Source organism: Triticum aestivum, chromosome 1B, assembly GCF_018294505.1.
Source record: "Triticum aestivum cultivar Chinese Spring chromosome 1B, IWGSC CS RefSeq v2.1, whole genome shotgun sequence".
Lineage (NCBI taxonomy): Eukaryota > Viridiplantae > Streptophyta > Magnoliopsida > Poales > Poaceae > Triticum > Triticum aestivum.
The window spans coordinates 495,630,390-495,702,478 of record NC_057795.1 but is presented as its reverse complement, the minus strand read 5'-3'; the positions used below and the strand labels follow the sequence as shown (position 1 = coordinate 495,702,478).

The window sequence follows — 72,089 nt, the reverse complement described above, 5'->3', positions numbered from 1 at the left end:
GTATGGGTATCCATACCCATAAAATGCATGGGTAGGGTATGGGTATGAAATTATACCCATGGGTAACCCAATGGATACTCATAAAATAAATAAATAAATAAAACCCTATAATATGCAGATAAATAATTATCTTAAGTTCTTAACTAGCCCATGGACCACCGATTAAGACCTTTAATTGTGTGTCAGTTGTCATTGTGAATTTTTGATGTAAGTGCAAACCTGATTGTTATGGATGGGTACCTAAATTAAGACCCTTTTCTTATCTTACTTTTGTCATGTCAACGCTATATATTGTATCCACCGGATACCCATTGGGTATAGGATACCCGATGGGTATGGGCATGGGTACCAATTTGCACCCATGGATATAGAAGTGGGTGGGTATAGAAAAAAGATTTGGGTATGGGTTTGGGTAGAAAAGGGTCATACCCGTCCATACCCTACCCATTGCCATCCCTAACAGAGAACTATACACGCAGAGGTTTCTCCTATAGGATCCCTAGCATAAGAATTCATCCCATAAATTCATAAATAAAAATACCAAGTGAAACCAAGAAACTACATCATTTCCACAACATAATTTACATATGGTTTTCCCTTTCGGGAGGCCCCAAAGAGATTACACACAACTAGGAAATTACCTTCAAACTCTTGGCGAACTAAGCGCCTTCTTGGCTATTCTACTAGCAGTGGTGGTGGTTAAACTACAAAGGAAGTGGTGCTCTGGTGGAGGGTCTCGATACTCTGAGTGCTTCGTGCTCTCCCGTCTTGTGTTTTGTTCTTGAGCTCAGCGTCTCCTTTTATAGCCGCAAGGGGTGGCTGCTAGGGAGGCCTTCGGGAGCCTTCCTTCACTTATTTTACACACGGTAGCATGCATGCGTGTCCTACTAGGCTACATGTGTGTCCTTCTAATAATATAGAAAAGTGCGAGAGATAGTGCCGAAAAGCTTCAATCTTCAGGAATCTTTGCTTTCTTCACTTGCCATTGTCTCTCTGTGAATAATTGGTTGGTGAGGGAGTCCTGGATTAGGGGGTGTCCGGATGGCTGAACTATGACCTTTGGCCGGACTCCCGTAATATGAAGATACAAGAGTTAAGACTTCGTCCCGTATCCGGATAGGATTTTCCTTGGCGTGGAAGGCAAGCTTGGCAATACGATATGTAGATCTCCTCCCATTGTAACCGACTTTGTGTAACCCTAGCCCACTCCGGTGTCTATATAAACCGGAGGATTTTAGTCCGTAGGACGAACAACAATCATACCATAGGCTAGATTCTAGGGTTTAGCCTCTCTGATCTCGTGGTAGATCAACTCTTGTACTACCCATATCATCAATATTAATCAAGCATGAGTAGGGTTTTACCTCCATCGAGAGGGCCCGAACCTGGGTAAAAACATCGTGTCCCTTGTCTCCTGTTACCATCCGCCTAGATGCATAGTTCGGGACCCCCTACCCGAGATCCGCCGGTTTTGACACCGACATTGGTGCTTTTATTGAGAGCTCCTCTGTGTCGTAACCTTTACGCCCGATGGCTTCTTCGATCATCGACCACGACGCGATCCAGGGTGAGACTTTTCTCCTCGGACAGATCTTCGTGTTCGGCGGCTTTGCACTGCGGGCCAATTTGCTTCGCCATCTGGAGCAGATCGAAAGCTACGCTCCTGGCCATCAGGTCAGATTTGGAAATTCAAACTACACGGCTGACATCCGCGTGGACTTGATCTTCGACGAATTCGAGCCACAGCCGAGCGCGCCGCACTGTCATGATGGGCATGATCTAGCTCTGCCGTCGGACAGTGCCCAGAGCGCCGATCAGGTGTCCGCTCCGACCCTTAGCTCGGAGCCGTCTGCGCCGGTCGAGGACAGGAGGCTAGACACCACCTCAGGGGCTGCAATCTCTGCGGGGATCGAGCCGAATACCAGCCTTGTCCTCTGTGAAGCTTGTGACTCCAAGGTGCCTGACTCCTTTCCGGACTCCGAATCTTCCGCACCCCTTCCGATCGAACCCAATTGGGCTCCGATCATGGAGTTCACCGCCGTGGACATCTTTCAGCACTCGCCCTTTGGCGACATCCTGAATTCACTAAAGTCTCTCTCTTTATCAGGAGAGCCCTGGCCGGACTATGGTTCAAGATGGGAATGGGCCGGGTCGGTCCGCCGGGTCACTGACCCGGCCCAAAAAGTCAAGGCCAATGGGTCAGATGGGTTGGCCTTGAATCATATATGGGTCAGTGGAGCCGGCATCGTGCGACCCGATGTGTCAGACGGGTCGACCCATCTGAACCAATGACTCATGAATAGCACACATGCATATGTATATACATATAGCCTGAATGGGTAAGTGAGGCCATTTCGTGTCCTCGTGCTACAGCATCTAAACCAGTGAAGCACGAACAGCGTGCTGCGTACATGCATATGTATACGCATATAGCCTGGCTGCCTGGCCGAGTGCGTTGTGCCTAATTATTTCCCTAATAAGGCAGCTAATGGCGTGTACATCAGCACATCTATTTCCTGTGGGGATGAGATGAGTAGTACACAAGGATACCAAACTTGTGTAAAAAATTACTGAATTTTGGGTCGGCCTCGTGTACCCAATGGGTTAGTGAGGCCACAAAAATCTGATAAAATGGGCCGGCCCATGGCCTCACAAATTGACGCTGGGTCCACCGGGCTGGGTCCAAGGCCAGGTTCGGGTCGGCCCGTTCCCATCTTGAACTATGGTCAGCAAGGTTGGGATGCGGACGACAAAGAAATTCGAAAGCCACCCACCACCCACTTCGTAGCCACTGTCGATGATTTAACCGACATACTCGACTTCGACTCCGAAGACATCGACAGTATGGACGCTGATGAAGGAGACAACCAAGAACCAGCGCCTATAGGGGACTGGAAAGCCACCTCATCATATGACATATACATGGTGGACACCCCAAAGGAAGGGAATGGCGATGGAACAACGGAGGATGACCCCTCGAAGAAACAGCCTAAGCACTGATGTCAGCGGCGCCGCTCTAAATCCCGCCACAGCAAAAATGGCAATTCCGGCACTGGAGACAATAACACCCGGACAGTGCCGAAGACAACCCCCAACAGCAGGATTCAGCGCAGGAGGATGGAGAAGCCAGCCCTCATAAGAGAGCGGCAGATAGAGAGGTCGAGGACAACAATTATATGCCTCCCTCCAAAGACGAGGCAAGCCTCGACGACGACGAACTTGTCGTGCCAGAGGACCCCGTCGAACAAGAGTGTTTCAAACGCAAGCTTTTGGCCACGGCAAGCAGCCTCAAGAAAAAACAGCAAAAGCTTAGAGCTGGCCAAGATTTGCTAGCCGACAGATGGACTGATGTCCTGGCGGCCGAAGAGTACAAACTCGAACGCCCCTCCAAGAGCTACCCAAAGCGCAGGCTGCTACCCCAACTAGAGGAGGAAGCAACTAAACCTACATCACCAGCGTATGATGCGGCCGATCGGCCACCCCGTGGCTGCGACAGAGAGGCCTTTCGGCCCTCAACTCAAGCCGCACCACGGCGCCGCTCAAAAAGTACCAAGGCACGGGGAAATGCGCCAGACCTACAAGACATATTGAAGGACAAGGCAAGGCAAACAAGATCGATCTACGGATCGTGTGGGCACCCCACGACACGTGACGATAACCGTCACGCGGATAAGGCAAATACGGCCAGGCCAAACACAACAGACAAAGCTCATCCGAGCTACGTCGTGATATAGCCCAGTATAGAGGCGCCGCACACCCACTATGCTTCACAAATGAAGTAATGGATCATCAAATCCCCGAGGGTTTTAAACCCGTAAACATCGAATCATACGATGGCACAACAGATCTTGCGGTATGGTTCGAGGATTATCTCCTTCATATCCACATGGCCCATGGTGATGATCTACACGCTATCAAATACCTCCCGTTCAAGCTTAAAGGAACGGCTCGGCATTGGCTTAACAGCTTGCCAGTAGAGTCAATTGGTTGCTGGGAGGACCTGGAATCCGCATTCCTTGACAACTTCCAGGGCACTTATGTGCGACCACCAGACGCTGATGACCTAAGCCACATAATTCAGCAGCTAGAGGAATCGGCCAGACAATTCTGGACGCGGTTCCTAACCAAGAAAAATCAAATAGTCGACTGTCCGGACGCAGAGGCCCTTGCAGCCTTCAAACATAACATCCAAGACAAATGGCTTGCCCGGCACCTAGGACAGGAAAAGCCGAAATCTATGGCAGCCCTCACGACACTCATGACCCACTTTTGCGCGGGAGAAGACAGTTGGCTAGCTCGTAGCAATAACATGACCAAGAGCCCTGGTAATTCAGATACCAAGGACAACAATGGCAGGTCACATCGTAACAAGCACAAGCGCCGCATTAACAGCGACAATACTGAGGATACGGCAGTTAATGCCAGATTCAGAGGCTCTAAACCCGGTCAGCGGAAAAAGTTATTCAAAAGAAATACTCCAGGCCCGTCCAGTTTAGACCGGATACTCGACCGCTCATGCCAGATACACGGCACCCTCGAACAACCAGCCAATCACACCAACAGGGATTATTGGGTGTTCCAGCAGGCAGGCAAGTTAAGTGCCGAACACAGAGACAAGGGGCTGCATAGCGATGACGAGGAGGAGCCCCGACCGCCGAACAACAGATGACAGAAGGGCTTTCCCCCACAAGTGCAGACGGTGAACATGATATACGCAACCCATATCCCCAAAAGGGAACGGAAGCGTGCACTCAAGGATGTCTATGCATTGGAGCCAGTCGCCCCAAAGTTCAACCCATGGTCCTCCTGCCCGATCACTTTTGATCGAAGGGACCACCCCACTAGCATTCGTCACGGCGGATTCGCTGCATTGGTTCTAGAACCAATCATTGACGGATTTCACTTCACTAGAGTCCTCATGGACGGCGGCAGCAGCCTGAACCTGCTTTATCAGGATACAGTGCGAAAAATGGGTATAGATCCCTCAAGGATTAAACCCACAAAGACGACCTTTAAAGGCTTCATACCAGGTGTAGAAGCCAGCTGTACAGGCTCAGTTACACTCGAAGTGGTCTTCGGATCCCCGGATAATTTCCGAAGCGAGGAGTTAATCTTCGACATGGTCCCGTTCTGCAGTGGCTATCACGCCCTGCTTGGACGAACCGCATTTGCAAAATTCAATGCGGTGCCACACTATGCATATCTCAAGCTCAAGATGCCAGGCCCTCGCGGAGTCATTACGGTCAATGGGAACACCGAACGCTCCCTTCGAACAGAGGAGCACACGGCGGCCCTGGCGGCGGAAGTACAAAGTAGCCTCTCAAGGCAATTCTCCAATCCGGCTGTTAAACGTCCGGACAACGTCAAGCGCTCCCGAAGTAACCTACAACAAGACCGTCTGGCACGTTCCGAGCAAGCGTAGCAGTGCGGCCCCAACCCCAGCCCTCGCGAGATTGCGATACCAGTACCACGCGTACATAACTACGCTCTGGAAATACCATGGGCATAAGGGGAGGGGCACAACCACGGCACGCCCAAAATGCGGCTCAACCGCACTAGGGGCTCCCGATTTTGCCATTTCTCCCTTTTCTTTTTTATATACTTTCAGGACTCCACTATTCAGAAGGCCTGTCCGGCAGTACAATTGCCGAACACACGATGCAACAGCCAGGGAGACAATAAGCCACGTCAAATGTCCAGGTGGTCTTTATAATGAGCTAAATACCTGTCTTACTTAAAGTCTCGCAGCTTGCCCCTGGAGGGGGACATGTCAAATAATCCCATCTCTTGCGTATCGCACTATTTGTATCGTTCTGCTCTCATAGCAGCCCTTTTAATAAACAATACATAGCTCTTGTCTATTATTGCACTCATTTTTTATATAAATATATTCGGTTATGACATTATGCAATCGTACACTTTGGTACGGCGAATACACCAGGGACTTAAGTACCCCATAATACGGTGTGAGAAGACCGAACACTCTCATGAGTGCGGCACCCCGAACTTATAGCATTATATGCATCGGCTCCGAATCATGTCTTGGGTCAATAGTTGGGTTTGCTCGGCTCCCATGTTTTGGTACCTTACATTCTGCTATGTCGGCTAAGGTAGCGCTGGGAGAACTACTGCAATTGTGCCCCAGTTAAGCTGGGTTAACACCTCAGTAGAGAAAGCTAAAACTGACCGTCATGATAGGGCGAGAGACCGGTCGCTGTTCGAGAGGTTTTTCGAGTCCTTAAAGACTTATGTCGCTTAGAGCGAGGAGCTGGCTTTGTCCGGGCTAGGCGTGTATAGCGCCTCGAACTCGGTCTTCCAAATACTAGGGGCTTCACCGAAATTTAAAATTATAGAATTATATGGCTAAGTGAGAGTGATAAAGCATTATAAGTCTGATTGCCTTATTCTTTGTGCTGAGCGCCTCCCTCGATGGACCCAAGAATGGGAACAAGAGCGCTCAGGTTTATCCCGAACACCCCAGCACTCGTGGCATGGGGGTAGAAGCCGACGACTTGCATCTCTCAGATTTAATAAACGGCCGCACAGAAGGTAATATTTTAAATTCAAAAAGTGTTGCTTAGCGCATATGAACAAGTTTTCAGCACACAGGATAAACACGAGCGAGTTTACTCAAAAATTACATCCTTGGTACATATATCCGCCACACGACGGGTACCCTTCAGGACGCCCTCATAATACATCTCGGGCTTGCGATGCTCCTTCCCCTCCGGTGGCCACTCTGTCACCAGCTTCTCAACATCCATCTTGCCCCAGTGCACTTTAGCACGGGCAAAAGCCCTACGGGCGCCTTTGATGCAAACGGAGCGCTTGATGACTTCAAGCCGGGACAGGCATCCACCAGCCGCTACACCAGCCCAAAGTAGCTCAAAGGCATGGCCTCCCCAGGCCACAGCCGGCCTATCAGGCCCTTCATGGCCTGTTCGGCTGCCTTATGAAGCTCGACCAGCTGCTTCAGCTGGTCGCTCAGGGGCACCGGGTGTCCGGCCCCAGCATACTGGGACGAGAACACCTTCTCCGTCGAGCTCCCTTCCTCGGTCTGGTAGAATGCGGCGGCGTCGGATACACTGCGGGGCAGATCTATGAATTCTCCTGGAGAGCTCCGGATTCGGGTAAGTAACAGGTAATTTACTTTCACGTGCTTGCTTTGCATAAAGAATGCCTTACCCGCCGCAATCCTTTTCACCGCCTCAATTTCCTAGAGGGCTTTCTGGGCTTCGGCCTTGGCAGATTTGGTGCTTTCAAGTGCCGAGGCAAGCTCGGACTCTCGAGTCTTCGAGTCAAGCTCTAAACTCTCATGTTTTTTTACAAGAGCATTGAGCTCTTGCCGCACCTCCACCACCTGCGCCTCTTGTTTCTCTCGCTCGGAGCGCTCCATGGCCGCATTGTCTTCGGCCTTGGAAAGTGGGGCTTCCTTTAGGGTCGCCACCTCGGTTGTGGCCCCTGTAACATTCACGTTGGTCCTGTCATTATTTGCAACCAGGTATTTATATATACACTTACATAAGGTACTACATACCTTCTTTTTCCTCGAGCTGCTTCTTGGCAAGGCCGATCTCGTTCTCGGACCGCTCGAGGCTCTGCTTCAATGCATCAACCTCTGCAGTCAGTGCGGCAGAGGTTAGCAGCACAGCCTGCATTCCCATATTGACATATTTATGTTAGACTCCTGCGTATATCTTTCTAGATCCTCAGTCCGGCTTTTCTTTCCGAACGCCAAACTGAGCATTAGGGGCTACTGTCTATGCGGTAACATTTTTACATGTTTTAAATACATGCCTCGAAACCAGTTAGAAGGCTGGTACAAGCTTCTGTCAGCCCGCTCTTGGCGGACTGAACCTTCTGGATCATCGCACTCATAGCAGTGCGGTGCTCTTCGTCGATGGAGGCGCCGTTAAGCACCTCCATTAAATTGTCCGGCGCCTCCGGTTGGACGGAGGCCGCCGGCGTCGTAGGCTTGCCCTTCTTGCGAGGGGGCCGCCTGCCGGACTCCGGAACCACTGAAGGTTCCGGAGCGGTGTCCAGCCCAGGGCCGGACTTAGATCCCTCTGGGGCTTCATTCCCTTTGGGCCTGGGGTCCGGGAGGTCGCCTTGCTGTGCCTCCAGGACCACCTCCTCCTGGTTTAGCCCCTTTTGGGAGTCCACCTTGGCATTATCCGTAGGGCGAGGGGAGGTAGCAGTCGGAAGTGAAGCGCTATTCACATCCGACGAACCCAGGGAGCCACTCGACGAATCGCCGAGCTGAGCTTTGGGCGGACTGCATGATTGCATTCAGCGTCAAAAGGTACTGTACAATAGAGGAACGCCATGAGTTATTCTGGTATCCGGATTCTTACAATTTTTCCAGGGGCTTGGCCCTGTATGGCCATTCCTCTCCGCCGTCGTCGGCGTCGGAGGCGTAGTCCGGAAGAAGGGTCTTCCCCTTCTTGGACCCTCCAGCCTCCCCAGTTGGGGCGGCCTTCCTTTTCTTTCCTCCCCCCGCTGGAGGGGGAGAGGCTTCTTCTTCCTCCTCCTCATCTTCGGAGGCAGAGGGCACTTCGGGGTCGTCGGGCGATGAATCCGACACCACCAGGCACCGGGAACTCTTTCGAGTCCCCGTGGCCTTCTTCTTGGCCTTCTTCTCCGGCACCACGTGAGGTGCCAAAACCAGCAGCTTCGTCAAGCGTGCATCTGCTGGGCCTTCGGGCAAAGGGGCCGGACAATCAAACTGTTCGGACGTCCTCTTCCAGTCCTGTCAAAGGATTAAAAACAAGCTTACTTCGGTGGCTTGGCGCTTGGCGCAGAATCCGCGATCCTCGGTGACGGGAGGGGAGACCTCGGAGCTCTTGAATAGCACCTTCCAGGCATCCTCGTGCTTTGTGTCGAAGAGTCTGGACAAAGTCTGGTGCTGGGCCAGGTCGAACTCCCACAATTTGAAGGCCCGTCGTTGACACGGGAGGATCCGACGGAAGAGCATGGCCTGGACTATGTTGACAAGTTTGACCTTCTTGTTCACCAGGTCTTGGCCGCAGGTTTGGAGTCCGGTCACCTCTTCCGGATTACCCCACAATAGGCCCGTCTCTTTCCAAGATGTGAGCTGTGTGGGAATGCCAGATTGGAATTCGGGGGCCGCTGCCCACTCAGGGTCATGCGGCTCGGTGATGTAGAACCACCCCGATTTCCACCCTTTGATGGTTTCCATGAAGGAGCCCTCGAGCCATGTGACGTTGGGCATCTTGCCCACCATGGCGCCTTCGCACTCCGCTTGCCAGCCGCCCACGACCTTCGGCTTGACGCTGAAGATCTTCAGCCATAGGCCGAAGTGGGGTTTGATACGGAGGAAGGCCTCGCACACGACGATAAACGCCGAGATGTTGAGGATGAAGTTCGGGGCCAGATCATGGAAATCCAGGCCGTAGTAGAACATGAGCCCTCGGACAAATGGGTGAAGTGGGAAGCCCAGTCCGCGGAGGAAATGGGTGAGGAACACCACCCTCTCATGGGGCCTAGGGGTGGGGATGAGTTGCCCCTCATCTGGGAGCCGGTGCGCGATGTCGTTAGACAAGTATCCGGCTTTCCTCAACTTTTTGATGTGCCCCTCCGTGACGGTGGAGGCCATCCATCTACCTCCCGCTCCGGACATGATTGGAGAAGGTTGAGGTGGGAAGTGCGGATTTGGGCGCTGGAGCTTGAGTGCGCGGAAATGGATAAGCAAAGGAGGAAGAAGACGTAGATTGAAAGGGTGAATTCTTATCCCCTTATATGCGCGGCCGAAACTGCGTGCCCCCACCAGCCTAGTAAAGCTCGCTTATCTCCCAAGCGCCGTGATTGATGGCGCGGTTGGGTTACCCACGCCCGTATTGATGAGAATCCTAGAATAAGGGGACACGATCTCTGCTTTGACAAGATGTGCCAAGGAAACCGCCTCGCTAAACACGCTGAGGTAGGACAGTAAAACAATTCGAATAAAGGCTTGGTTGTGGCATGATGTCACGCGATGGAATACGTCAGCAGATTAGATTTGTGCAGATATTATTCTCTCTACGGTGGTATGTGGAATTGATTTAACAGAGTCGGACACTATCCTTGTGTTCAACATCTTCTATGAAGTATCCGGAGGAGGAACCCGCCTTGCAATGCCGAAGACAAATTTGCGTGTCGGACTCGTCGTCCTTGAAGTCTGGTTCAGGGGCTACTGAGGGAGTCCTGGATTAGGGGGTGTCCGGATGGCCGGACTATGACCTTTGGCCGGACTCCCGGACTATGAAGATACAACATTGAAGACTTCGTCCCATGTCCGGATAAGATTTTCCTTGGCGTGGAAGGCAAGCTTGGCGATACGATATGTAGATCTCCTCCCATTGTAACCGACTCTGTGTAACCCTAACCCTCTCCGGTGTCTATATAAACCGGAGGGTTTTAGTCCGTAGGACAAACAACAATCATACCATAGGCTAGCTTCTAGGGTTTAGCCTCTCTGATCTCGTGGTAGATCAACTCTTGTACTACCCATATCATCAATATTAATCAAGCAGGAGTAGGGTTTTACCTCCATCGAGAGGGCCCGAACTTGGGTAAAAACATCGTGTCCCTTGTCTCCTGTTACCATCCGCCTAAACGCACAGTTCGGGACCCCCTACCCGAGATCCGCCGGTTTTGACACCGACAGTTGGCCTCTGTGTACCAGTCTTCATGCGATTAGCCTTCAGAGCTTGTTCTGCCTTCGAGAATCCTTGTGCCCGTGTATGCGTACATACATGCCAAGGCTTCTTAAATATTACTTATTAATTTTTGTATATATATATATATATATATATATATATATATATATATATATATATATATATATTACAGGGGGTCTTCCCTGCCCACATGATTGATAATACAAAATATCTATTATAGGAATTTCTATCAATCTGCCAACAATATAGGGAATTAAAATTATTATAAATTTAGTTTAATATGTGATTAGATTAATATGGGGATCAGGTGGATAGGTATGCGCTTTTTATCTTGAATAGTATTTACTATTCACTAGGTAGAGCACTATTCACAATAGTGTTTACTATTCAGTACACTATTTGGAATAGTACTTCACTATTCACAATAATATTTAATTCAATATGATTACCTTCACGTTCTAACTTGATTATTTATTTGATACAGGATCTATTCTGGGCTGGCGAGGCCAACAATTCGACCAACGACGTACGCAGTGGTGTGAAATCCTACTCAGTACTCACCATATTTTTCATTATGTTGTATCAGATGTAGCTAGTTACGTTCACTTAGTAGTTTTAATTGCAAATTCACGGGGTAAATTCATATCGTAGGCAGTTCCACCCAAAGAGAACACTTCTCTACGGCCACAAGGTTCTCATTCAAATGCCACTCTGGGCTACAAAGAGAACTATACACGCAAAGGTTTCTCTTATAAGATCCCTAGCATAAGAACTCGTCCCATAAATTCATAAATAAAAATACCAAGTGAAACCAAGAAACTACATCATTTCCACAATATAATTTACATATGGTTTTCCCTTTCGAGAGGCCCCGACGGGATTACACACAACTAGGAAATTACCTTCAAACTCTTGGCGAACTAAGCGCCTTCTTGGCTATTCTACTAGTAGTGGTGGTGGCTAAACTACAAAGGAAATGGTGCTCTGGTGGAGGGTCTCGATACTCTGAGTGCTTCGTGCTCTCCCGTCTTGTATTTTGTTCTTGAGCCCAGCGTCTTCTTTTATAGCCATGGGGGATGGTTGCTAGGGAGGCCTTCAGGAGCCTTCCTTCACTTATTTTACACACGGTAGCATGCACGCATGTCCTACTAGGGTACATGTGTGTCCTTCTAATAAAATAGAAATGTGCAACAGATAGTGCCGACAAGCTTCAATCTTTAGGAATCTTTGCTTTCTTCACGTGGCATTGTCACTCGTTGAATAATTGGCTGGCCTCTGTGTACCAGACTTTACTCTTTGGCCATACAAATCTTCATGCGATTAGCCTTCAGAGCTACTTCTGCCTTCAAGAATCCTTGTACCCGTTTATGCGTACATACATGCCAAGGCTGCTTAAATTTTCAACCAACAATATAGGGAATTAAAATTATTATAAATTTAGTTTAATATGTGATTAGGTTAATATGGGGATCAGGTGGATAGGTATGCGCTTTTTATCTTGAATAGTATTTACTATTCACTAGGTAGAACACTATTCACAATAGTGTTTACTATTCAGTACACTATTTGGAATAGTACTTCACTATTCACAATAATATTTAATTCAATATGATTACCTTCACGTTCTGACTTGATTATTTATTTGATACAGGATCTATTCTGGGATGGCGAGGCCAACAATTCGACCGACGACGTACGCAGTGGTGTAAAATCCTACTCAGTACTCACCATATTTTTCATTATGTTGTATCAGATGTAGCTAGTTAAGTTCAGTTAGTAGTTTTAATTGCAAATTTAGGGGGTAAATTCCTATCGTCTTCCCTGGCAGTTCCACCCGAAGGGAACACTTCTCTACGGCCACAAGGTTCTCATTCAAATGCCACTCTGGGCTACAAAGAGAACTACACACGCAAAGGTTTCTCCTATAGGATCCCTAGCATAAGAACTCGTCTCATAAATTCATAAATAAAAATACCAAGTGAAACCAAGAAACTACATCATTTCCAAAATATAATTTACATATGGTTTTCCCTTCCGGGAGAACCCAAAGGGATTACACACAACTAGGAAATTACCTTCAAACTCTTGGCAAACTAAGCGCCTTCTTAGCTATTCTACTAGTAGTGGTGGTGGCTAAACTACAAAGGAAGTGGTGCTCTGGTGGAGGGTCTCGATGCTCTGAGTGCTTCGTGCTCTCCCGTCTTGTGTTTTGTTCTTGAGGCCAGCGTCTCCTTTTATAGCCGCGAGGGGTGGCTCCTAGGGAGGCCTTCGGGAGCCTTCCTTCACTTATTTTACACACGGTAGCATGCACGTGTGTCCTACTAGGGTACATGCGTGTCCTTCTAATAATATAGAAAAGTGTGAGAGATCGTGCCGACAAGTTTCAATCTTCGGGAATCTTTGCTTTCTTCACGTGCCATTGTCTCTCGGTTGGTGGGCCTCTGTGCACCAGTCTTTGCTCTTCGGCCATACAGATCTTCATGCGATTAGCCTTCAGAGTTTTTTCTGCCTTCAAGAATATTTGTGCCCGTGTATGCGTACATACATGCCAAGGCTGCTTAAATTTTCAACATTGCTTATTAATTTTTGTATTTTTTTACAGGGGGTCTTCCCTGCCCATATGATTGATAATACCTTATCAATATTTAAAATATCTATTATAGGAATTTCTATCAATATTCGGGTTGGGTATAGGTCCTCCGCGCCCAAAAAATTGATAGCAATATCAATGTATCTAGTTTGGGCTTTATTCAGGCCGATGCCCATGCCTTGCTATGTCCATATGATCATCATCATTAAACAGATTGAAATCATATTTTTCATCACATTCTTTCTTTATTTTTCTTCAAATTTTTCATCCATTTCATTCCTTAATTCTTTTAATTCTTTCTTTATTAATTTTGAAAAAAAAATCAAATCTTTTATCCATTTCTTGATCTATGCATTCACTGTCTAAAGGGTCAAGCCCCTTTAGAAGGCATTCTTGATATGTCTTATATTTTGGGGATTTTTCCTTCTTTATATTTTTTGAGCTTGATGCATCCCCTTTTGTGGGAGTTGATGAAGCAGGTATGCTTCTTCTCATTTGGATATAGTCTTTAGCCTTTGGGTCAATATAATAATCTAGTCCTAACACCTTTCTTGTCGAAAGTAAGGCATCATCTATACTATAATATCTTTTGAATGTTAAATCTTGTCCTTTTCTTTTTGCAACTAATTTTTCAATCACAATATTTTTCCCATTCCAAATATATGCCAGGTTTATTTTCATAAAATATAAGATATAGTGTTTCTCCTTTTGGTATTTCAGTCTCTTTTGGATTTGGCAATTTTTTGTTTAGTTCGCTAAAATATTCTACCAAGCTATTCAGAATTGATAACATATATCCCATTTCTTCTCTTTTGGTGGTATATTGGAACCAAAAATTATCCAATATGCAGCGTTGAACTTCATCAAGCTTGATATGAGCCTTTGGCTTGAAATTGGATGTATTTGGCTGAAATACTTTCAGCCTATTTTCTTCTCCAAAGAAGATATATTCCTCCTTGGTGTGGAATAATCCTTTCCTCATATCTGCAAATTTGATGCACGAGAAAATATGTCAGGTAAGGTATTATCCTTTCCCTTAATATGCTAAAAAATAACTTTATAACCATTCCCAGCTATGGTGTCTTCAAGTAAGACCCATCTTCTGGTTGAGCTTTTCTTACTATTAATTTTATTGTAATATCGTCATATGGCTTCACAGTCTGTTCGTACTGTAAATTCTTTGAATCCTAGATATAGCCTAAATGCATTTATTGCATTTACAACTGCAAGAATTTCTCTATTAATATTATATAACTTCTTTAATTTATAACTTCCTGAAGCATATCTGCATATTTTTTTTATCTGCTTTTGGAGAGTATTTATTGGGCTTTTGTTTTAGTATCGCACCCCGTCCTACCTTAGATGCATCTGTCTCAATTATAAAATAATTGTCTTCTAGAGGCAGTTCTAGGGGTTTTAAATTCTTGACCTTTTACTTGATGGCCTTTACTAATTTTATATCTTCAGAATTGAAGTATCTTTGACCATTTTTTCTTAATTTAGCATATAAAGGTCCTGCTAGCTTTGCTAAGTTATCTATATAGTTTTGTGCATAGTTTACAATTCCTAAGAACTGTTGTAAAACTTTTTTATCACTCATATTATCAGGAAACTCTAATATTTTCTTTGCAATATGTTCTTGTAGATATATCTTTCCTTCTCGTATTTCATGACCAAGGAAATTTATTCTCTCTTTGCAAATTTCCATCTTCTTTTTAGATAGTATGATCCCATTTTGTTCTACCTTTCGAAAGAACACTTCAAGATGGGCTATATGCTCTTTGTATGATTTTGAGAATACTAACAAATCATCTACATATACTAATATGAATACTTGATTCTCATTAAATATATTTTGCATCTTTCTTTGAAATAGTGCAGGTGCATTCTTTAGACCTAATAGCATTACTAGCCATTCATAATGGCCTTGTGGACAAGTAAATGCTGTCCAGGGAATAGATTCTTCAGCCATTTTTACTTGCCAAAATCCTGCCTTTAAGACAAATTTAGAGAAATATTTACTTCCTTCTATTCTCTTAATCCATTCCTGCTTATTAGGTATGTTGTATGCATCGTCAACTGTATTATCATTAAGCATTTTAAAGTTAATTACCATTCTAGATTTACCTCTAACTTCTTCAGCATGATTTCTAACTATAAAAGCAGCAGATCGATGAGGGCTTCTGCTTTCTCTTATAGCTTTTAACTTTAATAACTCTTCAATATGCATTTTGAATTCTTCGATATCTTTAGGAGTAGCTTCTATTGGTCTTGACTTAATTATATAATCTGGATTTATGATATTTATTTTGCAAACTATAGAGTTCTTATCCCAATGTTTCATTGGTATTTCTCCAATATTTTGTATGCTTTCTAGTCTTTGCACAATCTTATCTATAACTTTTTTAGATTTTATATCTCTATACCAATTTGGCGAGAATGATTGTAACCCTATGCATTCTGTACATGTATTTTCTATATGATATTCTTCTGTGGTCTCACTAAGTTCTTCGTCTTTACAGAATTCAAGGGGATTTGGACTTGTGCTATATTCATCATCTAAATTAGATATTTCTACATTTTGCATGGACTTTCTTTGTTTTCACACTTCAGATATGTATGGAATATTATCTTGATAAGGGATAAATGTTACCCCCTCTTCATGTATGATTGTGGTTTGTAAAATTGTTGTAAAAATCTTAACCCTATTATCATGTCATCATTTATTACTGACAAATCTCTTATTGTAATTTCATTTATTATATATTTTGTGCCATTTATGTAAGCTTCAATATTATATGCTAGCTGATTATGGATCTTCTTTATTCCTGGCATATCGATAGATACTTCAGCTTTATTATCATCTATAGTTTCAACTATTTTGGGACATCTCATAAAATATTTATCATGGATGATATTCTTAGTGCAACCAGTATCTAATAGTGCCAGTATTTTATATGAAATATTTGGCTTTAGAACAATCCTAACTGGGATCCTTATCCCTAACACTTCTTTGAATGGTAATTGAACAATATATTTGTTTCCAAAACTGGTAATTGCATCTTTCAATTGTATTAATTTGTCTCCTTTTTCATCCTTTACTTTTACCATTTGCGCTTTCATTTCCGTGATTTTGCAACATTATTATTTTGTTCTTTACTATTTTCTAACTCATCTATAAGTTTTTCTAGCTCTGCTTCTATCTTATTTATTCTATTTTCTAAATTTCTAACCCTACTGGATAATATTCGCTCTTCTGGTTCCAGTTCTATCTCATGTCTCCACCTTTGATTATTGGCTCTTAGACATGAGGTACAAGCTTGTTTTAAGCACAAGCTACATGTGAGCCTATTATCTTGGCTTGGATAATATATAGAAAAGGCACATTTTATGTTATAATCACCTTTTCCTCTAATCCAATCATGTTCACAATCTACTTGGTTCATCATTTCAATTTTAAAACTGGCTAATTCATCTATTAAGTCTATTTCATCTTCACTTGATTCATATTCTGGAGCCTCATTTTCTACTTCATCTGTTTCTATAATTGAATATATTGACTCGTCGTCTTTTATTTCATCATCACATACTAATATATTCTCATTAACGCTATCTATAATTAACACTATCTCTTGTTCTTCATATTTACTAGAGTACCTTTTCTGATCTTTATGACGGCAAGTTCTACTTAGATGATCAAGAGAGTTACATATGAAACACCTGCATGTTTTATCATAGGTTTTCTTAGGATTATATCTTCTTATATTTCTTTTATGCATGAATGGGGCTCTATTGTCTGGCCTTCTTAAAAAATATCTTTTCTTTGTTTTAAAATTTCTATTATCTCTCCTTTGTGGTTTATAATATTTGTTTTTCCTATGCCTTTCTTCTCCATATGTAAGTGGTATTTGGACTATGTTATTGCAAAAATTATAATCTGATTTCTTCATAGACCTTTGGGCTTGAATGCTAGTACACACCTTTCTTAATTGTTTGAAAACAAATGTTATGGCTTGGGATATATTTACCACATTTACTCATGTTTCTTTTTTATATTCCTCAAGTATTATTGAACCTAGAGGATCAGGCAATTTACTAAAATACTCCCTCCGTTCCTTTATATAAGGTGTATTTGTTTTTTGATAAAATTCCACAATCCAAGGTGCATTTGTTCTAATTCCTCGTAATTCCAATTTTGGCCCTACAGAAAAAGGAAAGTATCTCTCCCCTGATTGCATGTATCTCTCCTTGTAGAGAAAGAAAGGGAAACTATTTCTCTCCCGATTGTGTGTATCTCTTCCTTTCCTAGCCTAAATGATTTACTTGCCCCTAATCTATAAATTAGAGAAGGGTAATTTTGTCCTAACTAGTGCATAATTAGGTGCCTTGGTCACCGTGCAGAAAATAATACACCTTACATAAAGGAATGGAGGGAGTATCTTTCTACTACACCTACATTAAAACCTTGTTTAGCAGTAGTAGCATTATACAAATAATGCTAGAAAAATTCTTTAATACCTTTCCAGCTAGTTAATGTTAATTTTTCTATTTCTCTTAACCTTTCATTTTGCAATGAGGTATGTCCTAATTCTGGATCTTCTGCTATGATCATATTTGACATAACATTCGCAAAGTTATTAGGGTTACTTCCTGCCCTTTTTAATTCTTCATATTGACTAGGGTATGACTCTACCCATTTTTTCCATAGAACTTCTATAGATTCTCCTAAAAATGTTTCAAGATATGTTAACATATCTTCTACCTTAGTGCATATGCTATACTGATTTTTTATAAATTTTTGTACTATTAATCCTTTCCATATGCTGATTATATTCAGCCAATCTATTGGATCATGAGCTGCTAGGTTTAATATAGCACCATCATTTTTATAATTTTGAAATTGCACTGGTTTTTCAAAATCTCTTCTTTTAGTACCCATGTATCTATATTGTCCCGGGATATATGTAGGTTGATAATCATCTTTTTCTGGGGGGGGGGCATTGTCCAGCTGACCTGGTAGGTCTCTCTCTTTCTCCTTCTCTTTTTACACATGATTCCCCATATCCCCTTCTTCTTTTACCACTATTTTCTATTTCCATGGCTTCCATTGCATTGTCTAAATTATATAGTCCCACCTCATCTAGTGAGTTATAGAAATCACTATTTTTTTCTGAATCATCATATCTTTCATCTTCTAACCACATTTATTTTATTAATTCCTCCTCTTCCTCATAACTTTCTAATAATAACTTATTATTGATATCCCATTGCTCTTCTTCACTAACAATTTCTTCCTTTTGAATATTATTATTATTATTATTAATGATATAATTTTTTATTAATAATAGCATTTGCTTTTCTTTCTGCGGATGCTATAATTTTATCTTCCATGCTTGAACTACTAGTGGCAGAATTTTTATCATTTTTTAGTTCCTTTAACCTTGCAATTTCTCTAATGATAAATAGTTCTCTTTCTCTAATTTTTGGCCAATCCTTTGTCATAGAATGACTATATTCCCATTCAATATGCTTTAGCTTCTTTCCCAATGAATTATTTCATCATCTAAATTAGCCTTTTCCATACATTCAGATATACCTTTATTCTTATCATCATTAATTTCCGATTCTGACATAAATGATTCAGAGTCTTCTATTGATGCAGCTTTATAGTTCATAAATCGAATACTGCTACTTCCTTCACAATTTTAATAGCTTATGTAGTTTTTAGGTTGCTTTAATTCTTTTTTCTCTATTAATTCTCCTATCTTCCATTCTTCTCCAGCTCTTTCTTCAGAACCAATTTTCAGAGGATTCATAAACTTTATACCTTTTGATTGCATACTATCAATTACGTCATTCACATTTACTCTATATCTGGAGCTACTTCTATTAGCGAGCCTTCCTATAAATTCTATGCTTACTAGCAAATTTGTTCCTTTAAAATCTTCATAACCTTTAGTTTGGAAACCAAAACTCATTTTTTCAATAAATTCTTTTACGGGCATCATTAGGTCTGGAGCTATATAGGTTATTAATCTATTTTCATTCATGTCTCCTTCCAAAAATCCTAATGCTGCTCTGTCTACTGATTCCCATCTTCTGTCTAATAATGTTATCAAAACCTTTGCACCTAATTTCTTCCTTGTCATACATTTGACTCCTATGATATACATACCTTGATGAATATATTTATAACCACAAGATTTTAGTTCATTTTCAATATTTTTGCTTACAGTTCTTAAATCTACTGGGTGTGTTAGCACACTTAATTCTACTTCTCGAGATATTCTGTATAGACCACTCTTACTTTCAAACATACCCATTTGATATACTTGTTGCGGTTTTATTTTTCTTAGGGTATCTTTTTTATATCTTTCTAGATCTCTTTGTATGTCTATAACTTCTTCAATACTATCAATATCGTCAGCTTTGCATGATAATCTATGCTTCATGGCTAGAGGTCTTGAATCTTGCCTTACTAATTGGAGAGTTTTATCTCTTCTAAGGAAGCATTTAGATACGTCCATTTTTCTAAATTAATATTTTTAGCAGAGGCAACTATTCCGGATGATGAAAGCACAATTTCTTTGTTGCTTTGAACACTATTTAGTTTATCTAATACTTGAATTAATAGCTGGATGATTGTGTTATTTTTTTCTTATTATTACTTTGGAATCTTCTTTTGGGGAGTCGTGATCGGAGAACCCGACAGGAGGTGACAGGTATTTTGCAACTTCGTTTGATGCTTGAGTATATTCAGTCATATAATTTAAGAGATAATCAAAGTTTTAACCTCTTGCACCAACTTTTTTTTTCAAGTCTGTCTTGTCTTGTTTCAGTGCGCGTGAGTGGCTCTTTGCTTTTACTTAAGTAACGGCCAATTGATAACACTTCTTCTTTAATATAATCGTTATTCTTGGAAACTGTATTCTGTCTTGCTTTTGCTTCCTCTAGCTTATGTAAAGCTAGATCAATTTTATTATTCAACCCTGGATACTTATCAGCAAGTTTTTGGTATTCTTTAAATAAACTTTCAAATTTTTGGTCTAAAATATCTTATCTTTTTCCCCAAGATATGTAAAAGTTATATATCAAATCGACGTTTGTATTTAACTGGCTATGAGATGAATGCCAGATATATTCTTCAGAAGGATTTACTATACACCTCATATTTAGATTTTCCTTAGTATTTATTACTTTACCTGCGCTAACTTCTAAGTTTAAATATTTTAACCTTTCAATGATTAAACGTTGGACCTGATACCAACAGTATAGGGAATTAAAGTTATTATAAATTTAGTTTAATATGTGATTAGGTTAATATATATAGGTGAGAGAAGGAGGAGGGACGCCCCAGGAGGGGGGTGAAAGAGGGGAGAATTCCTTCCGCTTCCCAATTCAGTCTAGGGCCTTCCATAGGGCATGGTGACCCATGTGGGTCCCCGTGGGCCTACTAAGGGTCGTCATCTCATGATGGTCCTTCATAACTTTCTTTCACAAATAAAATTTCGGATTTTTCGGATGTCTCCGGAACCCATTCTGATGGCCACTCATCATGGCCGACAAAAAAAATCATGCTACGCGGTGAAGTTGCCACTGGCAGGGCTTCGGCAAGGCCGAATGGGCCTCAAGCATGCTACTCCCTCCGTCCGAAATTACTTGTCATCAAAATGGATGAAAATGCATGTATTTAGAACTGAAATACATCTAGATGCATCCATTTTCAGTGACAAATATTTCCGGACGGAGGGAGTACTTTTTACTCCTACGCCTTGGAACATCAGCCCGCATGCTATTTAGTTCTCTTTGGCCCATCCAGTTCGCCCAACAATTGGCCTCAAGCACCGCCACCGAAATTTGCCACACATATTTTCAGTAATTGGCATGCTACATCAGAGGGGAATGTGAGACTCAAAAAAAATCAGAGGAGAATGTGAAATGTCACTTTTTCAAAGAGCTCAAAAAGAAAAGTTAATGGATTCGAGCATTTGCCTTGTTCGCTCGGGAGGGTGGATGAACAACTCATGCAGACTGACGTCGTCACTGCATTGAGATTCGCACGTGAAATCAGACACACCATAGAGCGTTCACGCGTAGAGGAGCAATGCTAGACCCATGTACAATTACGTGAGGTTTTTACGTATAGGCTGATTTGGACGTAACTAATTGGTTCAGAATTAGTGGCTGGGCCCCACCCCGGTTAAAATCAGGTGGGAGGAGAGTATCAGTATGTATGGAAGGATACGTAACATGTAGGATCTTTTCGTAGGCGTAGAATTACCGCACACACAGCGAAGGCAAAACAAGCATTGCATTAGTTTTAGGGAAAGTGTTAAAAACATCCGACTGATTTTGTCGGAAATCAACCGCGTCGCTCAAGCGCCACGCGTCCATCAGACCACGCACCATGGCACCGCATCACGTTCTCCCTTATCTCCAGCCGGTCACGGAAAGCCACTCATTCTCTTCCCTTCTGTGTCTCCTACCTGAAAGAAAATCCTATGGGACGGGGCCTCATAGTGTCCCTCCTGGGCCCCTCCTCAGATTTTGACACGTCATCAATGACACATATTTTAAAGCGAGCCTAATTCCCTAATTAGTTGGTACGTACATCAACTAGATATTGCGCGGTATTCGTACGATAGAGTATCAATTGGATTGATACTTTCCATCTAACGAAAGAGAACGAACACGGCGATCTTCTCGCTGGCTCGCCGCTGCATCAGACCTCGGCGTCATCGCGCCTTATCCCATGGCGACCCCTCCATGCGCCGGTGACGACGACCCTCACGGAAACGGCGGCGCCGTCGTGAGCTCTCCCTGCGCCGGTGACGCGGACGTGCTCGTCGTCCCTCACGGAACCAACAGCAACAGCCACATAATGATGTCCACCGTCTCCACCACAAGCCTGCCAGCATCCAACTCGTTCAGTGACAGGGAGGTGCATACGGAAGCGCGGGCTGGTTCCTTTTCGTCATCCCGGCCGCCGCTCGAGACTTCAGACGTTGGCCTTGTCGCTGACACACGGCCCGACGGTGGTAACAAGATGACTGTTTTTTTGACGGGTTCCATGTTCACTGCATCCTCCATGATGCAATCTGAAGCTTCAATGCCATCAGCTTCTACTCCAATTTCACATGTACATAATTGATGTCTAAACTATTGCCTCTTGATGACGAAATTAGATCAAATATAATTTTTGTATGATTGTACCGTAGGAGAAGGATGTAAATGCTAAATCCATCATTGCCACCGCCTCCACACAAGCCATCAGTGGTGGCGAGATGACTGTTGCTTCGACGGACTCCATGTTTGCTGCAACCTTTATGCAATCAGAAGCTTCAAATAGTGAACGCATACAACATTTCGCAATTCCATCAGCTTCTACTACAATAACACAGGTATATAGTTGATGTGTGAACTATTGCCTATGCATGACAAAATGATATGAGTTTAAATTTGTGTATGAATGTACGTACTGCAGGAGGAGGATGTAAATGATAAATCCATACCTACAGTTGGAATGGCATTTAAGTCTGAGGATGAGACATATGATTTTTATAACCAATATGCTCGTAAAGTTGGCTTCAGCATTCGAAAGAGCCACACGAAGTTGAGACGAGATGGAACACTTTATCAGAAACATTTGGTTTGCAGCAAATAAGGTGAACGAGAAACTCATTCATCGCATGACACCAAGAAAGAAAATGCCACCACAAGGTGGCATTGTGATGCCCGTGTTCAGCTCAGTATTTCTCGTGATGGCGTTTGGAATGTGCAAAAGGTTATTCTTGAGCACAACCATGATTTGGCAAGTCCAGATAAGAGGCACATGTTGAGGTCGCAACGTCGTATTGCGGCGTCTGATAAACTTATGATTGGTGAGATGCGTGAAGCCGGAATAAAGCCAGCCGAAGTGTACGGTTTTTTCAAGCAGTGGTATAAAGGACCCCATAATGTACCTTTCTTGCGGATGGATTCCAATAACCACATTGGTCGTGAGCGCAGGAAGTATCAAAAAGGCGTGCCAAACATGAGAATATTCCTCAGAATACTAATGAGCATGCTTCCAACAATATACCTCAAAATATTCAAGACATATTAACAGGTAAAATATCATTCAAAGTCCCTGAAGCGATAAAAGGTCCAAAGGGAAAAAGATTGAAAGGTCCACTTGAAAAGGCGAAACCAAAGAAGTCGAAGACCACCCAAAAGAAAGGTACTACAACCACATTTATTCTTACTTTTGACCTCTGGTTTTTGAATAGACATTAATGTATTGCACATTCATATGTATGAGCAGGAAGAGGTAAAAAGAAAGTAAGAAAAAATGATCAGGATGAAGAAGGACATGAAAAATCAATTGTAAGACAACTTACGCAATGTTCTTTTATGTCTTCTAAAAATAAATTTGTGGTAATCAGTTTCCTACTTACTTACACACAGGGATTTGGAAACGAAGAAACAACATATGATTTTGCTGCAGAAGGTCCTCAACAGTATACTGCAAGACAAATTGCTTTCTTGAACATATTTCAGGCAATTTAATTGTACCCCGAAATCTCTAAACATTTGTCGTTTTATTATGAAGCAGGGATATTCGGAGGCAGGCCCAAGTTCTAATACTGCAATACCAATCTTTGCAAATAATATGTTCAACACGGAATCTTCGACTATGTTTATTCTGTTGATCCCTGAAGGATATACAGAACTTTTGCTACAAGCTGATCAAGCTTCAGAGGTGCTGCAAACTTCAAGAAGATTAGATTTTTGATGAAGTGAACCCTTCCTTACGCATCAAAGAAGTAGGATAGCAGCAGCAGCAGTATATTTTATTTCTTCTTGTCGACAGAGACCAATATATAGAGTTTCGTTTGAGACAGAAATAATAAATGTAATGGTGCACTCTCATGAGTGAGATTATTTTCCCCGATTAATTATCAGATCTTTCACACTTGAATACCATTTATTTTTGCCAGAATTTAATTTGTATTCATTCATCAGTCTTTATTTTCCCTACCCTTTTCTTTCCCATTGCACTTATGAATGTAGTAGAGCTATCTAGACTGATGATCCTGATCAGCATCACCGCTATATCTTTCATTTCAGCTCTTGGTCCTGGTCGACATCACAATTAGCTTTCATTTCTGCTCTAGCTACTGTGTTACACAATACAGCGTCGGTTGTAATCGCGTATCCATCACCAACAGAAGGTCTGAAACTTACAACAGAATGTACTGATAAATAACCCTCTCAACGTACCCAAAGTTTATCATGTATCAATAAATATCAGAAAGTTCTCGTTGGAATTCCAATTGTTTGGCCAATGTCAACATTCAGTCTTAAGATGCCACATACTACTGACAGAATTTGAAGAAGCTCAACATCAATTTTCATGTGGTAAAATATCTGAATGTTTATAATCACAACGCATAGATACTGTGATCACAGAACTCTGAATATTTTTGTCTAATGATCTCTGAATGTTCACATCTCCGAATGTCAGAATGACTAGAAATCTGCAAGGTCGCCATGGGGAGATGGCTGGCTTGCCGCCCACGCCGGCGTTGCCGTGTTGGCAGACTTGTGGTGGAGACGGTGGACATCATTATGTGGCTGTTGCTATTGGTTCCGCGAGGGACGACGAGCACGTCCGCGTCACCGGCGCAGGGAGAGCTCACGACGGCGCCGCCGTTTCCGTGAGGGTCGTCGTCACCGGCGCATGGAGGGGTCGCCATGGGATAAGGCGCGATGGCGCCAAGGTCTGATGCAGCGGCGAGCCAGCGAGAAGATCGCCGTGTTCGTTCTCTTTCGTTAGATGGAAAATATCGATCCGATTGATACTGTATCGTACGAATACTGCGCAATATCTAGTTGATGTACGTATCAATTAATTAGGGAATTAGGCTCGCTTTAAGATGTGTGCCATTGATGACGTGTCAAAATCTGAGGAGGGGCCCAGGAGGGACACTATGAGGCCCCGTCCCATAGGATTTTCCTACCTCTTCTTCTCTCCTATCCAATCCCTTTTCTCTAACCCATCTCTCTTGCAGGCTGGCTGGCAACCACTAGAGCCGCCGCTTACCGCATGCTGCTGCTGCTGCTGCTAGAATACCACCATATCGCACCGCTACTGCTGCAAGTGTCTTCTCTCACTTCCTCTCGCTTCCTTCCTCTGCAGCCTCAAACACACTGGCGCAGCATCTCAACGTACGCTCGTGCTGCTGCAAATCAGCGGTCGGCGTTGCAACGGAAGTTCTTCGTCGGCGGTGGATGCTATAATGCAACGACAGTGGAGGTGCAATGGAGCTTCGTCGGGGGGGCGTTGTTGCTGCGATGGAGCTTTGCCTTGCCTCGCGGTGCCGCCATGGAGCATCAATGGAGGCCGTTGGTGCTGCAATGGAGCTTTGCCACGCCATGCGGTGCCGCCATGGAGCTACAATGAAGCATCTCCGGGGCTCGTCCGTGCTGCGATGAAGCTTTGGTCGCGCCTTGCCGTGCTGCCATAGCGCTACAATAAAGCGTCGGGGAGTTTGTCAGTGTTGCGATGAAGCTTTGCCGCGCTGCGTCGTGCGGCCATGGAGCTTCGTTGGGGGCCGTCAGCGCTGCCATGGAGTGCTGCATGGTAGCTTGCCGGAGAGAGCGCACATGCTGCTAGTAGCCTGCTGCGAACTGGTCGCTGGCGGAGCATCGGTGGCAGCATCAGCAAAGTGCTGCGATCCAGCTCACCAGGAGAGTCGCCGGGAAGAGTGTTGGTACTGCAGTCACCGTCGTCCCCGCAGATGCGGTGCGGGAAGGGAAGAGGGCCGGGGCGCTGCTATTTTGTGGCTGCAATTGGTGGTCATGGCGCTGCTGTGCTACGATGGGGTGCACGGACGTGAGGAAGGACGAGATGATGTAGGGGAGATCGGACGGTTACGAGTTTGGAATCTGACGGCAGGCTAGGTGGATGATTTTTTAGAGAAATCATTCGGTAGATTTGTAGCAGCCGCCTTTAGTTTTAGCGTTGCTGACCCCGGTCGTGAAACCGTCTTTTTCAACATAACTTGACATCTAAACTGAAAACACGATGGCAAAGCAAGCATTACTTCTAGCGTTGCTGACTCTCTGAAGATTATAGGAGAGATCTCAACTGCAAACGTAAAGCAGCAAACAAGCATTACTGATCCTCTAAAAGTAAAACAAGAATACAGGTCCTCCGGTGAGGTCGAGCGAAACACACGTTACATTCACAAAAACGATAGAAATCACGGAGTATAGCACGATCGATGCATCGTTTGATCAAACGGCGCGCGTTACACCTGTTCGTCTCCTTTGGGGGGAGGGTACTGCCCGTAGCGTCGTGCAGGAGGCGGGGGTAGCTGCTGCTGCTGCTGCTGGTTGGGTGCGTGCGCTCCATAGCCTTGTCCTTGTGCCGGAGGAGGGGCGTGGTGAGGGTTCGGCGGTTGGCCGTACCCCTGCCCCTGGGGCGGTGGAGAGTACTGCGGGTAGTTGGGTGTCCCCTGCCCCTGGGGAGGCTGCTGCGGGAACTGCGGCTGCCCCATCGTCGTCCCGGCGGCGCCCGCAGGCATCTGCTCGCCTTCCTTGGGCGCGGCGGCGGCGGAGGTGGCAGTGGCCGGCTGCCCGCGGAGCATGACGTAGGAGGTGAGCCCGAGGGCCGTGGCGACCAGCGTGAGCACGGCGCCGCCGGCGAAGATGCCGTCCTTAAGGACGTAGCACAGTCCGAACGGTGACGGGTCCCGCGCCCCGGTGGTGTTCCACGCCGCGCCAGTCACCAGCAGCGCGAACGCGATTATCGCCATGATCCTGCATGCATGCATGCACGTTTCAGTCCGTAAACAGTGATCCGCCTAGCGAGCGCTTCCTGATTTATCCATGGAGGATCGACATATCACTCACCATGAGAAGACGGCGCAGACGACGCCGATGATCCGGTTGGTCTCGGAGGGGATGGCGCGGGACCTGCAGCAGCCGCAGCAGCCGCCGACGACCGCGAAGACGATCTGGGCCACGACCAGGAAGATGACCGCGCACACCCCGAGCCCGAGCGCCGGGTTCTGCGGATACAGGCACAGCCCTCCACCCACGTACAAGTCCGAAACCTGCAAGATATGCATCAACAGAGTATAAGACGTGTACATGTACAAATGCGCGCGCACGTACCACAGTTCACAGACACACATGCACAACAGTACGCAAGGAGAGATGAAAGTACTGAGTGTGGTAGCTTACAGTGAGCTTGGTGCCCTCGGCTGAGAAGCCCAGGATGGCACTCAGCACCCCGAGAGAGCCGACGACCGAGCACACGATGATCATCTTCAGATCCATTTTCATGGCCACTGCTCTCGATGGAATCTCGACCTCTTTTGGGTTGTGATCGACTGGCGTGCACCCGTGGTTTATATACAGGGAGCCCGGGCGTGCATACAAGGTCACCGGCGCTGACGCGCGTAGTTCGGTTGGTGCAAGCCGATGTCAAGGAAGGGCATAACTTCTACGACGGTCGCCATCAACTACGTTCTGCCCAAGTTCCGCGTAATTCCTCCATCATTACGTCTTTTACGTGGGCGTAATCAAGAAAGTTATTGCCCTTGGGAAGTTGACATGGTAGACAGCTTCGCCTTCACGACTTGTATCCATGGTTCTGCCGGCGCGGTAACTAGTACGTCCGATTTGTTTCACACTGCGTCCACAGCGATGGATCTCTAGCATGCTAATTCCGGTACGGTGCGGCCGAAATGTCTCTTGGTTTTATCGGTACCATCCACGAGTGGGCCATCCAGACATTGGGGACCAGTGGGTTTTGGCCCGGACGACTTCTGATCCCACAAATGGCCAGTCGATCCTTTTGTTTGTCTTGCAATGGCGTGCCGTGCTCGTTTTGGTTCCGTCGCTCCCAGTCGACCGGGGTTTGCGTAAGTCTCAATTGACTTCAATTTTGTTTTAAGTCGACTTAGAAGTCCTTTTGTCTCTTGGTCTTCATTGTTCTTTGATGATTAGTAGATCTCATTTCTAGCGGTGAATGGTTATCACAGTCTTCAAAACATAGTATGGCGATGATGTTTGCATATTTGCGTCTCCCGTATTGTTGGTTCGATGTAATTTTCAAGCTCCGACGGACGGTGTACAACCGAAGGAGATAGAAGTCCAATATGATTCTCCATGTGATATTATTATTTTTCTAAACCATTTTGTATCTTGTTATCTTTACATTGTATTGATTAAATGTTTTCCTTGATAATTATCAGAGATGTCTTTTTTCAAACAAAAAAAGTTTGAAGCGTTTCATGACGAAGCATTCAGTAGTTTTCTTGCAGATGATGTATTCTTCACAAGTTTTGCTACACCTACGATTAATCGTAGGATTACAATTACAAGATGAGGTGTTAACATCTCGTCGGAGGGTTGTAGGCTTATAATTACAAGATGAGGTGTTAACATCTGGTTGGAGGGGAGGAGCACACACAAAAATCCAAGGGAGAGGGGTTTGGTGGGAGGTCGTGGAGGGGAAGTCCGTAGGGGGGGTTCGTAGGAGGTTGCCCGTAATTAGGTAATTTTTTATTCTTGACTACAATGTCATGATCTTTTTTTACTCCCTTTTCCGTTGGATACTTAATGGGATTCTTAAGAACCTTTGAGATGACCCTAGAAGAAGGTTGAGACTCTAAGGGTGGGGCTAGAGTATGACTTCTAAAAGCCTTGGTGTACATTTTCATATTTCATTGGTCTTTGCTGTTCACTTTTTCAAGGACATCATCAAAAGGGTACACATGATGCTCCTGTGATTTGATTAAGAAATGAAAATCATCAAGTGGACCCGGTTTATATAGAAACTAGACCGAAAACCACAACTACGTGATTAAATGGGGGACAATCAAGCAAACAATCTGACGACGAACTCAAGCAAACCCAAATGAAAACTAGACTCCACCACCAAACACAAACCAACAACCGTGAGCCAAGGTGACCCAGGGCAAGTGTCAAGAACCCCTTTGACAACGCCTTCACGGAGAAAATGACGCCTGCGGTCATCAAGATCATCGGCACTGACCCCCCTCGGGACAAAGCTTTCACACTACTACAGATCCAAACACCACCGACCAACCAGATTGTATCATCACAGACGAGTTTCTAACCGATCAGTGTCTCGGGATCAGTGATGACTTGCTAATCACAGGCCGGGCAACCAGCCAGTAAGTGATGTTGTACTAGTTATGACTGCCAGCCTTTCAGTGATAATGATTCTATTCACCATTGCATGCATGCGCTTTATTTATGTATGCTCCCAGCAATGCAAACGAAATTGACAGAAAAATAGGAACACAATATACATGCATAATCATTTTTTTAAACGGGGTAAAAGATTTTCCTCATATACTAATTAAGAGGGGAATGGAGTTTTACAAGTGTCCATACAACACCGCATGGCAATTACTATCATATTATAATTTTCCCTAGTTTCTTCGCACCCGCGGCGACCCATAGCTTCGCTTCCTCGAGGATGATGTTGAGGACTGCACATGCATAATCATTCATTTGCACATTGCTTTTCATAACAAAATTCAATTCGAGAATGCTAGCCAAAGGCACACACTTCACAGTTGAGCCTCTTAACAAACTAGATTTTGAACCAACAATTCGAGAATACTAGCCAAAGCTACACACTTCACAGTTGAGCCTCTTAACAAAGTTGAGAGCGACAAATATTTTCTCACCGATCTCTCTCCTACTTCATAAACCTCTTGGCCATGTTCTTTTGTGCAGTGCCACTAAAATGTAAGTCTTCAGACAACAAAAATTGTCAAGACAATTAATATAAAATATTAATATTCATTGTTTCATTTAATACAAATTTAGTTAAGAAAATCATAACTAAGTTTATTAGACTTTGCTCAAAGATTCTCTAGGCTTCTCCAAGAAGCAGCAAGTGGATATTTGTTGTGTGCTGGAGATGGCAGAATCTTCCAACACTTGCTTCGAATCCTAAGTCGCGTGATTCTGCCACTTGTGCACACAACCCGTATTAGTTAATGGATTTCACTTTCGTTTGTGAAGATCCGCAACTTTGTCAACGGGATTTCACTTTCGTTTTAATTATGTTATCTTATTTAGGCCATCGTTGATGTCGCACCATAGTACAAACAAGAACAAGTTGGGCGTACAAGTTTGATGTGTAGACAAATGGCCTGAGCTCAGTAACTATGTAAAAGAAAGTATTATCACAAAGCCACTTATAGAACTACATATTCAACGAGTGTGCCTGTGCCATGTGGGCGTAAGTTCTGATGGTGTGCATGACAAAGCTGTGGTTATGCCGAAAGTGGCCTGATTGTAATAATTTGCACGTGTGTAAACTTGTGAAGTTTGCTAAAAAAATAGTCAGAAGGTGGCAGCAATCAAACTGACAAAACACCTTATACTTAAGAGCATCTTCAATAGATGATATAGATGCAAAAATAACTAACTTATACGTCTCCAAGGCCTGAAAAAGCACCTCCAACAGATGACGTAGATGCAAAAAAAAAACAATACATCACCTCCTCCAAGTGATGTAAAATACAACACTTGAAGATGCAAATTTGCATCTTCATCTCCAGGTGATGTAAAACAGCCTGTCGTGCGCCAACAACCCAACTGCCTTCTTTCCCTTCCGCCCGCATGCCTACCGCCCGTCCGCCTCCGCCGCTGGTGATTTCTGGCCGGAAACACCGTCGCCCACGGCCCGTCCTTCCATTCCCGACCCCGCCACCTATCCCCGCGGCCACTCGTGCCCTAGCCGATGACCGCCCGCCTCTGCCACCGGAAATGCCGCCGCCGCTCGTCCGTCCATCCCCGACCCCGCCACGACCCGCGGGATATCCCCGCAGCCAGTCGCGCCTCCCTAGCCGATGACGACCAGCCGATTTGAGTCTGCCCCGCCGACGACCACGTGACCGATTCGGAGGTTCACCTGAGCTTCGGCGGTCATAATGGCCGTAGCAGCTCACGTCCGCTATCCCTGGTAGCCATTGCCCACTGCTGAAGCTAGTAGGACAGCCATGCAACCACCGCAACCTGATGAACCGGCAGTTTGTCTGTCGTTGTCTTCGCCGTTGCATCGCTGCGAGCAGAGTCCTCCGGCAGCCGCACGGCCGTCCATAGACTGTTGAAGCAGCACTGCCCACCCTAGATGTGCTTTGTGATGCCCATCAACACTCTGAAATGCCGCCGGCTGGTTTCTTCCACCTCGCATGCAACCTGTTCGACAATATTATTTGTTGGAGTAGGAGGTTTACATCACCAAATATACATCATCTTTGGAGTAGGAGGTTTACATCACAAATATACATCATCTGTTGGAGTTGACTCTTTTTTAAGATGTAAAGGCACTCTTTGATGATGTAAATTGTACTACACCCATTTTTACATCTCCAAATTTACATCATTTATTGGAGATGCTCTAAGATCAGAGATAGTAAATCATTAGGTAGGTAGTGTTTAAATCAATACTAGTAATACGAGCCAACCATCTAATCTAATGAAGCCTTCGACGTTTACGTGTGAAAAACTACTTAAGTGTGAGGTGTGTTGCTGGTGTTTTCTCCCCCTTTTGACCTAGGGAGATAAAGCTTGAACTGGTCATCTAATCAAAGGCCATCACGCATTTATGCAAGTCTATGATGTAATGCACGTTCATTTATACATAGTTACTGAGCTCAGGCCATTTGTCTACACAGCGGCTCGTTGACAGCTCAAGAAAACTTGTACCAACGCAGAAGCTCGGGTCATTCGCGGTAATCTCTTTTGCCATTTGGACACACGTTCTCCGTCTCTCGCGTACGCGTTTTACGACTTCAAACACACGTTATCTTTTGTTTCTGATCTGCAAGTGATAAGGCAGACCACTGGTTCTTCCTAGTGGGCACGACGGACCGGTCGTCTGGACGCTGCATATTTCGAGCTGGAGTTGACATCTGACATTGATGGCCTTGGCAGCTGGTTCTGACCAATTCAAACAAGTTATACCATTGACCAAATAATGTGCACGGTGATGAGCAAGTTGCCCATGTTCTTCCGGGATACACATACATGATGCGTAGCCCGTCGCTTAACCGGTTAAGGGTATCGATGACTGTACAATTAGTTGACCAACATGTATATTTTCCTCCATCCAGCGGGCCTAGCTAGCTTCCTGTTACGGCGCACTGCTGTGCTCTTGGATCCTGCTTTTCGTTGCACCAACGACTGGAAGGAAGGCGATGCGTGAACATGTACAGAAGAGCTCCAGGATGTCTCGATCGGGTAAGATCGAATGCATGTGCTCTACGCGTTATTGGCGCTACGACGAGCAGACAAAACTGATCAACGCGTACGCTTGGTCCAGGATTGCTGCGCTCGAGGTCCTTGTCCTTGTGGGAAGAAGTAAAATGGGTTTTGCTTGGCTCGAGGTCAACGTGCCTAGACCTCAAGTCAAGTGTGACTCTGCGGAGGCTTGCCCGGACACGTCGCGTGATGCCTGATGCGCCCCACATTCGCTCGCAAAATCCGGGAGCTACCGGCATGAAGACGGCGAGAACTCAAAGGTACGTGCCAGTCGACTGATTGTTTTTAGGGTCAGTCACTTTCTTTTTATTACGTACAATTCATTCTATGGGGAGCAAGCTTGGCTGCGGATACATGCATGCATGCATTCAAACAATTGTTCGCATGTCATGCATTATAATGGTGGGTCCTACGTATATGCATGCATTTGAACTTTTTTGCTGGATGGAAATGAGTACATGCATCACACATAAGTGCACACACACGTTTTTATAAGTTATCAGTAATTATATATGATATAAAAATTAAGAAAATTAATATAATGAAGTTTTGTAAGAAAGAATATATTAGTAGCACCGGTACTAAAATAAAGAAAGTAAAAAATGTGCACATAACATTACATTTGAATCACACCGGTATTGAGGGAGTAATACGCAAAGAATAAACATATAATAGTGCAATTTTCACGGTCTAGTATAGTTTACACACATATTATATAGTACTTGCATGTATACTTACACACGGAAAAAAATCAAAAGAGAAGTTGTCTAAGAAATAATGAATTAACGGCATTAGCATTCCCTTTCAAGAAGAAGAAAACAAAAAAAATGACAAAACTTGCACGCAGTTTATACATAAATTGAATTTTTATAATATGCAAGAATAAAGATATAATAGTGGAATGATATCGGTATTGCCTCTAAAGAAAGAAAATGAAATAAAATAAAAATTAAAACAAAATCAAAATAATAAAGTTTTCTATGGAAGAATGAAACCCTTTATGAAGAAAGAAAATAAAAAACTAAAACAAAATCAAAATAATAAAGTTTTATAGGGAATAATGAAATTGCACACAAGTTTGCACTGAAATTGCACTTTTAGTAATATGCAAACAACGAACATATAATATTGTAATTTCGCACTGTACTATAATTTACACACATGGTGTATAGTACTTGCATGTATACTTATTTAAACACGCACAAAAATATTTTCTAAAAAAGAATGATGTAGTGGCATTGGTACCGGGTGAGGGCTTTTAGAGGCCGAGCTCCACGGAGCTCGTTTTCAAAATAAAAATTTCCACAAGGTGAATTTTTTTGAAATTGTTTGTATACACTTTCACACATGTGTATTGCGTCTGTGCAAAAATTCAAAACCAAATACTTTCACACGTGGCGTACAGAAAAAAGACAAAAATGTATTTCTAGAATGGGCCAATATTTTTTTTGTTGGGCCGGATTTTTGTTTTTTTTGTACAGCCTACAAATCACAACAAATTCAAATAATTTTCATATACGTTCGTGCAAAAATCTATTAAGTTACCGTGGAATTTTGTTTTGAATTTTTCTAAAACTTTGAAATATAAATTTTGATTTTTTCAAAATACCGAGCTCCCTGGAGCTCGGCCTCCGTTGGCATTTTCTACATTGGTACCACCCTTTAAGAAGAAAGTAATGAAAAATAAATCTTGATAAAATTCGCACATAATTTCCATATAAATTGCACTTTTTATAGCTATGCAAGAACTAACATATACTAATAGAATTTACATAAAAAAATAAGTCTCAAAGAAGGAATGAATTAGTGCCATTGGTATTACCCTTAAATAAGAGAGAAAGTGAAATAAAAACTTAAAACTAAATTTTTTGTCAAGATTAGTACAAAAATTGCACTTTTTATAATATATAAGAAGAAATATATAGTAGTGAAATTTCCATACTCTAATATAATGTTTACATGTAGTACTTGTGTGCATATATTTACACACACTCAACTTCCCAAAAAACGCATAAAGAAAAGAGATAACTCAACAAAAAACAAAAAACAAAAGCTACAACCCACAAAAAACAAAAAATAACCAATAAAAGTAAAGTAAAAAGGAAAAGGAAAAACACATAGAAACAGAAAACTGGAATAAAAAAAGTAGAAAAAATACCCACAAAAGAAAGAATGAATATGTGGCATTGGTATTACCATTAGGATCGAAAGTATGTCTAGAGGGGGTGATTAGACTACTTGACCAAATAAAAATCTAGCCTTTTCTCAATTTTAGTTCTTGGCAGATTTTAGCAACTTAGCACAAGTCAAGCAATCAACCTACACATGCAATTCTAAGAGTATAACAACGGAATGTAAAACAATTGTATATGAAGGTAAAGGGAGGAGTTTGAGGAGGCAAACGCAATGTTGACACGGAGATTTTTTATACGTGGTTCCGATAGGTGGTGCTATCGTACATCCACGTTGATGGAGACTTCAACCTACGAAGGGTAATGGTTGCGCGAGTCCACGGATGGGCTCCACCCACGAAGAAGCAACCTTGTCTATCCCACCATGGTCGTCGCCCACGAAGGACTTGCCTCACTAGGGTAGATCTTCACGAAGTAGGCGATCTCCTTACCCTTACAAACTCCTTGGTTCAACTCCACAATCTTGATGGAGGCTCCCAAGTGACACCTAGGCAATCTAGAAGACACCACTCTCCAAGAAGTAACAAATGGTGTGTTGATGATGAATTCCTTGCTCTTGTGCTTCAAGTGATAGTCTCCCCAACACTCAACTCTCTCTCACAGAATTTGGATTTGGTGGAAAGAAGATTTGAGTGGAAAGCAACTTGGGGAAGGCTAGAGATCAAGATTTATGTGGTAGGAATGGAATATCTTGACCTCAACATAAGTATAGGTGGTTCTCTCTCAGAAAATGTATGTTGGAAGTGTAGGCATGTTCTGATGGCTCTCTCCATGAATGAAGAGTGGGTGGATGGGTATATATAGCCTCCACACAAAATCTAACCATTACACACAACTTACCAAACTCAGTGGGACCGAATCCTGAAACTCGGTCGGACCGATTTAGTAAATAATGTGACCGTTAGGAATTTCAGTGGGACCGACATGTCAACTTGGTGGGACCGATATGGTTAGGGTTAGGGCATAACGTAATCTCGGTGAGACCGATTTTGGTAATAGACACACAGAGAGTTGGTCAAGCAAACTCGGTGGGACCGATTCGCTCATCTCGGTTGGACCGAAACGTTAAGAAAGGGAAACAGTGAGTTTGCATTGCAATCTCGGTGGGACCGATCGCTCATCTCGGTTTGACCGAAATGTTACGAAGGGAAACAGAAAGATTACAATCCCATCTCGGTGAGACCGAGATCCCCATCGGTGAGACCAAAAATACTAGGGTTTGTGGCAATGGCTATGACAACTGAACTCGGTGGCGCCGGATAGACAGTTTCGGTGGGGCCGAGTTTGAATTTTGGTTTGGGACATCTGTGGATGTGAGAAAGTAGTTGAGGGATTTTGGAGCATATCACTAAGCACTTTGAGCAAAAACTCATTCAGCAACACCTCATCCCCTCTTGATAGTATTGGCTTTTCCTATAGACTCAATGTGATTTTGGATCACTAAAAGTAAAATGTAGAGTCTTGTGCTTTGAGCTTGAGCCAATCCTCTTGTCCTTAGCATTTTGATGGGTCCACTTGTCTCATCCCTGCCATGCCAATCATTAAGCTTTTCCTGAAATATTTATCTTGAAATAGCATTAGCTCAATGAGTTGTATGTTGTTAGGAATTACCAAAATCACCCAGGGATAGTTGCACTTTCAATCTCCCCCTTTTTGGTAATTGATGACAACATATAGATCAAAGCTTTGACAAATGATAATAAGATTGAAAAACATCTTCTCTTTGAGAAGTATGTGATAAGTAAGAGCTCCCCCTAAATTTGTGCACTATTTAAAATTTGCTTTGGACTGCAAATACACAATGTGTTAGAACCATGGGTTACTCTTTCATGTCACATACATCTTGGTGGAGCGCTCAAAATGATAATAATTTAACATATGCACTCATCACCAAGCAAAGTGAATGATCATATAAGGATATAAGAGATAATATCATCCAACAAGCATTAAGGGTAGCATAGCATATGATCAAACACATGATCATCCAAGTATCTCACAAAAGACATAGTGTATCAAGCAAGCACACAATAAAGAAGTTCAACCACCAAAAACAAGAGAGATCAAAAGCAACACTCTCTCTTGAAGCCTATGATCTATACATTTTTCTCCCCCTTTGGCAACAAGTTACCAAAAAGTTCAAAAAAATGCATAGTGCTTAACGACTCTCGGGCTTAGTCTTCATGAGGTGGTGTAGAGATGACTCCAAGGACGAAAGCATCAGTTGATGTAGCTTGAGCTGGTGGAGTGGCTGCTGGAGCTGGTGGCACTGAAGCTGTGGCAGCTGGTGCAGAGGATGTAGCTCTAGTATCTGGAACAGGCACTGCAGCAGATCTCTGTCCTCTAGGCACTCTAGCAAATGCATCTGTAGTAGACTTGCCCTTCTTATCCTCCACATCCACCTGAAGTTGCTCAACTGCAGTTTGGATCTCAGTGACCTTGACATCAAGAGCATAGAATTTCTGCTCAATGATCCTCTTCAAACTCTCCTGGTTTTGAGTCAGGGTGGCCAAGCCCTTCTCAATTCTCAAGGTGGAGGCAATCAGATAGACAAGCTGTTCTTGCTTGCTCTTTAGGAACACTTGAGATGCCTCTTCAGCAGTTGGCATCTTTGCAGCTTTCTCTGCCCTTGCCTTCTCTCTCTTCTCATGTGCTTGCACAGATGATGGTTCCTCCTCATTCATCTCAATTGTGTTATCTTCAAACTCAGGATATAAGGGTAGATGCTCCTTATCCAATATATGTGTGCCTGTGCCCATCTTTGAGTTGATGAGCTCCTGAATGTGTGGACCATACCCTCAACTTCTCTTCTGATCAGCTGCTGTTCTCTTGATTGTTTCCATAATCAGACTCATGACTTTGAATTTTTTAGGCACATCAAACAAATGCAGCAAGTTGATAGCATGTCCTCTGATCATCTTGTGATCTCCAGACTTGGGTAGCAATGTGTGCCTAAGGATCCAGTTGATTGTAGGCAGACCAGACAACAAGAAGTGTACAGATCCAAGCTTGTGGGTTTCCAAAGCTTTATCTGGGATCTCTCTATGCATGTGTGCCATAGAGTTGTGGAACTTCTTCTTCTCAGCATATACGTCCAAGTCATATTCATTTTCTTTTGGGGCATTTATCAACTGAGCCCATTCTTCAACAGTGGATTGGTACCTAGTACCTTCAGACATCCAGATGATCTTCCCATCTGGGTAGAAGTGAGTTGTGGAGTAAAACTGCATGATGAGCTCATCATTCCACTTGGTGAGCTTATGGGCAACAAATTCATCAACTCCACATGCTTTGAAGCAGTCATATACTCCTGGATAGTGACCTTCATTTTTCTTGATGTAGTCCAGTTGATCCATCTCATGTCACACACAATGGGCTTCTTGTCAAGCAAAATTGTCTCATAAAAATCTTGTTGCTCCTTTGTGTGAAATCTGTAGTCAACTGTTGTCCTTCTCCTCACAGCATATGGATCTGACTGTCTCCACAATCTTAGTCCAGCATCCTTTCTGATGTGCATTTCTTCAGCTACTGGATGAGCATCATTATGGTCAGGAATCTTGGGCTTTAACTTACTCAAAACAAGTGAATCATCTTCTTCTTCAGCAGCTTCAGGCACTGGGGCCTTGTTCTTCTCTGCAGCAGGTATACTTCTGGTGTTCCTCTTGGGTTTAGGCTTTGGAGCTGGAGCAGCAGCCTTGGGAGCAGCTTTGGGCTTAGATGGAGCAGCCCCTGACTTAATTGCATCTCCCATGAGCTTCTGAGCTTTGGGTGCTGGCGCAGCATCCTCTTCCTCTTCTTCTTCCTCATCAGAAGAGTGCTTCTCAAATTCTACCATTGGGTCAACTTTCTTGCACCATCTCCCTCTCTTTCTTTCCTTCTTCTTTCCTTCTGCAACAGCCTTTTTGGGTTTAGATCCCAAAGTCTCTTGAGTGGATGGCCTTTGACATAGGAACTCTTCTTGCTAGAACCTTTGTTTTCATCCCTGGCTTTGTGGTAGCAGCTGTGCCATACTCCTTTTTCAACACCTTCTTCTTTGAAGTGGCCTCATCTTCAATAGCCACATAATCCTCATCTTCAGAATCTGAGGTTTTCTTCTTCCTTGTCCTGGTGGCTGCTTTTGGCAAATTGCTGGGAGTGCTCTTGCTACCCTCATCATAACTGCTTGAGGGACTAGTGCCCTCACTCATCTGAGCTTGCTCCTCTGACTTGTTCTGACTATCACTTTGATCAGACATTTTGCAAACTCACTGACAGCAGACCCTGTGAATAGATATAGATGAGGTAGAGTAGATGAGCATCACAAAGTACAGAGGTTTTTGCAAGACAATTGAGTCAAAAACTTAGTTTTAGTTTTCCACAGAAAGCATTTCGGAGCTACCGATTTATAAACTCGGTGATACCGAAGCAGCTTTTGGAACCTAAACTAGTGAACTCGGTCAGACCGAGTCATAGTTCGGTGGCACCGAGACTGCTAGGGTTTCACAGAGAATTGATCTCGGTCACACCGATTTGCAATTCTCGGTCAGACCATAAATCGCATGTGCAATGGCTTAAGCCAAATCGGTGAGACCGATTTCTACAACTCGATCGGTCCGAGATGAGTTCGGTGGAAACCTAACCCTAAATTTTCAAATCAAATCTAATCTACGGAAGTTTTCGCTGGATAGGATGATTTCAAACGTGGCAAGAATCATGGCAAAGCAATGTGCTAGGAATCGGAGTTAAAGAATAGCACAAAGTGTCAAGTTCATACCCTAATTATGCGGTGAACTTGCTACGGCGGCAATGGTGGGGCAGAATGCCGTTGACGGCGGCGGAGACCAGCGGAGGGAGGTCGTTGGCGGCGAAGAGGACGATCCGGAGACCCGAAGAGGCAGAGCAGGCTATGCGCGGGCAAAGGGTTTCGGAAAATTTCCAAAAATTGACCAGTGAGTATATATAGCCTGACCCTGTCGGTGTGACCGAGTGGAACAACTCGGTGGCACCGAGATGCAAAACTGCAAGCAGTTACTGAACTCGGTGTGACCGAAAGGTTCTAATCGGTTGCACCGAGGTTGAAAACCTAGATCAACTTAGTGATCTCGGTATGATCGAAAAGGGTGAATCAGTCAGACCGAAATACACAAAGAGGTTTTGGAAGTTTAAGTCTATGACAAATTGGGGACTCCGAGTGCTCCTCACACAGAGTGGTTCGAATCTGACTTGATCAAACTTTGTGATGTAGCATGAACAGGGTTTGAGATGAGAAAAGCATAGATAGCTAGAGAAGGTTCTTAGGCATTCTTGTCCATCCACTTGGCAAAAGGAAAGAAACCAAACAATCAAAACAACAAGTGGATGTCCTCGAATGAGTAAAATATGCAACCAACATGCTCACACAATAAAATGGCAAATGAAATATGTGGCAAATCATGCACAACTAATTCTAGCATCTATCAAATAATTGGCGATGACTAGGTCATCTATATATGAGTATATTGACTTCAAATGAGAACATTTGATCATAGGTCATACTCATCGTTTAAGCACAAGTGGGGTTACCACTTTTACAAAAAGCATTGTTGTGTTCACACCATTAGAGGTGCTTTAGCTCAATTCTTAGAGTAAAGCTCCCCCTAGATGTGAGATCCCCCCTAAGAGGGATGAACTAACCTTGGGTTTTGTCGATGATGACTTCATGTAGATGTTGAAGATGTGGATGCTCAATGTTGATGTAGATCATTTGGAGCAATCCATTGGAGTGAGTTGCACTTTTAATACCTACACGGGTTAGTCCCACAAGGAGCAAACAAGGATATCCATAGACATAGAATGATGCACACACAAGATGATGTCCATGAAAGCATTAGGTTACCTTGTCCCTTGTCTTACCAACAAGAGGGTTTGTGACTCCTTGAACTAGTGCAAGATGTGGAAGTTGATTGCACTTGTCCTTGCCAAAATGATATGAGTGAAGTATGTTGGCGGAGTCACCCTCAAGAACTCTCTAGTTCTTCTTCTCTGGGATCCACATCATCTTGATGGGAATCCTTGGAGTTGTAGTTGTACTTGATGAAGTAGAACTTGATGTAGTCTTGGAAACCCACTTGACCATGGCCTTAGGAGCTTCTTCAAATGCATCAATCTCCTCTTGAAGCTTGTCCTTGCCTTTTTGCTTGTGATCTTGTGGTGGAAAATCATCTTGAGCTTGTGTTCCTTTGAAAGAAGTAGGATCATACTTCTCTTGTTGAGGAACAAACTTCATCTTGGGGTATTGATCTTCTTCCCACTCAACTCCATTGGCATTGAACTTTCGTTCAAAACCAACACCTTGATTCTTCCGGTGCCTTCCTTGCTTGCGTACAATTTCCTCGAATTGCTTACTTCCGGCAAGGCCCTTGTAAACACCTTTCTCTATAATTCCCTTCAATAAGCTATTTTCTTGCTCAAGTGTAACTTGGCTAAGAGAATCATTAGTGGAATCAAGAGAACTACTAGAAGCAACAACATTGGATTTAGCATGATTATTGTTACTACTAGAAGAAGAATCTTTCTTGTTCTTGTTACTAGACTTGACTTGTGGCATGTAAGTAGATAAGAGTAAACGCTTGGAAATGTAAGAAGAACTTTTCTTGCGAAGATCATCATTGATTGCCTTTAAAATCTCATGCTCTTTCTCAAGGTTGAGTTTTTCAAAGCGTAACTTCTCATGAGTCTTTAAAAGTTCTCGATGATCTTCCAAGATAGTTTCATGAGCTAACTTAAGAGTGTTTAGTTCTTTAGTTAGGCTCTCAATCTTCTCCTTATCATTATCATTTGTTTTATCTTGATTAGCATGATTATTTGATGTTTCATCATAGTATTCATCACTAGAGTTGTCAACAAGTAAATCATCATCACCTAACAAGTCATCTTCATCACTATTGAAATCAACATACTCGGGTTGTGATACCTTTGGGCCTTTGGCCATGAAGCATCTTCCAATTCCTTCATTTGGTGAGTCAAATATGCCATAGGAGTTGGTTGACCTGCTAGACCAACACCTTCATCTTGAGTATATTCGGAATTGGAGTGATAGCTTCTCTCGGAGTGATTGTCGGAGTTGGAGCCGGATACCCATTCACCAACATGAGCTTGATGTCTTCGTTTTGTGTAGCTCCTTGATGACTTGTCCTTCCTTTACGAATCCTTGCTTCTCCAGGATGTTCTTCGTTCATAATGATCATCTCTACTCCTTCTTTCTCTTGATGGTGATTCTTCTCTTCTACTACTTCTTTTTGGAGAATCTTCTCTTCTTTGGTAGGGAGTCGTACACTCATTGGAATAGTGTCTGGGTCTTCCACAATTGTAGCAATTGCGCTCATGACTAGAAGATCTTTTGTCATTGTAGGACCTTGACTTGGAACTTCTTTCCTTGCTTCTACTCTTGTAGAACTTGTTGAAGTTCTTCACCATTAGGCTCAATTCTTCATCGAAAGCTTGTTTCTCACTTGATGATGTGGGAGCTTCACATGAGGCTTTGTAAGAACCACTTGACTTGTTGTGGAGCTCCTCCTTATCCTTGAGTGACATCTCATGAGCAAAAATTCTTCCAATGACTTCGATTGGCTTGAGATCTTTGTAATTTGGCATCATTTGGATCAATGTGCACATGGTATCATATTTTCCATCCAAGGCTCTTAGGATCTTCTTGATGATGAATTTTTCGGTCGTCTCTTCACTTCCTAAGCCAGCAATCTCATTTGTGATAAGAGCAAGCCTAGAGTACATCCCAGCGATGCCTTCACCATCCTTCATTTTGAACTTGTCAAGTTGACTTTGAAGCACATCCAATTTGAATTCCTTGACGGAGTCAGTACCTTTGTGCATGTCAATCAAAGTATCCCAAATTTCCTTTGCATTCTCAAGACGGCTAATTTTGTTAAATTCTTCAGGGCACAGTCCGTTGAAGAGAATATCACAAGCTTGAGCATTGTATTGCAGCATCTTCAACTCTCCCGCGGTAGCTTCACGGTTCGGTTCTATCCCATCAAAGAATTCACCTTGCAAGCCAATACACACAATAGACCAAACGGCGGGGTTATGTCCAAGAATATGCATTTTCATCTTATGCTTCCAACTAGCAAAATTAGTACCATCAAAGTAAGGACCTCTACGGTGGTAATTTCCCTCGCTAGACGCCATACTCAGCTAGGTTATGAAACCAAGGCTATGACCACCAAAAGCTATGGAAACAAAGCAAATGGAAATCAAAGCTCTGATACCACTTGTAGGATCGAAAGTATGTCTAGAGGGGGGGTGATTAGACTACTTGACCAAATAAAAATCTAGCATTTTCCTAATTTTAGTTCTTGGCAGATTTTAGCAACTTAGCACAAGTCAAGCAATCAACCTACAAATGCAATCCTAAGAGTATAGCAGCGGAATGTAAAACAATTGCATATGAAGGTAAAGGGAGGAGTTTGAGGAGGCAAACACAATATTGACACGGAGATTTTTTATCCGTGGTTCCAATAGGTGGTGCTATCGTACATCCACGTTGATGGAGACTTCAACCCACGAAGGGTAACGGTTGCGCGAGTCCATGGAGGGCTCCACCCACGAAGGGTCCACGAAGAAGCAACCTTGTCTATCCCACCATGGCCGTCGCCCATGCAGGACTTGCCTCACTAGGGTAGATCTTCATGAAGTAGGCGATCTCCTTGCCCTTACAAACTCCTTGGTTCAAATCCACAATCTTGATGGAGGCTCCCAAGAGACACCTAACCAATCTAGGAGACACCACTCTCCAAGAAGTAACAAATGGTGTGTTGATGATGAACTCCTTGCTCTTGTGCTTCAAATGATAGTCTCCCCAAAACTCAACTCTCTCTCTCACAGGATTTCGATTTGGTGGAAATAATATTTGAGTGGAAAGCAACTTGGGGAAGGCTAGAGATCAAGATTTATGTGGTAGGAATGGAATATCTTGACCTCAACACAAGTGTAGGTGGTTCTCTCTCAGAAAATGTATGTCGGAAGTGTAGGCATGTTCTGATGGCTCTCTCCATGAATGAAGAGTGGGTGGAGGGGTATATATAGCCTCCACACAAAATCTAACCGTTACACACAACTTACCAAACTCGGTGGGACCGAATTCTGAAACTCGGTCGGACAGATTTAGTAAATAATGTGACCATTAGGAATTTCGTGGGACCGACATGTCAACTCGGTGGCACCGATATGGTTAGGGTTAGGGCATAACGTAATCTCGATGAGACCGATTACACAAACTCAGTGAGACCGATTTTGGTAATAGACACACAGAGAGTTGGTCAGACAAACTCGGTGGGACCGATACGCTCATCTAGGTTGGACAGAAACGTTACGAAAGGGAAACAGTGAGTTTGCATTGCAATCTCGGTGGGACCGATCGCTCATCTCGGTTTGACCGAAACGTTATAAAGGGAAACAGACAGATTACAATCCCATCTCGGTGAGACCGAGATCCCCATCGGTGAGACCGAAAAGACTAGGGTGTGTGGCAATGGCTATGACAACTGAACTCGGTGGCGCCGGATAGACTGTTTCGGTGGGGCCGCGTTTGACTTTTGGTTTGGAACATATGTGGTTGTGAGAAAGTAGTTGAGGGATTTTGGAGCATATCACTAAGCACTTTGAGCAAAAACTCATTCATCAACACCTCATTCCCTCTTGATAGTATTGGCATTTTGAGGGGTCCACTTGTCTCATCCATGCCATGCCAATCATTGAGCTTTTCTTCAAGTATTTATCTTGAAATAGCATTAGCTCAATGAGACATATGTTGTTAGGAATTACCAAAACCACCCAGGGATAGTTGCACTTTCAACCATTTAAGAACAAAAAAAATGGGAAAAGGAATCTAAAAAACACTGACGAAATTTGTACAAATATACATAAAAATTGCGTTGTTTAAAAATATGCAAGAATAAGTATATAGAAGTGGAACTTTTATAAAAACAAAATCTGAGAACAAATGAATAGTGGCATTGGTATAACCTTAAAGTACAATCAAAATGAAGTAAAGACAAACAGTATCAAAATAATGATTTTTTCTCTGAAAAGGAATGAATTATTGGCGTTGGTATTTCCTTTAAGAAGAGAGAAATTAAAAAAAACATGTGACAACTTTGCACCGAAATTACACTTTATCATAACATGCAAAAATAATCATAAAATCATAAAATTTTGGCACATATTATATAGTGTTTGTATGTATATAATTACACTCAGGCAAAAACCAAAACAAAAAATAATCAATAAAGAAAAGCAAAAAATAAAAAAATAAAAACGCAAACCAGAAGAAAAAAATGAGCTGAAGAAGCAATTCGACTGACCCAAAATAGGGCTCAATGATTCCACACAGCCCACAACAGAATAAACATAAAAAGAAAGAAAACATCATAGATCTCAAAGCACGTCTAACGAACAGAAAATCGATTGACCACAAAATTAAAAGTCAGCTCACTGAAATGTAGCTAAAGTGGAACTAAAAACCTCAGAGCATCTAGAGCCACATATGACAAATATGGCCCCTCAAACATCCGTGGACGCGTCCAGCGCGTCCGCGGACTGTGAGTGGGCATGCCTCATATTTCACTTCTTGCATTCGTACATCCCACATTCGATACTTATATTCATATAAAGACATGCAAAAGAAGTAGAACATATGTACTACAACGATCGTAGCCGCACCTCTTGTCAGAGATCACGACGATCTCCGTGCCCGGCTCCGGCAGCATGGACGGCAGCTACAGCTCCGGGTGCTCTACTCCGGCCTCCATGTTAAGCTCGGCAAAGAGTGCATCGGACTCCCTCTGCTCCCGCCGGAGGAACGCCCGGTTGGCCTTCACATAGGCCTCATCCTGGATGGACTCCAGGATGGCCTGCTGCTCCGCCATCTCGTCGGACTAGGCGATGATGAACTTCGCCTCTGCCCGCTCCAAGTTGAAGGCCGGCACCTGTTGGTCCAACTCCACCAGCTCCTCCGGCTCCTCCACCTCCATCGAAGACATCTTCTCCTTGTCCTCTTCCCTTGGCTGCTCCTCTTCCGTCTCCGGCTCCGGCGAGTCCGGAGGCAGCCCGACAGCGATGCGGGCGGCGCGCGCGACTTGCCTCGCCTGGATCTGCTGCTGGATCTCGTAGCAGTGCTCTGGCGTCAGCATGGCGTAGTAGGTGTTCTTGCTCCGGACCATGGCGGCGTGCTGGAGTGTGGGCGAAGCGTCTGACAGTGGGAAGAGCGCCGGAGCAGGAGACAGAGGAGATGGATGGGCTCGGACTAGCAGCGCGGAGATGGGTTAGGGTTGCAGGATGCCGGCCGGCTTAAATAGCCCGATTGGGTCTTGGGTTTTTGGGCGTTTTTGCGTGGGACCCTGTCGTCAGGCCGACGTGGCGGGCGCGCCCGGGCGCCTCCATATTTCGGCTGGATATGGGGGTGTCGGTCAGCCCGGATGTTTGAGGGCCATTTGAGGGGTCTGTCTGGGTCAAAGAATCAGGACCGGGCAGTGACCAGGCGGCCCCTCCGAACGTATGAGGCGGGTTTGAGAGGTCCGGTTGTAGATGCTCTCACACCAGAAAAGATGCCTGGGTGCTATGGAACAAACCCGAGAGCTATTTTTTTAACGGTCTTTTTAAGTCTCAGTCAAGAGATCTTACATTAAGATACGTGCAACAATTTATTTGCAGTTTTTTTTCTCTTGCAAGTTATGTCACTTGACTGAGACTTTGTTAAATCTCAGTTGAGTGAGACCTAGCCATACCCTTTTATTAAATGGAAAGCTACGAAAATAAGAATACAATGCGTCGAATCGCATAATGGACTTCGGACACTAGTCGGCCTTAGCTCCCGCGCTTGTTCAGGCTTGGGCCTTTTCATAGCCGGCTTTTTTAGAAAAGAGTCGGCTAAGTAAATACGGTCTGTCAGGAGCAATTAATCAAGGAGTACTTTTTCGGGAGCCTCCATAAGGGTCAGTTGGAATGGGGGGGGGGGGGGTGAGCGCGTCAAGTGGCACGCTCTCAGCCGCCACCACGTGCCGCACTCTGGACATTTCCTCCGGATTTGTTATGTATGAGCTTTTAGCTTTTAGATATAAAACATTGGTTTTTTTGGTTTCCCACAGTTTTTCTTAAGATTTGGACAAAAAACTTATGTGAAAAAATAAGTTTTCATTTTTTCCGTGAGAGGCACAGATTTACTTTTTGTGGAGGCACAAGTAGAAAAGGGAAAAAAACTCTTTTCCAGAGAGACACAGAAGCACGGATTTTCTTCCGCGAGAGGCATGTTCGTGTCTCTTGGGAAAGAGAGAAAAATGTGTTCTTATTTTTTCCCTCCGCTAGAGGCACATATTTACTTCTCATGAGGCACGTTGTGCATCTCAGAAAAGGAAAAAATTATTTATTTTTCCTTCAGTGAGTGGCATTGATTTACTCCTCGTGGAGGCACAAATTTGCTTCCGCGAGAAGCATGGTTGTACCTCTCGGAAATGAAAAAACGTGTTTTCTTTTTTCCTTGCGAGAGGCACAGATTTACTTCTCGTGGGGCACGGATTTGCTTTCGCGAGAGGCAACGTCGTGCCTCTTGAAAAGAAAATAAAAAGGAAAAATGTGTTTTTTTTCTTCTGAGAGAGGCATACATTTACTTCTCATGGAGGCACGAATTGGCTTCCGTGAGAGCCACAGTCGTGTGTCACGAAAAGGAAAAGAACAAGTTTTTTTCCTTCCGCGAGAGGGACATATATTCCTCTCATGGAAGCACGGATTTGATCCCATGAGAGGTATGGTCGTGCCTCTCGAAAAAGGAAAAAAAGTGCTTCAGTTTTGTTCTTTCGTAAGAAAATAGTTCATCGAAACCTATCAACATGGGATCTAGTTTTGAAGTGAAGAAAATATGCCCTAGAGGCAATAATAAAGTTATTATTTATTTCTTTATATCATGATAAATGTTTATTATTTATGCTAGAATTGTATTAACCGGAAACATAATACATGTGTGAATACATAGACAAACAGAGTGTCACTAGTATGCCTCTATACTTGACTAGCTTGTTGATCAAAGATGGTTATGTTTCCTAACCATAGAAATGTGTTGTCATTTGATTAACGGGATCACATCATTAGGAGAATGATGTGATTGACATGACCCATTCCGTTAGCTTAGCACATGATCGTTTAGTATATTGCTATTGCTTTCTTCATGACTTATACATGTTCCTATGACTATGAGATTATGCAACTCCCGTTTACCGGAGGAACACTTTGTGTGCTACCAAACGTCACAACGTAACTGGATGATTATAAAGGAGCTCTACAGGTGTCTCCAAAGGTACATGTTGGGTTGGCGTATTTCGAGATTAGGATTTGTCACTCTGATTGTCGGAGAGGTATCTCTGGTCCCTCTCGGTAATGCACATCACTTAAGCCTTGCAAGCATTGAAAATAATGAGTTAGTTTTGAGATGATGTATTACGGAACGAGTAAAGAGACTTGCCGGTAACGAGATTGAACTAGGTATTGAGATACCGATGATCGAATCTCGGGCAAGTAACATACCGATGACAAAGGGAACAACGTATGTTGTTATGCGGTCTGACCGATAAAGATCTTCGTAGAATATGTGGGAGCCAATATGAGCATCCAGGTTCCGCTATTGGTTATTGACCGGAGATGTGTCTCGGTCATGTCTACATTGTTCTCGAACCCGTAGGGTCTGCACGCTTAATGTTACGATGACAGTTTCATTATGAGTTTATATATTTTGATGTACCAAAGGTTGTTCGGAGTCCCGGATATGATCATGGACTTGACGAGGAGTCTCGAAATGGTTGAGACATAAAGATCGATATATTGGACGACTATATTTGGACACCGGAAAGGTTCCGGGTGAGATTGGGACAATACCGGATCACCAGGAGGTTATCGGAACCCCCCGGGAGGTATATGGGCCTTATTGGGCCTTAGTGGAAAGGAGGGGAAAGGAGCAAGGGAGGGGCACCCCCCCAAGCCCAATCCGAATTAGGAGGGGGGCCGGCCCCCCTTTCCTTCCTCCCTCCTTCCTCTTCCTTCCCTCTCCTACTCCTAATAGGAAAAGGGCGAGTCCTACTCCCGGTGGGAGTTGGACTCCCCCCCTTGGGCGCGCCACCCCCCTTTGGCCGGCCCCCTCCTCCACTCCTTTATATACGGAGGAGGGGGGCACCCCATAGACACAACAATTGATCCCTTCGATCTCTTAGCCGTGTGCGGTGCCCCCCTCCACCATAGTCCACCTCGATAATACTGTAGCGGTGCTTAGGCGAAGCCCTGCGATGGTAGAACATCAAGATCGTCACCACGCCGTCGTACTCACAGAACTATTCCCCGACACTCTGCTGGATCGGAGTCCGAGGATCGTCATCGAGCTGAACGTGTGCTAGAACTCGGAGGTGCCGTAGTTTTGGTGCTTGATCGGTCGGGCCGTGAAGACGTACGACTACATCAACCGCGTTGTTATAACGCTTCCGCTATCAGTCTACGAGGGTACGTGGACAACACTCTCCCCTCTCATTCACCATGATCTTGCGTGTGCGTAGGAATTTTTTTGAAATTACTACGTTCCCCAACAGTGGCATCCGAGCCTGGTTTTATGCGTAGATGTCATATGCATGAGTAGAACACAAGTGAGTTGTGGGCGATATAAGTCATACTGCTTACCAGCATGTCATACTTTGGTTCGGCGGTATTGTTGGATGAAGCGGCCCGGACCAACATTACGCGTACGCTTACGCGATACTGGTTCTACCGACATGCTTTGCACACAGGTGGCTGGCGGGTGTCAGTTTCTCCAACTTTAGTTGAATCGAGTGTGGCTACACCCGGTCCTTGCGAAGGTTAAAACCATTGTTGAGGAAATCGTTAACTGGTAGCTGCTCGGTTGGCTGGTGAGTAGGGGATTAATCGGCAAATCGGCAAGTTAATCGGCCATTTAATCAATTAATCAGACGATTTATCTGTTTATAGGCTACTCAGTGACCCTACGAGTAGGGATTAATCAGGAAGTTAATTGATTAATCGGATGAATTCTTGAACAGGGGTTAAAACAGCACCAACTTGACAAACTATCGTTGTGATTTTGATGCATAGGTAAGAACGATTCTTGCTAAGCCCGTAGCAGCCACATAAACCTTGCAACAACAAAGTAGAGGACGTCTAACTTGTTTTTGCAGGGCATGTTGTGATGTGATATGGTCAAGACGTGGTGCTAAATTTTATTGTATGAGATGATCATGTTTTGTAACAGAGTTATCGACAACTGGCAGGAGACATATGGTTGTCGCTTTATTGTATGCAATGCAATCGCCCTGTAATGCTTTACTTTATCACTAAGCGGTAGCGATAGTCGTAGAAGCATAAGATTGGCGAGACGACAACGATGCTACGATGGAGATCAAGGTGTCGCGCCGGTGACAATGATGATCATGACGGTGCTTGGAAGATGGAGATCACAAGCACAAGATGATGATGGCCATATCATATCACTTATATTGATTGCATGTGATGTTTATCTTTTATGCATCTTATCTTGCTTTGATTGACCGTAGCATTATAAGATGATCCCTCACTAAATTATCATAGTAAAAGTGTTCTCCCTGAGTATGCACCGTTGCGAAAGTTCTTCGTGCTGAGACACCACGTGATGATCGGGTGTGATAGGCTCTACGTTCAAATACAACGGGTGCAAAACAGTTGCAAACGCGGAATACTCAGGTTAAACTTGACGAGCCTAGCATATAACAGATATGGCCTCGGAACACGGAGACCGAAAGGTCGAGCGTGAATCATATAGTAGATATGATCAACATATTGATGTTCACCGTTGAAACTACTCCATCTCACGTGATGATTGGACATGGTGTAGTTGATATGGATCACGTAATCACTTAGAGGATTAGAGGGGTGTCTATCTAAGTGGGAGTTCTTTAGTAATATGATTAATTGAACTTAAATTTATCATGAACTTAGTACCTGATAGTATCTTTCTTGTCTATATTGATTGTAGATAGATGGCCCGTGCTGTTGTTCCGTTGAATTTTAATGCGTTCCTTGAGAAAGCAAAGTTGAAAGATGATGGTAGCAATTACATGTACTAGGTCCGTAACTTGAGATTATCCTCATTGCTGCACAGAAGAATTACGTCTTGGAAGCACCGCTGGGTGCCAGGCCTACTACTGGAGCAACGCCAGATGTTATGAACATCTGGCAGAGCAAAGCTGATGACTACTCTATAATTCAGTGTGCCATGCTTTACGGCTTAGAACCGGGTCTTCAATGACGTTTTGAACGTCATGGAGCATATGAGATGTTCCAAGAGTTGAAGTTAATATTTCAAGCAAATGCCCGGATTGAGAGATATGAAGTCTCCAATAAGTTCTACAGCTGCAAGATGGAGGAGAACAGTTCTATCAGTGAGCATATACTCAAAATGTCTAGGTATAATAATCACTTGATTCAACTGGGAGTTAATCTTCTGGATGATAGCATCATTGATAGAATTCTCCAATCACTGCCACCAAGCTACAAGAGCTTTGTGATGAACTATAATATGCAAGGGATGGAAAAGACTATTCCCGAGCTCTTCGCGATGCTAAAAGCTGCCGAGGTAGAAATCAAAAAGGAGCATCAAGTGTTGATGGTTAACAAGACCACTAGTTTCAAGAAAAAGGGCAAAGGGAAGAAGAAGGGAAACTTCAAGAAGAACAGCAAACAAGTTGCTGCTCAGGAGAAGAAACCCAAGTCTGGACCTAAGCCTGAAACTGAGTGCTTCTACTGCAAGCAGACTGGTCACTGGAAGCGGAACTGCCCCAAGTATTTGGCGGATAAGAAGGATGGCAAGGTGAACAAAGGTATATGTGATATACATGTTATTAATGTGTACCTTACTAATGCTCGCAGTAGCACCTGGGTATTTGATACTGGTTCTGTTGCTAATATTTGTAACTAAAAACAGGGACTACGGATTAAGCGAAGATTAGCTAAGGACGAGGTGACGATGCGCGTGGGAAATGGTTCCAAAGTCGATGTGATCGCGGTCGGCACGCTACCTCTACATCTACCTTCGGGATTAGTTTTAGACCTAAATAATTGTTATTTGGTGCCAGTGTTGAGCATGAACATTATATCTGGATCTTGTTTGATGTGAGATGGTTATTCATTTAAATCAGAGAATAATGGTTGTTCTATTTATATGAGTTATATCTTTTATGGTCATGCACCCTTGAAGAGTGGTCTATTTTTATTGAATCTCGATAGTAGTGATACACATATTCATAATGTTGAAGCCAAAAGATGCAGAGTTGATAATGATAGTGCAACTTATTTGTGGCACTGCCGTTTAGGTCATATCGGTGTAAAGTGCATGAAGAAACTCCATACTGATGGACTTTTGGAATCACTTGATTATGAATCACTTGGTACTTGCGAACCGTGCCTCATGGGCAAGATGACTAAAACACCATTCTCCGGTACTATGGAGAGAGCAACCGATTTATTGGAGATCATACATACAGATGTATGTGGTCCGATGAATGTTGAGGCTCGTGGCGGATATCGTTATTTTCTCACCTTCACAGATGATTTGAGCAGATATGGGTATATCTACTTAATGAAGCATAAGTCTGAAACATTTGAAAAGTTCAAAGAATTTCAGAGTGAAGTTGAAACTCATCGTAACAAGAAAATAAAGTTTCTACGATCTGATCGTGGAGGAGAATATTTGAGTTACGAGTTTAGTCTACATTTGAAACAATGCGGAATAGTTTCGCAACTAACGCCACCCGAAACACCACAGCGTAATGGTGTGTCCGAACGTCATAATCATACTTTACTAAATATGGTGCGATCTATGATGTCTCTTACAGATTTACCGCTATCATTTTGGGGTTATGCTTTAGAGACGACCGCATTCACGTTAAATAAGGCACCATCAAAATCCGTTGAGATGATGCCTTATGAACTGTGGTTTGGCAATAAACCAAAGTTGTCATTTCAGAAAGTTTGGGGTTGCGATGCTTATGTGAAAAAGCTTCAACCTGATAAGCTCGAACCCAAATCGGAGAAATGTGTCTTCATAGGATACCCAAAGGAGATTGTTGGGTACACCTTGTATCACAGATCCGAAGGCAAGACGTTTGTCGCTAAATTCGGAAACTTTCTAGAGAAGGAGTTTCTCTCAAAAGAAGTGAGTGGGAGGAAAGTAGAACTTGATGAGGTAACTGTACCTGCTCCCTTATTGGAAAGTAGTATATCGCAGAAACAGGTTTCTGTGACACCTACACCAATTAGTGAGGAAGATAATGATGATGATCATGAAACTTCAGATCAAGTTGTTACTGAACCTCGTAGATCAACCAGAGTAAGATCCGCACCAGAGTGGTACGGTAATCCTGTTCTGTAAGTCATGTTACTAGAACATGATGAACCTACAAACTATGAAGAAGCGATGGTGAGCCCAGATTCCGCAAAATGGCTTGAGGCCATGAAATCTGAGATGGGATCCATGTATAAGAACAAAGTGTGGACTTTGATTGACTTGCCCGATGATCGGCAAGCAATTGAAAATAAATGGATCTTCAAGAAGAAGACTGACGCTGATGATAATGTTACTGTCTACAAAGCTCGACTTGTCGCGAAAGGTTTTCGACAAGTTCAAGGGGTTGACTACGATGAGACCTTCTCACCCGTAGTGATGCTTAAGTCTGTCCGGATCATGTTAGCAATTGCCATATTTTATGATTATGAAATATGGCAGATGGATGTCAAAACTGCATTCCTGAATGGATTTCTGGAAGAAGAGTTGTATATGATGCAACCGGAAGGTTTTGTCGATCCAAAGGGAGCTAACAAAGTGTGCAAACTCCAGCGATCCATTTATGGACTGGTGCAAGCCTCTCGGAGTTGGAATAAACGCTTTGATAGTGTGATCAAAGCATTTGGTTTTATACAGACTTTTGGAGAAGCCTGTATTTACAAGAAAGTGAGTGGGAGCTCTGTAGCATTTCTGATACTATATGTAGATGACATATTGCTGATCGGAAATGATATAGAATTTCTGGATAGCATAAAAGGATACTTGAATAAAAGTTTCTCAATGAAAGACTTCGGTGAAGCTGCTTACATATTGGGCATTAAGATCTATAGAGATAGATCAAGACGCTTAATTGGACTTTCACAAAGCACATACCTTGACAAAGTTTTGAAGAAGTTCAAAATGGATCAAGCAAAGAAAGGGTTCTTGCCTGTGTTACAAGGTGTGAAGTTGAGTAAGACTCAATGCCCGACCACTACAGAAGATAGAGAAAAGATGAAAGAGGTTCCCTATGCTTCAGCCATAGGATCTATCATGTATGCAATGCTGTGTACCAGACCTGATGTGTGCCTTGCTATAAGTTTAGCAGGGAGGTACCAAAGTAATCCAGGAGTGGATCACTGGACAGCGGTCAAGAACATCCTGAAATACCTGAAAAGGACTAAGGATATGTTTCTCGTTTATGGAGGTGACAAAGAGCTCATCGTAAATGGTTACGTTGATGCAAGCTTTGACACTGATTCGGACGATTCTAAATCGCAAAGCGGATACGTGTTTACATTGAACGGTCGAGCTGTCAGTTGGTGCAGTTCTAAACAAAGCGTTGTGGCAGGATCTACATGTGAAGCGGAGTACATAGCTGCTTCGGAAGGAGCAAATGAAGGAGTCTGGATGAAGGAGTTCATATCCGATCTAGGTGTCATACCTAGTGCATCGGGTCCAATAAAAATCTTTTGTGACAATACTGGTGCAATTGTTTTGGCGAAGGAATCCAGATTTCACAAAAGAACCAAGCACATCAAGAGACGCTTCAATTCCATTCGGGATTTAGTCCAAGTGGGAGACATAGAAATTTGCAAGATACATACGGATCTGAATGTAGCAGACCCGTTGACTAAGCCTCTTCCACGAGCAAAACATGATCAGCACCAAGGCTCCATGGGTGTTAGAATCATTACATAATCTAGATTATTGACTCTAGTGCAAGTGGGAGACTGAAGGAAATATGCCCTAGAGGCAATAATAAAGTTATTATTTATTTCCTTATATCATGATAAATGTTTATTATTCGTGCTAGAATTGTATTAACCGGAAACATAATACATGTATGAATACATAGACAAACAGAGTGTCACTAGTATGCCTCTACTTGACTAGCTTGTTGATCAAAGATGGTTATGTTTCCTAACCATAGACATGTGTTGTCATTTGATTAATGGGATCACATCATTAGGAGAATGATGTGATTGACATGACCCATTCCGTTAGCTTAGCACACGATCGTTTAGTATATTGCTATTGCTTTCTTCATGACTTATACATGTTCCAATGACTATGAGATTATGCAACTCCCGTTTACCGGAGGAACACTTTGTGTGCTACCAAACGTCACAACGTAACTGGGTGATTATAAAGGAGCTCTATAGGTGTCTCCAAAGGTACATGTTGGGTTGGCGTATTTCGAGATTAGGATTTATCACTCCGATTGTCAGAGAGGTATCTCTAGGCCCTCTCGGTAATGCACATCACTTAAGCCTTGCAAGCATTGCAACTAATGAGTTAGTTGTGAGATGATGTATTACGGAACAAGTAAAGAGACTTGCCGGTAATGAGATTGAACTAGGTATTGAGATACCGACGATCGAATCTTGGGCAAGTAACATACCGATGACAAAGGGAACAACGTATGTTGTTATGCGGTCTGACCGATAAAGATCTTCGTAGAATATGTGGGAGCCAATATGAGCATCTAGGTTCCGCTATTGGTTATTGACCGGAGACGTGTCTCGGTCATGTCTACATTGTTCTCGAACCCGTAGGGTCCGCACGCTTAACGTTACGATGACAATTTCATTATGAGTTTATATATTTTGATGTACCAAAGGTTGTTCGGAGTCTCGGATATGATCACGGACTTGACAAGGAGTCTCGAAATGGTCGAGACATAAAGATCGATATATTGGACGACTATATTTGGACACCGGAAAGGTTTCGGGTGAGATTGGGACAATACCGGATCACCGGGAGGTTATCGGAACCCCCTGGGAGTGCTTCTATTTGACGCTTGTGACCGTCAAATGGATCTCGGACGCTTGAACACCAGTGCAAAATGGGCCGGCCCATGTTGGCGGGCTCATTTGGATCAATTTCCTTGGTTTCCTCTTAGAGGTTTTTCTTTCCTTCTAAAAAACATTTTTTGAATTTTTAGAGAGCTCAAAAAAATAAAAAACCAACATATACAAATAGCACAAATACACCGGAAAAATAGTTTAGCATATTTTTTAAGTTCACCTTACAATAAAATAAATGTTCACCATACCATTAAAAAATATTGTATATTAAGTATTTACCTTGTACTAAATAAAATGTTCAGTGTGAACTTTAGAAAACTGACCATATATTGAAAACAGTTCAGCATATACTAGGTAAATGTTTAGTGTGTATTTAAAAAATGTTCATCATATATTAGAAAAAAGTTACAAATGTAAAAAAAATTAAACTCAGAAGAAAAAAACCCAAAAAAGAGAAGGAAATAAATAAATAAAATCAGAAAGAAAACAAAAAACAAAAATTGTAAACAGAAAAGGAAAAACTGGAACTAACCAAACAACAAAGACCTGCGTGCAAACGGAGCTAGCCCGTTGTGTCTTGCTTGCCCGTGGAGGCTCACTATTAAGTGAGGAGCACTTTTTGCAGAGGTTACTCCCGTTTCTCCAGGTTACGACAAGTGACACATTAAACATGCATCACTAATTGCAATCCAGGAGTTTTTTTAAAATTCATTTATTCAAAATATTTTATCTCTTAAACCATGGATCCAAATCTCGAACCGTTTCACAGATGAATTTCATGCGTCGAGATCGTCAAAACTAGATCCCATGTTGATAAGTTTTGATTAATTTTTTTCCGTGAAAAAGCAGGACGAAAAAACCACACCGAAAGCACACTTTTTTCTCTTTCCGAAAGCCGTTTCCGAGAGGCACGATCGTGCCTCTCGATGAAGGAAAAAGAAGAAAACACTTTTTTTCTCCGTTTCTGAGTGCACGGCCATGCCTCATGCGAAAGCAAATCCGTGGCTCTCGCGGAGGCAAAACCATGCCACCCGTGGAAGGTCCGTTTTTTTCGTTTGAGGCACGGTCATACCTCTCACAAAAGAAAAAAAAGAAAACACATTTTTTTTCATTTTTGAGAGGCACGACCGTGCCTCTCGCGGAAGCAAAATCTTTCCTCGAAAAAAAGAGAACACATTTTTTCCGTTTTCGAGAGGCACTATAATGCCTTTCACGGAAGGAAAAATGTGTTTGTTTTTCATTTTCGGCCCGGTCATGCATCTCGCGAAATCAAATAAAAATAATAGACATTTGTTTGTTTTTTGTCAAAAAGCTAAGAAAAACATCTAGAAAGCCGAAAAACTATATAAAAAGCAGAAAACACGAGTGAAAAAATATAAGATAAATAAAATCTGAAGGGAGCACTCAGAGCGCGACACGTGACGGCAGCTGAGTGGCGCGCCCTCACCCCACCCCAAAGTGACCCTTGGGAAGGCTCCCGGAGGAGCTCTCCTCAATTAGTTGCTCTCACGGGCATCAATAGGATCCACCCCGCCAGGGCCATATCTCGCTTATTGCGAGATGTAGGCAGGCATGGTGGATCCTATTCTCTGCCGTCATCGGCAAGTATGGAGTGAACGCCCACACGCGAAGTGAGCTGGGCCGGACTAGTTTTAATGTGTGGGTTCGTTTAGTTTGCCCACAGTTTGTTGAAATCATTTCAAGGGTTACCCGTTGCAAAGATCATTTCCATCTTTTCAGGTTGCGACAAGTGGCGCACTGCATATGCGCCACTTGTTGCAACATAAGAGTTTTCCTCTTTTCGTAGATTCATTTATTCCAAATGTTTCATCTCTTAAACCGTACGCCCAAATTTCGAATCATTTTCATCTTTGGATTTCTCGCGTCAAGATCTTCGAAACTAGAACTCATGTACATATGTTTTGACGAAAGAAAAAATTCAAAAAAAGGAAGAAAAGACCGGGCTGAAAGAATGTTTTTTTTATTTTCTTTCCTTTCTCTGAAGAGGCATAGCTGTGCCTCTCGCAAACGCAAATATGTGCTTCCATGATAAGAAAATGTGTGCCTCCGGAAGAAGAAAAAACGTATTTTTCCTTTTTCCAAAGAGGCACGGTCATGAAAGTAAATCCGTTCCATCGACGAGAAGCAAATTTGTGTCTCTCCGTGGAGCACAAAAAAAGATTTCCTTGAGAGTCATAGTTGTGCCTCTGACGGAAACAAATTTGTGCCTCCACGAGAAATAAATATGTGCCTCACACGGAGGCAAAAACACGTTTTTTTTCTTTTCTGAGAGGCACAACAAATTTGTGCCTCCACGAGAAGTAAATTTGTCCCTATCGCAGAAGAAAAAAACACATCTTTTTTTCCTTTTTGAGAGGCACAGTTGCACCTTTCGCAGAAGAAAATATGTGCCCTCATGATACGTCTCCGTCGTATCTACGTTTCCAAACACTTTTGCCCTTGTTTTGGACTCTAACTTGCATGATTTGAATGAAACTACCCGGACTGACATTGTTTTCAGCAGAACTGACATGGTGTTATTTTTGTGCAGAAAACAAAAGTTCTCGGAATGATCTAAAAATCCACGGAGATTACTTTTGTAAAATATAAAAAATATTGGCAAAAGAATCAAGGCCAGGGGGCCCACACCCTATCCACAAGGGTGGGGAGCGTGCCCCCTCCCCCTGGGCGTGCTCCCTGCCTCGTGGGCCCCCTGGAGCTCCACCGACCTCAACTCCAACTCTATATATTTCTTTCACGGAGAAAAAAATCAAAGAAAAAAGTTTCATCGCGTTTTACGATCCGGAGCCACCGCCAAGTCCTAACCTCTCTCAGGAGGGCTGATCTGGAGTCCGTTCGGGGCTCCGGAGAGGGGGATTCGTCGTCGTCATCATCATCAACCATCCTCCATCACCAATTTCATGATGCTCACCACCGTGCGTGAGTAATTCCATCGTAGGCTTGCTGTATGGTGATGGGTTGGATGAGATTTACCATGTAATCAAGTTAGTTTTGTTATGGTTTGATCCCTAGTATCCACTATGTTCTGAGATTGATGTTGCTATGACTTTGCTATGCTTAATGCTTGTCACTAGGGCCCGAGTGCCATGATTTCAGATCTGAACCTATTATGTTTTCATGAATATATGTGAGTTCTTGATCCTATCTTGCAAGTCTATAGTCACCTATTATGTGTTATGATCCGATAACCCCAAAGTGACAATAATCAGGATACTTCTCGGTGATCACCGTAGTTTGAGGAGTTCATGTATTCACTAAGTGCTAATGTTTTGGTCTGGTACTCTATTAAATGGAGGCCTTAATATCCCTTAATTTTCATTAGGACCCCGCTGCCACGGGAGGGTAGGACAAAAGATGTCATGCAAGTTCTTTTCCATAAGCATGTATGACTATATTCGGAATACATGCCTACATTACATTGATGAACTCGAGCTAGTTCTGTGTCACCCTATGTTATAGCTATTACATGAGGAATCGCATCCGACATAATTATCCATCACTGATCCAATGCCTATGATCTTTTCACATATTGTGCTTTGCTTATTTACTTTACCGTTGCTACTGTTACAATTACTACAAAACTGCTATCATTACTTTTACCACTGTTACCATTACTATCATACTACTTTGCTACTAAATACTTTGCTGTAGATACTAAGTTATCCAGGTGTGGTTGAATTGAAAACTCAACTACTAATACTTGAGAATATTCTTTGGCTCCCCTTGTGTCGAATCAATAAATTTGGGTTGAATACTCTACCCTCAAAAACTGTTGCGATCCCCTATACTTGTGGGTTATCAAGACTATTTTATGGCGCCGTTGTCGGGGAGCATAGCTCTATTCTTTGAGTCACTTGGGATTTATATCTGCTGATCACTATGAGGAACTTGAAAGACGAAAGAACTAAGATTTTTTCCTCACCTACGAGGGGAGGTAAGGAACTGCCATCTAGCTTTGCACTAGATTCTCCTTCTGTTTTGAGTAAGCTTGCGACACCTAAACCTGCTACTGCTATGAATTCTGATATGTCGCATGTTATTGATGATGCCACTTCGGCTATGCATGATACTTATGATGAAACTACTTCTATGCTTGATACTACCGTGCCATTAGGTGAATTTCTAGATGAACAACTTGGTAGGGTTAGAGAGAATGAAATTATTGAAGATGATATTATTGAAGATAGTGATGATGAAGGTTCTCCCCCTAAGTATGAATTGCCTGTTGTTCATGAGGGTTATGTTATGGACGAAGAAGCTGCTAGAGCTATTCTTGCTTGTAATGATAGATACGATCTTAAGAAGTTATTAGCTAAATGGAAGCACCAATCTCTGAATGCTAGAATGAAATAGGACCCTGCTTTTGCTACTTCACCTATCTTTGTTACTGATAAGGATTATGAATTCTCCGTTGATCCTGAAATAATTACTTTGGTTGAATCTGATCCTTTTTATGGCTATGAATCTGAAACTGTTGTGGCACATCTTACTAAGTTAAATGATATAGCCACCCTATCCACTAATGATGAGAAATCTCGCTATTATTATATCCTTAAGATATTTCCATTTTCATTAAAGGGTGATGCTAAAACTTGGTTTAATTCTCTTGATCCTGATTGTGTTCGTAGTCCCCAGGATATGATTTATTACTTCTCTGCTAAATATTTCCCTGCTCATAAGAAACAAGCTGCCTTAAGGGAAATATATAATTTTGTGCAAATTGAAGAAGAGAGTCTCCCACAAGCTTGGGGGAGGCTTCTCCGATTACTTAATGCTTTGCCTGATCATCCTCTTAAGAAAAATGAAATACTTGATATCTTCTATAATGGACTAACTGATGCTTCCAAGGACCACTTGGATAGTTGTGCTGATTGTGTTTTCAGGGAAAGAACAGTCGATCAAGCTGAATTGTTATTGAATAATATGTTGACTAATGAAAATAATTGGACTCTTCCTGAGCCAATTCCCGAGCCAATTGAGCCAACTCCTGAGCCTATTCCTAAACCTATTCCGAAGAAGAGAGGTGTTCTATTTCCCAGTCCTGAAGATATGCAAGAGGCAAAGAAATCTATGAAAGAAAAAGGTATTAAAGATGAAGATGTTAAAAATTTACATCCTATTGAAGAAATACATGGTCTTAATATACCGCCTGTCGAAGAAACACATTGTCTTGATAACCCGACACAGGTAGTAAAGGTAAATTCTCTCTCTATATATGATAAAGTTGAAATCCCGTCTATTAAGTTTCCTAGCCAATATTTAGATGAATTTGATGATTTTATGGCTAGGCAAGAAAGTTTCAATGCTTATGTTGGTAGAGAATTAAAGAGTGATGCTTACATGATTGGACACTTGAGTTATTATATGGCTAGAGTTAAAGGTGAGTTTAAACTCATTAGCAAATATGCTTCTATGGTTACCACTCAAGCAGAGCAAGTACTTAAAGCTCAAAGTGATTTACTCGATGAATTAAATAATAAACATGATTTTGCTGTTAGAGTGGCTACTAGAACTGGTAGAATGACTCAGGAACCTTTATATCCTGAAGGCCACCCTAAGAGAATTGAGCAAGATTCTCAGAGAAATAATTTAGAGGCACCTAGTTCTTCTAAAAAGAAGAAAAAGAAAAATGATAGGACTTTGCATGCTTCTAGTGAACCTATTGTAGACACACCTGAGAATCCCAATGATATTTCTATTTCTGATGCTGAAACACAATCTGGTGATGAACATGAACCTAGTGATAATGTTAATGAAAATGTTCATGTTGATGCTCAACCTAGCAATAATAATGAAGTAGAGATTGAACCTGCTGTTGATCTTGATAACCCACAATCAAAGAATCAATGTTATGATAAGAGGGATTTTGTTTCTAGGAAGCACGGTAAAGAAAGAGAACCATGGGTTCAGAAACCCATGCCTTTTCCTCCTAAACCATCCAAGAAAAAAGATGATGATGATTTTGAGCGCTTTGCTGAAATGATTAGACATATCTTCTTACGTATGCGCTTAACTGATATGCTTAAAGTAAATCCTTATGCTAAATACATGAAGGATATTATTACAAATAAAAGAAAGATATCGGAAGCTGAAATTTCCACCATGCTTGCTAATTATACTTTTAAGGGTGGAGTACCTAAGAAACTTGGAGATCCAGGGGTACCAACTATACCATGCTCCATTAAAAGAAACTATGTTAAAACTGCTTTATGTGATCTTGGAGCCGGTGTTAGTGTTATGCCTCTCTCTTTATATAGTAGACTTGAATTGAATAAGTTGACACCTACTGAAATATCTTTGCAAATGGCTGATAAATCAACTGCTATACCTGTCGGTATTTGTGAGGATGTGCCTGTTGTGGTTGCAAATGTCACTATCTTAACGGACTTTGTTATTCTTGATATTCCCGAGGACGATATTATGTCGATTATCCTTGGTAGACCCTTCTTGAATACTGCAGGGGCTGTTATTGATTGCAACAAAGGCAATGTCACTTTTCATGTTAATGGTAATGAGCATACGGTACACTTTCTGAGGAAACAACCTCAAGTTCATAGCATCAATTCTATTGGAAAAATTCCAACTATTATTATTGGAGGTTATGAATTTCCTCTTCCCACTGTCAAGAAAAATAATATGATATTCTTATTATTGGGGATGTTCATATCCCCGTTGAGGTAACCTAGTGTTATTCGAAATTTCTCTGGTTCCATGTTATTCGGAATGAGTTTGTTAACAACACTTGATTAACCTTGTTAGTGGATTCCTTTTGATGATCATGAGATGGATGAAACTAGAAGGCACAACCTTCTATACCCTCTTTTTACTTTCTGTTATTTAGAATAAATAAAGCAAAAATAGTTTTTTCTGTCTGTTTTCTGAATTATCCATGCAATAAAAAATATCCCGAAAATAAAAGTTCTCCAAATGCCCTGCAAATTTATTATGATTTTTTATTGAATATTTGAGGATTTTAGGCACTGAGAACACAACAGGTGGGCAAGCACCTGGCCACGAGGGTCCAGGGCGCGCCCACCCTTACTGGGCGCGCCCCCTGCCTCGTGGGCCCATGGTGGGCCCCCTCCACTTATTCCTGCACCCACACACTCCATCTTCCTCCCAAAAACCCCATCCAGCTCAAGCACGAGTTCTAGCTCATTTTGCTGCGATTTTCGATCTCCTTGCTCAAAGCTCCATTCAGAAAACTGCTTTGGGAGATTGTTCCTTGATATGTGACTCCTCCAATGGTCCAATTAGTTTTTGTTCTAGTGCTTTATTCATTGCAAATTTTTGTTGCATAGGTGACCCTGTTCTTGAGCTTGCTTGCCAAATTTATGAGGTCCCAAGTAATTCTAATGCATGATATAGGCTCTAGGCACTTATAGGAGTAGTTGCTATCAGTTTTATTGAGTTTGATTCACTTTTATTTTGAAGTTACTAAAAATTTCAAAAAAAATTCAGAAAATGATGAGGAGATTATTGAGGGGCTCTTCTAGCCAAGGCTTCAAGGATAAACAAGCTAAGGAGAAAGAAAAGGCCAAGTATAATCTTCCTCGCATAGCGGAAGTAAGGCCGTGTGAGTGGCCTTATGATAATTTCTTTAGAGCAGCCGAGATTTATGAGACTTTTATTCTTTGGCTGATAATGCGGGCCTCACCAACTTCCTCCATGACCGGATCAAACAGTATCTCTTACTCACCAATACTTTCGTGCAAAACTTTTACTATTATCCTAAGAATTCACCTCCTTTAGTAGCTTTTCAATTATATGATGTGGCTAAGGAAATGTCATTACGTAATTTTTGCGTGGTTTGTAGAATACCCTTTGAGGGCAGCCTAGATGAACCACATCGTAAAGATGTGGATGGTTTTATTGACACTATTATTATAGGGGAATCGAGGAAGGTTTCCGATGCGAGAATAACTAGCATACATTTTCCTGTTTTATGCTACTTTGCCATATTTGCTAGTCGATGCTTAATTGGTCGCAGAAAATGTGGAAACCTCAGTGTTCCTGATATTATTATTCTGTTCCATGCCTTATTTTGTGATAACACTTTTAGTATGGTTGTCGTTATTGCTAAACGATTAAGCCTGAACCGTACAAAGGGCCCCATCTTTGGAGGTATCTATGTTGCATGCCTTGCTAGACATTTTGAGATACCTATTAGGCATTATGAGAAAGAGGAGACACTACTGCCTCTTACCTTTTTAGATTACAGGAGCATGGTAGCGCATGAGTTTATTGTTGACAATGATGATAAAATGCTCCTGTACAACATGAGATTTAATAAGAAACACAATGAGATTATTACCCTGCCTGCACCTTCTTTGTTTGATTTAACTACAGGTCACTACCTCGTCTTGCCGTCGGTAGTGTACGCGCACCGAGGCCAGACATCAGCTCCAGAGCCTGAGCCGGAACCACCACTTGACCCTTATTGACCATCATGTTATCAGTGGGATCCGGAGGAGATCGCCAACCGGTGGTATCCAGATGACACTCCTTAGTACACCGGAGAGAGTAGCCGCGGTCCTTGGGCATAGACCAACTTAGTCCAAAAGCCTAATCTTGGGGGAGTACATATTTCTCACCGACATTACATTTATGTTCACACACTATTCTAGTTGTCGGTGCTCATACTTTTTCATTATACTATCCATGTTAGTTTAATTTGTTTTTCTAGCTTTCTTCTTGTGTGTTGATAAACCTTAAGAAAAACCAAAAAAATTAGTTAGTTTAATTTCCATGCTTGTAGTAGTAATTAAAATGAAAACCCAAAAATATTTCTCGTTTTTCTTTTGCTTGTTGGGAGCTTTCCCATGTAAATAGTTTTATTTCTTTTCTTTCCTTTGGTGGTCGAGAGGAGAAGACTGTAATGAAAATGTTTAGTGGTTCTCATATGCATGATTGTTGATTTAACCAAGAGCCCATATTACTTTGTCTTCTCTCTTGAATTGAATGCTTACAGATTCCAGCTTAGTCCAATGCACGTGCACTATTAGTATTATACACACTATTTGGTCATGCAAGTGAAAGGCAATAATGACGATATATGATGGACTGATTGAGATGAGAGAAGCTGGTATGAACTCGACCTCTCTTGTTTTTGTAAATATGGTGAGTTCATTGTTCCCAATTCAGCCTATTATGAATAAACATGTTTGCAATGACAACTAGAGATTATAGTTTCTTATGCCATGCTTAATTAGCTAAGAGTTTATAATGATTTACCTTGCGTGCCAACATGCTATTAAAATGGTTGTGATGTGGTATGATAGTGTTGTATCCTCCTTTGAATGATTCGAGTGACTTGACTTGGCACATGTTCACGCATGTAGTTGAAACAAAATCAACATAGCCTTCACGATATTTATGTTCATGGTGGATTATATACTACTCATGCTTGCACTCAGTGTTGATTAATTTTAATGCATGTTCATGACTGTTGTCGCTCTCTCAGTTGGTCGCTTCCCAGTCTTTTGCTAGCCTTCACCTGTACTAAGCGGGAATACTGCTTGTGCATCCAAACTCCATAAACCCCAAAGTTATTCCATATGAGTCCACCATACCTTCCTACATGCGGTATTTACCTACCATTTCAAGTAAATTTGTATGTGCCAAACTCCAAACCTTCAAATGAAATTCTGTTTTGTATGCTCGAGCAGCTCATGTTTCAACTAGGGTTGTCTGTATCTTCCATGCTAGGTGGGTTATTCTCAAGGGGAGTGGACTCCGCCCTCATTCACGAGAAAATGGCTGGTAACCGGGATGCCCAGTCCCATGATCAAAAAGATCAAAGCAAAACAAAATAATTAAACAACCCCCCAGGGTTTTTGCTAGTTGGAGGCACTCGTTGTTTCGAGCAAGCCATGGATTGATGCTTGTTGGTGGTGGGGGAGTATAAACTTTACCATTCTGTATGGGAACCGCCTATAATGTATGCAGCATGGAAAATATCAAGATCTCATAGTTGTTGCGTTGACAGTGAAAGTATACCGCTCAAAATGTTATTCATCTTTATTTTAAAATCGAGCTCTGGCACCTCTACAAATCCCTGCTTCCCTCTGCGAAGGGCCTATCTATTTACTTTTATGTTGAGTCATCACCTTCTTATTAAAAAGCACCCGTTGGAGAGCATCTCTGTCATTTGCATGCATTACTATTAGTTTATATTGGGTATGACTTGACTGGATCTTTTTTACCATGAATAACAATATTTAGTCAGTCCTTGATCTTTAAAGGTGCTCTGCATTTATGTTTTGCGGTCTCAAAAAGGGCTAGCGAGATACCATCTTGTTATATCATATTATGATTGTTTTGAGAAAGTGTTGTCACCCGAGTTTTATTATTATTGCTCGCTAGTTGATTATGCCATTGATACGAGTAAAAATGAGACCTAAGTGTTATTGTGAATATAGTTAGTTCATAATCTTTGCTGAAAACTTGAATGCTGGCTTTACATATTTACAACAATAAGAGCAAATAGAGTTTGTAAAAGTTTTTCTTTATCACTTTCATTTTGTCAACTTAATTGCTTGAGGACAAGCAAAGGTTTAAGCTTAGGGGAGTTGATACGTCTCCGTCGTATCTACTTTTCCAAATACTTTTGCCGTTGTTTTGGACTCTAACTTGCATGATTTGAATGAAACTAACCCGGACTGCCGCTGTTTTCAGCAGAAATGCCATGGTGTTATTTTTGTGCAGAAAACAAAAGTTCTCGGAATGACCTGAAAATCCATGGAGATTACTTTTAGAAAATATAAAAAATACTGGCGAAAGAATCAAGGTCAGGGGGCCCACACCTTGTCCACGAGGGTGGGGGGCGCACCCCTCCCCCTGGGCGCGCCCCCTACCTCGTGGGCCCCCCTGGAGCTCCACCGATCTCAACTCCAACTCTATATATTTACTTTCACGGACAAAAAAATCAGAGAAAAAAGTTTCATCGCGTTTTACGATATGGAGCCGCGGCCAAGCCCTAATCTCTCTCAGGAGGGCTGATCTGGAGTCCGTTCGAGGCTCCGGAGAGGGGGATTCGTCACCGTCGTCATCATCAACCATCCTCCATCATCAATTTCATGATGCTCACCGCCGTGCGTGAGTAATTCCATCGTAGGCTTGCTGGACGGTGATGGGTTGGATGAGATTTACCATGTAATCAAGTTAGTTTTGTTAGGGTTTGATCCCTAGTATCCACTATGTTCTGAGATTAATGTTGGTATGACTTTGTTATGCTTAATGCTTGTCATTAGGGCCCGAGTGCCATGATTTCATATCTGAACCTATTATGTTTTCATGAATATATGTGAGTTCTTGATCCTATCTTGCAAGTCTATAGTCACATATTATGTGTTATGATCCGACAACCCCGAAGTGACAATAATCGGGATACTTCTCGGTGATGACCGTAGTTTGAGGAGTTCATGTATTCACTAAGTGCTAATGCTTCGGTCGGATACTCTATTAAAAGGAGGCCTTAATATCCCTTAGTTTCCATTAGGACCCCGCTGCCATGGGAGGGTAGGACAAAAGATGTCATGCAAGTTCTTTTCCATAAGCACACGTATGACTATATTCGGAATACATGCCTACATTACATTGATAAACTGGAGCTAGTTTTGTGTCACCCTATGTTATAGCTATTACATGAGGAATCACATCCGACATAATTATCCATCACTGATCCAATGCCTACGAGCTTTTCACATATTGTGCTTTGCTTATTTACTTTACCGTTGCTATTGTTACAATTACTACAAAACTATTATCATTACTTTTATCACTGTTACCATTACTATCATACTACTTTGCTACTAAATACTTTGCTGCAGATACTAAGTTATCCAGGTGTGGTTGAATTGACAACTCAACTGCTAATACTTGAGAATATTCTTTGGCTCCCCTTGTGTCGAATCAATAAATTTGGGTTGAATACTCTACCCTTGAAAACTGTTGATATCCCTATACTTGTGGGTTATCACCTCACGAGAAGTAAATCGGTTCCTCTCGTCGAATAAAAAGGGGGAGTTTTTCACGCAATTTTTTGGTCCAAAACCTAGGAAAACCGGGCAAAAGCCACACACAAAAAAGACATCTAAAACCTGAAGACGTGTTCAAAAAATAAAATATAAATCCCAAGGGTAGCGCTCGGCACGCAACTTTTGACGGGCTCCTGCAAGGGGTACCCCTCAATTAGTTGCTCTAACTGATATTTCATTCTCTTGTTCGTTGTTTGCTTTTCGTTTCGTTTTTTCCGTTCTTTTTTGAAAATTTGTTTGTTTGTTCTCTTTTTTATTTTTATTTTCTTTTTTTCTTCTTCTTTCATACACCATGCTGAACACCTCTTTAGTACACGATTCATGCAGGCCTTTTAAAGCAGGTTTTAGACAATTTCATGTAGGTTTTTTTATGCGTTTCTTTAGTGTTTGCTTTGATTTTCTTTGTTTTTTAATACAAGTCTACCTATTTCAATAAAAGTTGTACATTATTCTCATACATGTGGAGTATTGTTTTGATACAAGTTGAACATGTTTACATACATGTGTTTTGAACCTTTTCTAAAGTATGTTCAAAAATTCAAATACACGTCAAATATTCTTTTTAATGGTATGAAACATCTCTGTAGAATTGCATGAACATTTTTATGGTGTACATATATTTCCTCAAATACATGTTTCATTGTTTTAGAATAATTAGTATATACATTTTTTATTACAAGTCGAATCTATTTCTGAATGTATGAAACATTTTGTTTAAATTATGTTAATATAGTTATATTGTATTATAATTTTTCAAAAATGTCGCGCACATCTTATTGAAACAAGTGAACACTTTTTAAAATGTCACAACAAATTTTTGAATGGAAGAAAACATTTTTCGAAAATTATGCAAGCATTTTTTACATTGTTTTAATATTTTATAAAAAATTCATGAAGATATGTTTGTAATGCATGACATTTGTTAAACATTAAAAACATCTTTCCAATGGTTAGAATATATATTAAGAATATTTTAGAAATATATAAAAATAGAAAGAAAAAAAATGAACTGAACCGCCTGGTCATCTCTCCTATATAACTTATTATGGAAGATAGACTCGGTGCATAGCGATTTTTCTTATTTCTGCAGGGTCATTATCAACAAATTTGTACTCAAAAACATTCCATTTGGAATTCTAGTCTAATTTGATCTACCAATTCCTCAAAGATGAGATTTACCTAGCTAAAAAGTTAAAAAAACTCAGAAATGTTCCAGTTCCAAATAAAATGGAATTAATAATAATAAATAGTTCACATTCTCTCTTAATGAAAGAAACAAATTGACCGAGTGAATAAATGAACAAACATGCTACTGGGTCATCCGACTAGGGCATTCCTTGAGGCAATGCGGCAGTACGACTCGCTAGAGGTGACACATGTCGCCGATAGTAAACCTCTATCACCAAATCGCTCAATAACAACAGAAATGGACGGCCCAATATATCAGCAAGCACGTCGAAAAAGGTTTAGCACGAAGCTAACGGCCGAAAAAAGAAATCACGGTGCCATCAGCAAACAGTTACATTTATCTGAAAGGCATTTTCTCAAAAAAAAATAAATCTGAAAGGCAATGACCAGCTACATTTGTTGTATTAGTGTATGATAAAAATTCAAAAAGTCATATTTTTTTAAATGACCTGTCCAAATTATTCTCCTTTTTAAGCATAATAATGTTGAGAAAATGTTTGTGAATTTTAAAAATAATCTAGAACTAAAATATGATTATTTTTAAATTTTCGTGTATTTAAAATGTTCATAAGATAATTTATTTTCTAAAATCCTAGTAAAAGGTTTGAAAGTTTTATAAAATGTTCATGACTTTTTAAAACGTTTGTGCTTTTGTCAAAAATGGTGAATTCGAAAAAATGATTGTGAATAGAATAAGGAGCAAAGAACCATACTTCAAACTCCAAGAATGCGTGTTGACTGTTGTAAACCATGGATTGCCCGCGAAAAGAATATGGACGCGATGACGAGCATTAGCGCCGTAAGAAGTGCGGCCAGTACTACAAATATTCGCCCGATTGAGCCATGAGCGGCGCTTGGTGGGCACTTTGAGAATGAAACATATAGTACGACCTACGTGACTGTGTCTCGTACCACGAGTGGGCAGCCGCTAGCTGGCATTGGACCGCGCGACAAACGGCGACAACTTTCGCGCGCACAGGTTTAGTGCATATTTGCATGGGGCCGAACGGAAAGAGCATATAATAATTCACTAGCTGATGTTCCAGAGAAAAAGGATTAGGGAATTAGAGTATCTATCCTGATTCTATAGAAGAAGACATCTCTTGCGTTTTTGTGCCTCACGCATACTTGATTCCGTGGATCGGACGTGTAATGATTCAAAGCCTTTTTCTTGGAAATGCGCAAGTGCCACTTTCACAAAGGTGACGATTCCATGTCAAATGTGTAATTTGACATCTCTACTATGCCGTTTTGTCATATCTATCTACTCTTGATTCAACACACTTTCACTGTAGTGTTTGAGTGGATCCTGCTACCTCCTCTCAAACCATAATAGACTAGTATTATTATTTTATCATTGAATCGTTTATTTCTCTTGAAATGAAAGTTGAAAGCGGGTTAATTCTTTTACAAACGTCTTTTTTTAGGCGGTCGACATCCATTATGCGGCATAGGTGTTACATCGCGTATACAACTTAATCGCACACTATTTTTAGCAATGGCTCGTAATGCGGCATCTCTTCCACTACCAGCGCCCTTTACCATAACTTCGGGGGTGGATGATCCTTTTTTCTGAGCATCTTATTAAGGAAGCGAGTTGTTCAGTTAATTAAGAAAAATTGGACGAAACCAAAATACGAAGGACCCTCTTATCTGGCTGACGTCCGCTGGGAGGAGGGAGGGGGGGGGGCATTTGCGAATGTTTTGATGGCAGTTTTAGTTGGTCGAAGGGTGACAGTTTCTTCAAACCAATATGGCATTTTCTGGCGAGAAAAAAAGGGCTCATAACTGTCGTCCTCTCAAAAAATGGCATGTTGCTCTCAGAAAATGGCATGTTGCTCTGAAGAAACTGCCACCCCGATACAACTAAAACAATCAGAAAAAACATTTGAAATGCCATGCTCTCCCAGCAAATGTCAGCCACATAAATTTCCGAATAAAAAAATGTAAAGCACACACAAAATAAAAAAAAATAAAGGATAGGGTTTAGACGATCTCATACACACGCGCCGATGATACAAATGCAATACGTAGTCTCAATTTTCAGGCCATGGTGTTTGTGGGAATTGGGAAGAAACGTAGGCAGGAGGCTCAGACTGTAGATGGGACTATAGGTGAAAGTATTACCATAGTCCACCTTGCCCCAATACAAATTGGTGTTGAAAAAGTGGACATCCCACCAAAACTAACATGGACTAAATGGAAATAAGTGGGACCCCACTTAATAAAGTAGAGCAGTTAATTAACCCTTCGCTCCACCCACTTCATAGATGTTGAGCTGTCTGAACTCCACCAGAGCGGCGATGAGGCAGAGGGTGATTCATGGGAGTAGCAGAGGAAGCAGGCGCAACAGCCGCACGTTGGAGCGCCATGGGTAGCAGATGGCGGCGAGGCAGACGCGAGAGCACGACGCCCAACAACTCCGGCTGGAGGTCCGGCCATGTGCACCCTCGGGACGAGCCTCACGACGCCGCCATCATCGTGGGATACATCCTTTTGAAACAGAGCGATTTGAGGACGTGTCCTTTCCAGTATTATGGAAAAAGATCTCGTACTTCATTCCGGATCCGATCGATCCCGTTTTTTCCACGCAACCGGACAGGATACCTATGTTTGCAATGGAATCGTTCTCACTGAAAAGGAGGTGGTTTTTCGGTTGTGACCTAATTCTCCTTGAGGGCTTGTTCGGTTAATCCTCCTCCCAAGAGGATTGAAGGGGATTGGCAAGGATTGAGATGTATTTTGACTTATAAGAGGTTTAAATCCCCCTCAAACCCCTTAAATCCCCTCGGATCCACATGCAACCGAACAAGGCCTGAGGACGAAGAAGCGGGGGCGCGGTGGCGGACTGGCAGCGGTGGGAGCACGCTGTAGCGCCGAGGTTGCCTAGCTTAGCAGGCAAGGTGGGCTCCCAATGGGATAAGTGGGCTAGCCCGACTATTATTTCTTTCTTTCC

The 72,089-nt window shown here is 42.5% G+C and overlaps 1 protein-coding gene across 1 annotated transcript; it reads right to left on the bottom strand.

Annotated features, from left to right (window-relative positions):
- Positions 1-26,392: 26,392 nt before the first annotated feature.
- Positions 26,393-27,738, bottom strand: LOC123079155 (uncharacterized; the record flags this gene model as incomplete). The annotated part of the gene is made up of 3 exons (XM_044501840.1): positions 26,393-27,075; positions 27,169-27,371; positions 27,502-27,738. Coding segments are annotated over 3 exons (951 nt in total), but the record flags the coding sequence as incomplete, so codon positions are not given.
- Between the last annotated feature and the right edge of the window lie 44,351 nt (positions 27,739-72,089).